Source organism: Balaenoptera borealis (assembly GCF_965194805.1).
Source record: "Balaenoptera borealis genome assembly, chromosome: 21".
In the NCBI taxonomy this organism is placed as follows: domain Eukaryota; kingdom Metazoa; phylum Chordata; class Mammalia; order Artiodactyla; family Balaenopteridae; genus Balaenoptera; species Balaenoptera borealis.
The window spans coordinates 21,812,376-21,884,464 of NC_138880.1; the positions used below are offsets into that span (position 1 = coordinate 21,812,376).

At 37.4% G+C, this 72,089-nt stretch overlaps 1 protein-coding gene across 1 annotated transcript; it reads right to left on the reverse strand.

Annotated features, from left to right (window-relative positions):
* Positions 1-13,686: 13,686 nt before the first annotated feature.
* On the reverse strand, positions 13,687-30,481 carry ZFP42 (ZFP42 zinc finger protein). The gene is made up of 2 exons (XM_082375395.1): positions 30,221-30,481; positions 13,687-25,292 (listed from the first exon to the last, which is right to left on the reverse strand). The coding sequence occupies exon 2, from the start codon at positions 25,195-25,197 to the stop codon at positions 24,295-24,297; it is 903 nt and encodes a 300-aa protein (XP_082231521.1). The 5' UTR covers positions 25,198-25,292; positions 30,221-30,481; the 3' UTR covers positions 13,687-24,294.
* Positions 30,482-72,089: the final 41,608 nt, after the last annotated feature.

The window sequence follows — 72,089 nt, forward strand, 5'->3', positions numbered from 1 at the left end:
TTTTAAATATAGCTTTGGAAAGCTTTATAACTTTCAACATTCTGCTTCTTAGTTGATAAAATAACATTTCCAAAGGAAAAAAATACATAATTTTAGATGTTTTTAAGACAAACATCTCCATTGCTGGTAGAAGCATAGATTGACATAGCCTTTCTGGAGCTCAGTTGGCCAGTATGTGCATTCATAAAATTAGTATCATGCCATGATGCTAATTTTTCAGGAGGATATATCATTTTTTACCTTTGCTAGTTGTTATTAAGGGTTCAATATCTACAGCATTTAGTATTATATATTTTGTTCTGGTAGAGATGCAAATGATTTCTGTCTAGTCAGAAAACCCAAAGGTTATGGTTTATTGCCCTATAAGACATTAACCAGATTTTACAAAAATCTACCCTACCAATCTTATTCTAGTATTTTGTTTTCTAAAACATTGTTCTCAGTGGTGAAAAACTGAAACCATTTCCATGAAGATCAGGAACAAGACAGGGTTGTCCACTCTCACCACTATTATTCAACATAGTTTTGGAAGTTTTAGCCACAGCAATCAGAGAAGAAAAAGAAATAAAAGGAATCCAAATCAGAAAAGAAGAAGTAAAGCTGTCACTGTTTGCAGATGACGTGATACTATACATAGAGAATCCTAAAGGTGCTACCAGAAAACTACTAGAGCTAATCAATGAATTTGGTAAAGTAGCAGGATACAAAATTAATGCAGAGAAATCTCTTGCATTCCTATACACTAATGATGAAAAATCTGAAAGAGAAATTAAGGAAACACTCCCATTTACCATTGCAACAAAAAGAAAAAAGCACCTCGGAATAAACCTACCTAAGGAGACAAAAGACAGGTATGCAGAAAACTCTAAGACACTGATGAAAGAAAGATGATAACAAGCAGATGGAGACATATACCATGTTCTTGGAGTGGAAGAATCAACATTGTGAAAATGACTGTACCACCCAAAGCAATCTACAGATTCAATGCAATCCCTATCAAACTACCAATGGCATTTTTCACAGAACTAGAACAAAAAATTTCACAATTTGTATGGAAACACAAAAGACCCTGAATAGCCAAAGCAATCTTGAGAAAGAAAAACTGAGCTGGAGGAATCAGGCTCCTGGACTTCAAACCCTACTACAAAGCTACAGTAATCAAGACAGTATGGTACTGGTACAAAAACAGAAATACACATCAATGGAACAGGATAGAAAGCCCGGAGTTAAACCCATGCACATATGGTCACCTTATTTTTGATAAAGGAGGCAAGAATATACAATGGAGGAAGGACAGCCTATTCAATAAGTGGTCCTGGGTAAACTGGACAGCTACATGTAAAAGAATGAAATGAGAACACTCCCTAACACCATACACGAAAATAAACTCAAAATGGATTAAAGACCTAAATGTAAGGCCAGACACTATAAAACTCTTAGAGGAAAACATAGGCAGAACACTATAATAAATCACAGCAAGATCCTTTTTGACCCACCTCCTAGAGAAATGGAAGTACAAACAAAAATAAACAAATGGGACCTAATGAAACTTAAAAGCTTTTGCACAGCAAAGGAAACCATAAACAAGTTGAAAAGACAACCCTCAGAATGGGAGAAAATATTTGCCAATGAAGCAACTGACAAAGGATTAATCTCCAAAATTAATCTCTCTTGCAGCTCAATATCACAAAAACAAACAACCCAATCCAAAAATGGGCAGAAGACCTAAATAGACATTTCTCCAAAGAAGATATACAAATTGCCAACAAACACATGAAAGGATGCTCAACATCACTAATCATTAGAGAAATGCAAACCAAAACTACAGTGAGGTATCACCTCACACCAGTCAGAATGGCCATCATCAAGAAATCTACAAAGAATAAATGCTGGAGAGGGCGTGGAGAAAAGGGAACCCTCTTGCACTGTTGGTGGGAATGTAAATTGATACAGCCATTATGGAGAACAGTATGCAGGTTTCTTAAAAAACTAAAAATAGAACTATCATACGACCCAGTAATCCCACTACTGGGCATATACCCTGAGAAAACCATCATTCAAAAAGAGTCATGTACCACAGTGTTCTTTGCAGCTCTATTTACAATAGCCAGGACATGGAAGCAGCCTTAATGTCCATCAACAGATGAATGGATAAAGAAGATGTGGCACATATATACAATGGAATATTACTCAGCCATAAAAAGAAATGAAATTGAGTTATTTGTAGTGAGGTGGATAGACCAAGAGTCTGTCATACAGAGTGAAGTAAGTCAGAAAGAGAAAGACAAATACCGTATGCTAACACATATATATGGAATCTGGAAAAAAAAAAAAAAAGGTTCTGAAAAACCTAGTGGCAGGACAGGAATAAAGACGCAGATGTAGACAATGGACTTGAGGACACAGGCAGGGGAAAGGGTAAGCTGGGACAAAGTGAGAGAGTGGCATGGACATATATACACTACAGAATGTAAAATAAATAGCTAGTGGGAAACAGCGACATAGCACAGGCAGATCAGCTGTGTGCTTTGTGACCACCTAGAAGGGTGGGATAGGGAGGATGGGAGGGAGACGCAAGAGGGAGGAGATATGGGGATATATGTATATGTATACCTGATTCACTTTGTTATAAAGCAGAAACTAACCCACCATTGTAAAGCAATTATACTCCAATAAAGATGTTTAAAAAAAGAAGTATGCACTTACAATGCAAAAAAAAAAAAAAAACACCTAAGGACTTCCCTGGTGGTCCTTTGTTTAAGACTCCATGCTTCCACTGCACGGCCATGGGGTTCAATCCCTGCTCAGGGAACTATGATCCCACATGCCGCACAGCAAGGACAAAAAAAGAACACCTAAAAGAATGATTTTAGGATGCATTTTTTCTGTTATAACAATTTTCTTGCTTCATTTTGATTCACAGATAAACTGCTTAACATGTTGCAGAGCTAGGAAGGCTCCTTCTCATTACCTAATACCTGTCTGTATTAATTAAACCTATTATTTATTCTCAGACCAAATTACCATCATATTTGACATTTCAGGTAGATTAGTGACTTCTGGCCAGGGCCAGAATAAACTGACAAAAGTGATTTCAGCATTTTAATGATTTATACCATCCTGGATGTGGCAGAAACCTCTCCATCCTTTGATCCTGAAATGAACAAACTGAAATCAATGTACACTATGTCAAAAGCTTCTCCAAATGATAGGAGCAATGTTTGAGTGAAGTTAACCAAGCTGTGGGTGGAAAGAGTGTGGCCTTCCAGGTACTTTTACTTTGCTTACCCTGTTTACTTCAGCTGGCCTCATTGCTTGCCATCTCCCCTGGCTTTCAACATTCCAATTTTAATGAAAATGCCTGCATAGCCTCAGGACCTTTGAAAATGTTCTCTGGAATATTTGGGGCCTCCCTCCACTACCACCAACCCACAACTCTACATCTTTCAATTCTCAGCCTAAATATAAATTTTCATCCTCATTCTCCCCTAACACCCCAAGACTGGTTTATATGCTCTCTCTTCACACACTGCACAGACGTCAGTCATACCATTTATTAAACATTGGGCACAGCATCTTATAATTGGCTGTTTACATGTCTGTCTTGCCAAGATTGTAAGAGAAAACATATCTTTGTATTCCATATTGTAATCACAATGCTTAATACAGTACCTGGCACATGGTAGTAATTATTTGTTATGTAAATAAATCTCTTAAAGGTTGTCTTATGTGAAAAAGGTATAATGCAACTACCCTGTAAATTTAGGATGGTAAAATAAGATGCTGGGTATGAATAGGTTTATGTATCACAATGCTAAGCAGGTAGTAGACATTCAATAGTAGACATTCAATAAATGTTAGTTGACTACAAAATCTGCATATTCCCCAAGTCACTATAAAGTTCTGAGTCATCTTTTAAGTTTTGTTGTATATTCAATTCAAACTATGTATATAATATACAGTATTCTAACATTCCCTTGCTTTTTACATGGTCATTTTTTTTGTTTTTGTGTTTGTTTTTTTTTTGGTTGTTAAATGGATTAGAAAATATGCTGAAAAATTAAATGCCCTTTTTAGTAGGGTTGGGTAACTGAGTGATTTTGTAAAGCACATTTCCCACTGTATATTAAGTAAAAATATTTCACAGAAAAGTAAAGCCATACCTTTCTGATTTGTTTACAGTTAGAATAGAATTGATATTCTGCTTCAAGAAGTGTCTTAATAGTTAATTATTATTATATGTATGTACAAAATGCTCCTCTTCTTATGCGTATATGCTAAATCTACTGAGTGAAAGTTTGATGAACAGGGTATATATATAATTTCCAAGTATTTCCCCACAAATTACTTATGAATGACAAAGGGAGAACAATGACTTTCCAGTTGAGAAATGTAGCAGACACCACCTTTTAATCAAATGCTCAAAGATAACCTTATCCTGGAAAAAACAACATTGTATGCCTTTTGATGTAATGCATGGTAAGACCACAACATCACAATGGTTATATTTCTACTAATGATGCACAATATGAATCTAATCATAAGGAAACAACAGACAAACCCAGTTTGAAAGACATCTTACAAAATAACCTGCCTGTATTCCTCAAAAATGTCAAGGTCAAGAGACACAAAGAAAGGCTAAGAAACTTTTCTATGTTAAGGGAAACCAGAAGGTCATGACAGTTGTCGTGTAATGTAAAACATGATCCTGGATTGGATCCTTAACCCAGGGGCAAGGGAATAAAGAACATTACTGGGAAAATGGACAGAATTTGAATTAGAGATTATGGATCAGATAACAGTTTTATCAGAGTTAAATTTGATAACTGCAGTGTTTATGCAAGTAAATATCCTTGTTCTTAGAAATATCAACTAAAATATTCAAGGATAAAGGGATATATTTCTAACTTATTTTCAAATGGCAAAGGAAAAATGACAGAGAAGGAAAGAGAAAGAGACAGAGACAGGAAGAGAGAGAGAGAGAGAATAATAGAACCCGAATGACAAAATATAAAGGGTATATGGCAGTTTCTTGTTCCATTCTTGCAACTTTTCTGTGTTTATAGTTAAATCAAAATAATACATTACCTCAAAAATGCCCTTCTCTGAAATAAACTTTATATGGTTTTGTGTTAGATGTCCAGACATAAAGATTAAGTGGCCAGTTATTCATTGGTTACCATGAAAAAGTTAAACCCTCTATCAGTTTCTGAGTAAAAAAAAATTCCAATTTAGGGCTTCCCTGGTGGCACAGTGGTTAAGAATCTGCCTGCTAATGTAGGGGACGCAGGTTCGAGCCCTGGTCTGGGAAGATCCCACATGCCACAGAGCAACTAAGCCCATGCGCCACAACTACTGAGCCTGTGCTCTAGAACCTGTGAGCCACAACTATTGAGCCCACATGCCACAACTACTGAAGCCTGCACGCCTAGAGCCCGTGCTCCACAGCAAGACAAGCCACCCCAATGAGAAGCCCACTCACCACAACGAAGAGTAGCCCCAATTCGCCCCAACTAGAGAGAGCCCGCGTGCAGCAACGAAGACTCAACACAGCCAAAAATAAATAAATTAAAAATAAATTAAAAAAAAAATCCAACTTAGTGGCCTAAAACAACAACAATTTATGCTTTTTTTATGATCCTGAGGGTGCAGTGAGCTCAGCTGGGCAGTTTTCTGTTACACAATGCATAGGCTGAAGGCATTCATTCTGCTCTTCGTTCAGTAGTTTAGTCTGAGCTTCCTTATTATTAGGAGCTGGCTCCAAGAGGGTAAAAGAAAATCTCTCAAAGCCTGGGCTCAGAAGTCCTAGATTATCTCTTCCACAGTATTCTATGGTTAGAAGCAAGTCACAGTACAGCCCATATTCAAGCAGAGAGGAAATAGAATTTATTCTTTTTTTTAAAAAAAAAATATGTTGATTACACTATTTTAAAATTATTTATTTATTTATTTATTTATTTATTTTTGACTGCATTGGGTCTTCATTGCTGTGTGTGGGCTTTCTCTAGTTGTGGTGAGCTGGGGCTACTCTTCATTGCTTTGCGTGGGCTTCTTATTGCGGTGGCTTCTCTTGTTGCGGCACGCGGGCCCTAGAGCACGTGGGCTTCAGTAGTTGCAGCACACAGGCTCAGTAGTTGTGGCTCATGGGCTTTAGAGTGCAGGCTTAGTAGTTGTGGTGCACGGACTTAGTTGCTCCTCCCAAATCAGGGATCGAACCCCCGTGTCCCCTGCACTGGCAGGCAGATTCTTAACCACTGTGCCACCAGGGAAGTTCCTAGAATCTATTCTTGATGAGAGGAGTGGCTTAAGCTTAAAAGGATGGAAAGAATTGTTGGCAGCCATATTGGAAGGCTATCTACCACAGAGCCAAAATAAACTCATTTAGATAACTTTGAATATACTTATCAATGAGTAATTTAAGAACATTAGCATATAAAATAAATGCCAAAAGAATTTCAGTTTGAATGTTAACATAATCTGTTGTGTATGTGAATTCAGAACCTTCATTTTTAAGGATTAGATGCATTTTATTATAATTTTTTTTTTTTTTTATAAAAGTGTCAGATAGATGTTCTAGCTGGAGCCTCTCTTAGAATTTAAACTAGTTTGATTCTTGTCAGCCACTAGACCATTTGTATAATGGACTTTTGAGTGAAGTAGAAAAATTGGCGTGTTTCTCTGGGCTCGAACGTGAAGAATGGTCTCTGCCTCAGATGTTGTCCTATTGTCCTGACCCCATAGACTTGCATTGAAGAATTCATTCAATTTTCATTCAATTTTCCCTCAGAATCAAACTATTAGGATTATCCATATAATTCGTACCTGTCATTCCTTCAATCCTAGTCACTGCTGCAACTGAAAATGTCTTGCTAAATCTTAATCACCCTGTTACAAGACCTGTTGTAAGCTGTAATTTTTTTATAATGTTCTGCTCTTTCAACTCCAAATTATTGTATACAAGCTGGTTGAGAGCACATTTCAAAGATCTTTGAGTTCCATGCAATTTTATATCATTTAATTTTCTATCAGTGTCACAGAATGCTTGTAATGCTGGGAATTCCCTGGTGGTCCAGTGGTTAGGACTCTGTGCTTTCACTGCCGAGGGCACAAGTTCAGTCCCTGGTCAGGGAACTCCAGCAACCTGTGTGGCATGGCCAAAAAAAAAAAAAAAAAGAATGATGATTATAAATAAACATTTAAAAAAAAAAAAAGAATGCTCAGGACTTCCTTGGTGGTACAGTGGTTAAGAATCTGCCTGCCAATGCAGGGGACATGGGTTCGAGCCCTGGTCCGGGAAGATCTCACATGCCACAGAGCAACTAAGCCCATGCACTACAACTACTGAGCCTGTGCTCTAGAGCCCACGAGCCACAACTACTGAGCCCTTGAGCTTCAACTACTGAAGCCCGCGCACCTAGAGCCCGCATGCAGCAACAAGAGAAGCCACCACAGTGAGAAGCCCGTGCACCGCAATGAAGACCCAGTGCAGCCAAAAATAAATAAAGAAGTGTTGCCTCCTTTAAAAAAAAAATGATTGAGAGGGATTTAGTAGAAAACAGAAGTATAAGTGGAGAGGAGAGGATGCTAAACTCTTTTGAAGAGTTTGCTCTAAAAGGAGTGAAAAAATGGAGAGGCAGCTGGAAGGAAATGTGGAACAAGGGACATTCACTCAACTCGTATTATAACCTTCTATCTCCAGGTCAGTTTATTATTTTCTAAGTCAGCTTCCCACAATTTTAACTCTGATGAAATTCCGCTCATTCCATGAACATGCTATGGAACCTAATCTGCAGCCACAGTGAAAGAATTGCTGTTTGCTCTGCATCATTGACAGCATTCACAACCATTAGTTTTATTTATACAATTTTCCTTTCACAACTGGTCTTACGTTGTAGTTTTTGAAAAATTGTAAGTGTATTTATGGGTCACATTATTTAATTTCTAAGCCCTGTGGACCATTAATTTGTATACTATCCAAGTCTGTTTGTTTAGGTTAACTTTCCTATTTATCCCTGAGATTATGAATTGCTTGTAGAAAAAAAAAATTTTTTTTTTCTTACTTATTTATCGTTTCTTCTCAGCTCCAACACTATTTCTGGTATCAGTAAGTACCCAACAAAAATGTGATAAATGATCATTGAAGTACATTAAAATTAAGACCTTCTGTTCATCAAAATGCCATTGAGAGTGAAAATCAAAGACACTAAGTAGGAGAAGATATTAAGATATTTGCCATAAATATAAACACACACACACACACACACACACACACACACCCCCGATAAAGGATTCCCTATCCATCACTTAAGAAAACTCTTTAGAGGAATTTTCTCTCACTTTGGAAAACTGAAAATATCTCTTAAAGTTAATCATATGCATATCCAAAGAATGAACAATTCTAAGTATACACAGAAGAAATGAGACATAAGAATATTCATAGAATATTCTTAGCAGCATGTCCAAAAGACATGAATATTCATAGCAGCACTATTTATAATAGCCCCAAACTGGAAACTTCCCAGATAAAATCAACAATACAAATTGTGTTAGAGGTCAGCAGGGTGGTTATCTTTTGAGGGCCCATGAATAATGTCTGGAAGGGGAAATGGGATGTGAGTGCCTTTATGATTTATGTACACATTTTTTGTATCTAATACTTCAATAAAGGATTTGTATTTAAAAAAGAATTTGATGAATGAATGAATGAGTTTTTCTCTAAGGATACCTGTTACTTCTTGTCAATACATGTCTTAGAATTGACCTTTCCAAAGTTCATTCTTTCATCATACCTTCCTCTTATGTGCTAGATACTACAGTGGGTACAGGGGATACAGAAGTAAACAAAGAGATTTAGTTTCTTTTTCTTCGTGCAGTTTACAGTGTAGTTTATTTGCTTTGAGCAAAAGTGTATTACTGTCACCATTTCCATACAAGTCTGGACCAGAATTCACTGATGGAATGCTCTGTGACCCAGTTATTTTTTGTTTCTTTTTTTTCACCTATTTCCTTGACCAGGAAGTCCCTGTATCCAGTATAACTTTATATATATAGACATGTAAATTTTCTCCCAGTCTCTAGAGGTTAAGAATGTCAAATTTACTGGTTCCTAAGATAAGATATTTAAATTTGACCATATTTAATCATCCTGAAAGGGTAACATTTTATTGAGACCACATTTCTTTTTTTTTTTTTTTAATAATTTTACATTTATTTATTTTATTTATTATTTATTTTTGGCTGTGTTGGGTCTTCGTTTCTGCACGAGGGCTTTCTGCAGTTGCGGCAAGCGGGGGCCACTCCTCATCGCGGTGCGCGGGCCTCTCACTATCACGGCCTCTCTTGTTGCGGAGCACAGGCTCCAGACGCGCAGGCTCAGTAGTTGTGGCTCACGGGCTTAGTTGCTCCGCGGCATGTGGGATCTTCCCAGACCAGGGCTCGAACCCGTGTCCCCTGCATTGGCAGGCAGACTCTCAACCACTGTGCCACCAGGGAAGCCCGAGATCACATTTCTTGTGAGCTTTTTCCTTAATGAATGAGTGATTTACAAAATACATGCTCTACATTTTCTTCCTTTAAGACTTATGTGAGACATTATCAATTCCTCATATTTCTTTTGGAAGGACACAAAAGGAAACATCATTATTTACTCCCCTATCTTTAAATATGAGAAGCATGTGTCCAATTAAATCTAGTGCTTGCTCTTCATTTTTCTGTATGAATAATTAACCTTTCTAAGTGCTGACATCAGGAAGGTTTTGAATCTCTCTTTCTTCCAAGGGGAAAATAAAATGAGCAGAACTGATGCTTCTTTAGAGTTTTCTTTTTAATTACTTTGAAAGATAGTTAATAACAGTAAAATATGAGTAAAAATCTAAAATGTTGATTCTGAAAATTATTGTTTTGTCTTTGGCGATAATGATTTTATTATTAACGTGGGCTTCTCTAAAATAATGTTGTCTAATGCAATCATTTAGAACAATATGGTCACCAATTTACTTTCATTAGTCACATGGGAACATTATAAATCAATTCTTATGATCTTCGCAATTGAAACTTGCTGGATGCCAGGTGTGTTAATTATTATTCTTTTAAACCTCATTCTTTCTGTAAGTAAGATATGCACTTTAGGACTTTTTTATAGTTTAAATTGTTCTCATCCTCCTACAGTTCTCCTACAAGGTTTTTGCCCCTCTAAGTTGATTTATAATGTAACCTTGAAACAAGGAGAAGCATTAGTCGACTGCTGTTTTAATAAATGGCTTGTCAGGTATTTTACAACTATGGTTATTTCTTTGACTAGAGAAATTTCTAGTTAGTAGGCTTTTGAATTCCTAATTATTTTAAAGATTTGGCTGGACATTCTTGATCAAATCTGTCTTCTGTGCAAATAAATACTTGACTGCTAGGGAGAAAATAGTTTTGATATGTTTTGATTTTGATTTTATGTATCCTGATTTCATCACAGACCTATTAGTCAATTTGGAGAGTTGAAAATGTAATAAAACCATTTTACATTTAACCTAATAAAATACCAGTTACCTCTCTGTTTTGTTTATTATTTTGCAGCACAGAGTTAAATTATCATGAGAAATCAGTAAAATTTTGGAGTGTGAATTCTGCAAAACTCTTAACTTCCACAGTCAAATTTAATTAGGCTCACTTTTCACAGTGATTTTTTTTTTTTCCCAACATGCACAATTGCCATTTGGAAATAAATCTCATCTTAAACTGAACTTATCATGTACTCTCTCCTTGCTTCTTTTTCTGCATCCCCAGTTTCCATCTCTCTTAATGACATCAGTCCATCCACTCTACCAAGCTGAAAATCTTAGGAGTATTCTAGCTGTTTTTCCTTCCTCCCATGCATCCGTATGGCCTGAAAATTTTACCAAAATATGTCCTTATTCTTCTCTCTCCTCTTTATCCCTACAATTGCTGCCGTTTTGGGGCTTTCAATATTTCTTACTTCCAAACTGACCTGTTTTCTGCAGTCTTTTCTTCTCCCCTGCTTCGTGTTACACTCACAACCATAGCTCACACAGCAGCATTTGATGTAACATGCAAATCTGAGTTTATTATTACTCTTTGGATTAAGCTCATTGATTTTTAAAGAATATATTTATCAAAATGGTTTCTTCTAGATGGTGAAACTTTTAGTGGGTGTATCTTTTTTTTATAATACTTTACATTGCTTTTTTTTTATTTTTTATTTTGGCCACTCGGCGTATGGGATCTTAGTTCCCTGACTAGAGATCAAAACCGTGCGTGGAGTCTTAATCAGTGGACCACCAGGGAAGTCCCTATACTTTACATTTTGCTACATTTCTTGAACACGAGCTCAGTTCTTGTAACAAAAACAGTAAGCAATTAAAAAAAAAACAACCAAAGCAACCTAGAACTCTCCCTTCAACAGCTTTAGGTTCTTATTTTTTTTTTGAATTATTGAATTTTATTTATTTTCTTATACAGCAGGTTCTTCTTAGTCATCAATTTTACACACATCAGTGTATACATGTCAATCCCAATCGCCCAATTCATCACACCACCATCCCCACCCCCCGCCACTTTCCCCCCTTGGTGCCCATACGTCTGTTTTCTACATCTGTGTCTCAGTTTCTGCCCTGCAAACTGGTTCATCTGTACCATTTTTCTAGTTTCCACATATATGTGTTAATATACGATATTTGTTTTTCTCTTTCTGACTTACTTCACTCTGTATGACAGTCTCTAGATCCATCCACGTCTCAACAAATGACCCAATTTCGTTCCTTTTTATGGCTGAGTAATATTCCATTGTATATATGTACCACATCTTCTTTATCCACTCATCTGTCAATGGGCATTTAGGTGTCTTCCATGACCTGGTTATTGTAAATAGAGCTGCAGTGAACATTGGGGTGCATGTGTCTTTTTGAATTATGGTTTTCTCTGGGTATATGCCCAGTAGTGGGATTGCTGAATCATATGGTAATTCTATTTTAGGTTTTTTAAGGAACCTCCATACTGTTCTCCATAGTGGCTGTATCAATTTACATTCCCACCAACAGTGCAAGAGGGTTCCCTTTTCTCCACACCCTCTCCAGCATTTGTTGTTTGTAGATTTTCTGATGATGGCCAGTCTAACTGGTGTGAGGTGATACCTCATTGTTTTGATTTTTTCCAGGTTAATTTTATTGGCATAGAGTTGCTTGTAGTGGTCTCTTAGGATGCTTTGTATTTCTGTGGTGTCTGTTGTAACTTCTCCTTTTTCATTTCTAGTTTTATTGGAGTCCTCTCCATCATTTTCTTGATGAGTCTGGCTAATGGTTTATCAATTTTGTTTATCTTCTCAAAGAACCAGCTTTTAGTTTTATTGATCTTTGCTATTGTTTTCTTTGTTTCTATTTCATTTATTTCTGCTCTGATCTTTATGATTTCTTTCCTTCTGCTAACTTTGGGTTTTGTTTGTTCTTCTTTCCCTAGTTCCTTGAGGTGTAAGGTTAGATTGTTTATTTGAGATTTTTCTTGTTTCTTGAGGTAGGCTTGTATAGCTATAAACTTCCCTGTTAGAACTGCTTTTGCTGCATCCCATAGGTTTTGGATCATCGTGTTTTCATTGTCATTTGTCTCTAGGTATTTTTTGATTTCCTCTTTGATTTTCTCAGAGATCTCTTGGTTATTTAGTAACGTATTGTTTAGCCTCCATGTGTTTGTTTTTTTTACGTTTTTTTCCTTGTAATTCATTTCTAATCTCATAGCGTTGTGGTCAGAAAAGATGCTTGATATGATTTCAATTTTCTTAAATTTACTGAGGCTGGATTTGTGACCCAAGATGTGATCTATCCTGGAGAATGTTCCGTGCACACTTGAGAAGAAAGTGTAATCTGCTGTTTTTGGATGGAATGTCCTATAAATACCAATTAAATTTATCTGGTGTATTGTATCATTTAAAGCTTCTGTTTCCTTATTTATTTTCATTTTGGATGATCTGTCCATTGGTGTAAGTGAGGTGTTAAAATCCCCCACTATTATTGTCAATTTTCTGTCAATTTTCTCTTTTAGAGCTGTTAGCAGTTGCCTTATGTATTGAGGTGCTCCTATGTTGGGTGCATATGTATTTATAATTGTTATATCTTCTTCTTGGATTGATCCCTTGATCATTACGTAGTGTCCTTCCTTGTCTCTTGTAACATTCTTTATATTAAAATCTATTTTATCTGATATGAGTATAGCTACTCCAGCTTTCTTTTGATTTCCATGTGCATGCAATATCTTTTTCCATCCCCTCACTTTCGGTTTGTATCTGTCCATAGATCTGAAGTGGGTCTCTTGTAGACAGCATATATATGGGTCTTGTTTTTGTATCCATTCAGCCAGCCTGTGTGTTTTGGTTGGAGCATTTAATCCATTCACGTTTAAGGTAATTATTGATATGTATGTTCCTATGACCATTTTCTTAATTGTTTTGGTTTTGTCTTTGTAGGTCCTTTTCTTCTCTTGTGTTTCCCACCTAGAGATGTTCCTTTAGCCTTTGTTGTAGAGCTGGTTTGGTGGTGCTGAATTCTCTTAGCTTTTGCTTGTCTGTAAAGATTTTGATTTCTCCATCGAATTTGAATGAGATCCTTGCCGGGTAGAGTAACCTTGGTTGTAGGTTCTTTCCTTTCATCACTTTAAATCTATCATGCCACTCCCTTCTGGCTTGTAGAGTTTCTGCTGAGAAATCCGGTGTTAACCTTATGGGACTTCCCTTGTATGTTATTTGTCGTTTTTCCCTTGCTGCTTTCAGTAATTTTTCTTTGTCTTTAATTTTTGCCAATTTGATTACTATGTTTCTCAGAGTGTTTCTCCTTGGGTTTATCCTGTATGGGACTCTCTGCGCCTCCTGGACTTGGGTGGCTATTTCCTTTCCCATGTTAGGGACGTTTTCTACTATAAGCTCTTCAAATATTTTCTCGGGTCCTTTCTCTCTCTCTTCTCCTTCTGGGACCCCTATAATACAAATGTTGTTGCGTTTAATGCTGTCCCAGAGATCTCTTAGGCTGTCTTCATTTCTTTTCATCCTTTTTTCTTTATTCTGTTCCGCAGCAGTGAATTCCACCATTCTGTCTTCCAGGTCACTTATCCGTTCTTCTGCCTCAGTTATTCTGCTATTGATTCCTTCTAGTGTAGTTTTCGTTTCAGTTATTGTATGGTTCATCTCTGTTTGTTTGTTCTTTAATTCTTCTAGGTCTTTGTTAAACATTTCTTGCATCTTCTCAATCTTTGCCTCCATTCTTTTTCCGAGGTCCTGGATCATTTTCCCTATCACTATTCTGAATTCGTTTTCTGGAAGGTTGCCTATCTCCACTTCATTTTCGTTGTTTTTCTGGGGTTTTATCTTGTTCCTTCATCTGGCACATAGCCCTCTGCCTTTTCATCTTGTCTGTCTTTCTGTGAATGTGATTTTTGTTTCACAGGCTGCAGGATTGTACTTAGTTCTTCTTGCTTCTGCCCGGCTTTAGGTTCTATATATGAGAAATTAAGGATCCCAAGCGCAGGATTAAAATCCTTTTAGTACAAGACCCCTTCGCACTTCTTTAGTCTATTCTGTTGGAGTTCTTGCCTTACATTTTATCCCCTCACTATTCAGTGCTGATTTATGCCTCCTACTATTTCCCCTGTGTGGAATTCCACTAAGTGCCCTGTATAGTCTACTTGGGCTGTGATAACAAAATACCAAAGGGTGGGTTAAATGACAGAAATTTCTTTTCTTACATTCTAGGAGCCTGAAGTCCAAGATCAAGGTGTTGGCAGGTTTTGTTTCTTTGGTGGTGGCCTCTCACTTGGCGTCTCCCTGTGTCCTCACATGGCCTTTCCTCTGAGACCACATATCCTTGGTATATCTTTTGTGAGTCCAAATTTCCTCTTCTTATAAAGACGTCAGTCAGGTTGGATTAGGGACCATTGTAAACTCATTTTAATTTAATCACCTCCTTAAAGGCTCTGTCTCATAGTCTGGTGTATTGGGGGTTCAGGCTTCAGCATATAAATTTTGGATACATTCAGTTCATAACATGTCATTTTATGCTCCCAGAGCACTTCCCGTTTTCAAAGCACTTTGCAAATGTGAATGTATGTCTTTATTATCTAAATCGAAGCTAAAATAACCACCTGTTATTTCCTTAAAAGCCAACTCCGTGGTTTTAGCAACAGTGTCCTTAAGTTATTAGTAATAGTAATAATAATAGCAATAATGACAATACAACAATTTATCTCTCTCTTACCTTTCACTTTATTAACTTAAAATGTTATATTCATCATCTGTCAACATCATTACATTGGAATAGACTTTCAGAACTAAAAAGGGTCTTAGAATTCTAGGAATGGAATTCTTTAAATTTGCATCTTGCTATCTTGTCGTTCAAGATGTCACGAACTGTAATACTTTCATCGTTTTTTATGTCTCGTTTCTCACTTGTAATAGATGTACCTAAGTGGCCTAAAGTATCACCTAGTCTAGAGGTCTTCAAAGAGACAAAGTATTTTCTTAAAAACCAGAAAACACCTACTGATATGACCTGAATTATGTCTACAGACCAGGTAGAAGGACCATCTTTCAGGTCTACAATAATGAGATCAGCAGAAGAGGAGCATTCACTGAGTCCCACACTCACTATCTCAGAAGGAACTAAAAATCAAGAAAATGGTAAAAATTCATAAAAATTATGAATACTCTTTGTATGTTATTTTTACTTTATCCAAAAAAACAAAAACAAAAATAAATCTGGCAGTAAAAGAGCATTAACACCTGTAAGGAAAACTTTATCTGGGGAAAACCTAGACCTACAGGGATGCCATTGGTTCTTTTTGATGATAGAATCCTAGACACTGCTGTAGTGCTGCCTGGGGATCTAGTCGGGGGAGCTGTGCTACTGAATGAAAGATCCCGGAATTGATTTGTTCATTTAATAACAGAAAATGTCCATGGAGGGTAGCTGGAGTAAGGAGAGAAGGTGATCTGGGCTTTGTAAATATCACACCTACCCATTTTAAAGCTATCCTTGGAATACCTTCAAATGCATAAGCCACAGGGGGTTTTGTTAATATGTGTGTTTTAATTTTAGCAAACAAACAGATGAAACGACAAGATACTGACTTTAAATATTTTCATCTTCAACACACTTTTCAGAAGTTAATATATATGCTCATTAAGGAAACATAAACATGATCATTTTTATCAGCCACCTATAATGTGCTGTAAAATTGTAGGAACCTCAAGGGCCAGGGACGTGGTCCTGACACAGTATCCCTGCTAGAGGTAATATTAGTAATACAAAGAATAATAATATTGAATATTCATTTAAGTAATTCTAAATCTATATTCTTAACCTCAGCTATTTAACCTCCTGGGTTTTCGATGTATTGTGTTATTGCTTTTGATGAAAGTGACTGTAAAATAGTTAATAAGACTATAGTAGTTTGCATAAGTGATTTTTAAAATAACAGCTTTAATGAAATATAATTCATGTACCATAAAATTCACCCTTTTAAAGTAACAATTCAGTGAGTTTTAGTACATTGACAGAATTCTGCAACACTATGTAACTTTAGAACGTTTTTATGACCCTGAAAAGAAACCCTTACTGATCACTTCTTTATGCCCTTGTTCCTGGCAGCCAGTAATCTACTTTCAGTTTCTATGAGTTTGCCTATTCTGGGGATTTCAAATACAATGGAATTGGATGATATAAGGAATTGTGTCTGGCTGCCTCAACTTGGCATGTCTTCAAGGTTCATTGTTGTTGTAACATGTATTAATACTTCCATCCCTTTTTATGGCTGACATAATATTCCATTGTATGGGTATAGAAAGTTTTGTTTATCCATTCATCAGTTGGAGGGCTTTTGGGGTGTTTCCACTATTTGGCTATTATGAATCATGCTGTTATGAACATTTGTATACAAATTTTTATATTGCTCTTGGGTTTATATCTAGGAGTGAAATTACTGGGTCATATGATAACTGTGCTAAACATGTTAAGGAACTACTGAACTGTTTTTCTTTTTTTTAATACAAATTTATTTATTTATATTTTATTTCTAGCTGTGTTGGGTCTTCGTTGCTGTGTGTGGGCTTTCTCTAGTTGCAGCGAGCAGGGGCTGTTCTTTGTTGCGGTGCGCGAGCTTCTCGTTGCAGTGGCTTCTCTTGTTGCGGAGCACGTGTGCATGGGCTTCAGTAGTTGTGGCACGTGGTCTCAGTAGTTGTGGCTTGTGGGCTCTAGAGCACAGGCTCAGCAGTTGTGGCGCATGGGCTTAGTTGCTCCGCGGCATGTGGATGTGGGAACTCCCAGGACCAGGGCTCGAACCCGTGTCTCCTGCATTGGCAGGTGGATTCCTAACCACTGCGCCACCAGGGAAGTCCTAAACTGTTTTTCAAAGTGGCTGCACCATTCTGCAGTCCCACTAGCAGTGATGGAAGATTCAAATAGCTCCACTTTCTGACCAAGATTTTTTTTTTATTATTATAGCCATTCTAGCAAATGTGAAGTGTTTTTGTTGTTGTTGTTCTTTTTTGTGGTTTTGAATTGCATTTTCCTAATGACAGAATGTTCATCTTTTCATGTGTTTATTGGCCATTTATTTATCTTCTTTGGAGAAATGTCTATTCAAGTTCTTTGGTCATTTCTATTTGGATTATTTGTCTTTTGTTGTGTGTCAGTAAGGTTAAGTTTAGTGCATCTGTCACTTTAAAATTTTTTTAAAAAATATTTTAATTAATTAATTTATGGCTGCATTGGGTCTTTGTTGCTGCATGCGGGCTTTCTCTAGTTGCAGTTATCGGGGTCTACTCTTCGTTGTGGTGCATGGGCTTCTCATTGCAGTGGCTTCTCTTGTTGCGGAGCATGGGCCCTAGGCGCCCAGGCTTCAGTAGTTGTGGCATGCAGGCTCAGTAGTTGCGGCTCGCAGGCTCTAGAGCGCAGGCTTAGTAGTTGTGGCGCACGGGCTTAGTTGCTCTGCGGCATGTGGGATCTTCCCAGACCAGGGCTTGAACCTGTGTCCCCTGCATCGGCAGGCGGATTCTTAACCACTGCACCACCAGGGAAGCCCTAAAATTTTTATTACTGCTTGGAAATTCTTTTAGCTTTGTCTAGTCAAGCATTTATTTAAACATCCATTAATCATGTATTATGTTCTATGCTTGTGCTGGAAATATAACATCCAATAAGACATATCATCTCTCCTGTGGATTATGCTGCCTGTTTTCCTACTCCTCAATCCTCTTCCACCTTGCACCCCAAATGATTTTTCTAAAAAGTTAATTTGATCATGTTACCTATGCTAATGCCTTTAATGCTTCCTTTATTGACTATAAGAAAAAGTTCTAGTTCATTAAAATGATTTTTAAAGCCTTCAAAATTTGTCCCTTGCTAACCTCTTCAAGGTTATCTCTCATGTCCACCCTATACCCCCATCTGGGACAACTTTAGGGGTCTTCTAGTTAAATTCCACATCTAGATATACTGAGGTTAGAAGCTAGGGAAATAAGTGGGTCCTCACCCAAAAACCTGAACCAGGTCTCAGGTGAAAATGAAAAGAATCACTGGAGCTTTTTTTCTTAACTCTGGGTTCCGAAACAGATCTCTCTGAAGCCTGTGACATGAGAAAACAAGCTGTATTCTGTTATCCTTGTCTTTAATGGGATCTTTTGATGTTCCAGCCTCATCTCATTTTTACTGTTAAGTAGTAAAGGAAGAGCTGGAGCTTGGGTCTGAGTTAAAGGGGAGCATAATTCTTTAAGGACAGTGGTGGTAGCAGCAGTAATTAATGGGATTCTGTCCAGGGGAAAGTGGCAGGCCCAGGATGACAGGATTAGTGGTCAAGAGAAAGTTTCCTCCTGGGTGGAGATCTCTCTCCACCAACCTTGAGACTGAGTTTTAATTTTATTAAAGTCAGCTACAGTTTCCTTAGATAGTCCACCAAATATATGTCTCTACTAGTCTAGGAAAAGGCGATCACTACTTCATTGTATGACACTGAAAATAGGTCTAGTATATAAATTTGAAAATAAAATAAAAAATTCCTTTTGAATTTAGACATAAACTAATCATATGGTAAAACCTATATGTATATATACACACAACACACAAATATAAAGCAGAGACTATAGAATTCAAATTACATATCTGAATTGGAGTGTATGTTATCTATTGATGCATAATGAACTAACCCCAAAATTCAAGTGGCTTAAAACAACCATTTTATTTTTTCTGTCTTATTGAGATATAATTGACAAATCAAATTGTAAGATATTTCAGTTGTACATTGTGATGATCATATATGTGTATATATATACACACATGTACATGGTGAGAACATTTAAGTTCTACTCTTAGCAAATTTCAGTTTTACAAATTATCAACTGTAGTCACTATGTCAAAAAATCATTTCACTTTGCTCATCATTTTGTGGGTCAGAAATTTGGAAAAGGACCATCTAGGCCCTATAATTAATTTGGTGTCACCTGGGGTGACTGGGGCTGGATGAACCTTCCAGGATGACTCTTTCACTCACACGCCTGGCACCTCATAACTCCTTTGCCTTGCTCTCTCCATGTCTTGTCCTACTGGGCCTCTGCAAGTGGCTTGCAACAGCTCCTGCTGCAACAGCTGCTGGTTTTCCCAGGATGGTGGTCTTAGGGTAGTCATACTTCTTAAGATGACAATTGGTTTCTACAAGAGCAAGGCAGTAGCTGCCAGGCCTCTTAAAAGCTAGGCCTGGAATTGGCATAGCTATTATAGCATCATTTACACCATACCCTATTTTAAAAAAAAAATTTATTTATTCGGTTGCTCCGGGTCTTAGTTGCAGCAGGTGGGCTCCTTATCGAACTGGGGCCTCCTGCATTGGGAGCATGGAGTCTTAACCACAGCTCCACCAGGGAAGTCCCTACACCATACCCTATTGATCAAAGCATACCAGCAGAGACTCAAGGGGAAAGGACATAGACCCCAACTCTCAACTGGAAGAGTAGCAAAGAATTTGCAGCCATCCGTAATCTGCCATAACTATAAGATCTTTTAGGCATATGTATCTGATAAGCACAAAGATTTCCACTGCTCCCCGCCATCCCGCCAAGTATCAGTAAGTACCATGCTAAGTCCTCAGCAGTTTGCAAATGTATTGGTTGCCTTAGATAAAGATGGGGTGCTACTACACATATTGTGTATAACTTTAACAACTTTTAAACTATTTAATGGCCATGATAATCAAAATTCTCTAAAGTTTTATTACTTCTTTGATTTGTGCATGTGTATTTTATGATCAACATTTTGAGTTGCAAGAAGCATGTAGTATGCTTTTTATGACACATAACCGAGATCTTAGGGGTATTAAAAAGTTTGTTAATGCCTAGGATATCATTCTAGCCTACCTAATACCTTGATTTACTAAAGTCACAAAAGTTATGTTGGCTTTTTTTATGGATATAACTTTAGCCACATTGTAAAGCACAGCTTTGTACAGGTGTTTTCACATGTCTGATCCACTGACATCAAAGAAATTCAACCCTGGGGTCATAGAAGAAGCAAAAGACCTAATAAAAAGCACATGTTAACTGTTAATGTTCATTTACCAAATCCTGCTTAAACTCTTGTACTCTCAAAGCTAATTTCATCCAATTGCCTTTTAATTATAGTCTCTTGCTCAGAGTTGCAAATATAATGGCTTTTTAATATAACTTGCACTGTTCTGTGTCCAGTGTAGGATGTAGTCATGCAGTTTATTCAGTCAGAGCTAGTACATTAGGTAATTAAAACATAAGCACACACAGATTTCTGCACATGCCTATTTGGCAGGAAAGTAATATAAGAATCTGACAATTCTGCTTTTGCACAGAATTCTTTCTGGATAGAATAGGATGGAAATCTCATGTCCACCAATGCACACTGTAGCTAAGGCAAAATACAGAAATCAAGTATGACTGTTTGGGAGACCTGTGCACATATCACAGAGAATAAAATAAACTAATTTAAAGTAGGAATGTAAGTGGTTTAACACATTGCTAACTATCTAATCACAGCCTTGGTAGATACAATTCTCAAGGCAGGACAGTTCTTCATTATCCAAGATGTTAGGAGTTGAACAGACCCTCAGTCTCCTGTCCCTTTTAGAGGAGGAAGACAGAAAAAAAAAAAAAGATAATGGGATTTAAGATAATTTTCACTATTAACAAAAATGATCAAACAATATAACAGTTAAAAAAATCCTTTTTGAGTGGTGATTACTTTTGGGGAGTAAGAGCTGATGTATGCAGAGGTAATTAAACACTTCTGTGGTTTCCACCTTTATTTTGGAGTAACCAGATTTTATGTAAAGGCAAGTAATGTTTTATTAGCTGTTTCTGAATTACATATAATTTTGATAACTTTATAAAGCATATTAAGCTACATTTTTACACTTATTCATTCCATAATTTATTAAGTACCAACTAACTATGCCCTGTTACAGTGATGAGCTCTGCCTTAAGATTTTCAGTTTTTTTGTAGAATGTATTTCTCTAGTGTTACCTTTTAACTGTTAACCTTTGGCCATTAAAAAAAAAAAAAAAAAAAGATACAGGCCACGAATCCAAATACCAGCATGAAAACAAAAATGTTTATTTATTCATCAGGATTTGGGGTTTGTAAAATGCCAGTATCTGGAGATGTAAAAATCTAGATGGATTGATTTTCTTTTGTAGTTTTCTCTGGATTATGTATTCACATATCTTGTGTTCATTCTTCTTACTTAAAATACAAATGTGGAAAGTATATGTACATTTCTTTTCTGAAACATTAACAAAGATTTCAGATGACATATCCTCATTAGCTAATCTCCTTTCCCGTCTTTTCTTTTTTCGTTATATCCACATTCTTTCTTCCTGTTACATTCTTAGCAATTTTAGGGTTCCTCTTTGGAAACAAACAAAAAAAACAAACAAAAATACAGTTAGGAGACTAGCCAACTAATGTCGTGTTCCCAAGTCAGAATTTAACTAAGCTTTGGCATCCAGATACACAAGCACTTTCTCAGATTGATGTTCCTTGTACATTTTCGCGTTAGGGTTGTAAATACTGAGACTCTGGCCCCTTCAGTTCCAGACAGGGTTGTCTCCAGAAGCAGACCAGCCTCCACACACAGGGGAAGCCAATCTTGATCTTTCTTGATGCCCTAGTCCCAGGTCTCAAGTTTACAGCCTAAACCCCGCCAATGAATTTATCTAGTCTTGACTTCTATTTAATCCCGCCTTTTACCCAGTGCCTTTCACCTAGTCCTCAAAGGTGTTATTCTAATAGCAACTCTAATTCAATTTTGGAATAGAAATTCCTAGAGGATCAAATTAAATATACTGCTGTCAAAGCAAAAACCAGACAAACATATGATTCATCATCTTGACCAAACACCAAATTGTCATCCTAAATTCTATACTCAGGTGTTTGAGTCAGAGGAAATTCCAAATTTATGAATGGATTATGTATCTATCCTGTATTCCTTTTAACTTAGAGACTCTGGACCCACATTTCTATAGAAATGATGGTATAAATTCCACACCAAATATATTATAAATAAAAAATTAAATTTCCATAATAGTCCACAGTAATAATTACCTCATTCCTAAGTAAAAAAGTCCTTGATTTTTTTTTCCTTTTTAAAAAATCTTATGTATTTTTACGTTTTGGCATTTCTAAAAGCAAGATTAATCTTAAATTTGATTTGTTTATATTGTGTGTTGACTTTTTTTTCTCCTGAAAAGCTGTTTATGGTACATATTACCATTATCTCCAATGGTGTCTTAAATCTTAAACATCAAACTTCCTCCTACTCTGTGGCTTCCCTCTGGCTGTGGACCTCTTTCCTTCCCTTTACAGCCAAGTTTCCTTTAAGGATATTTGCACATTTCCTATTGAATAGAGGTATTAAGATTTATGCAACTTGTTCCCTTTTAATGGACATTTAAGTTATGAATCAAATTACTATTAAAATATGCTCTAGTGAAAATCCTTGAACAAATTATCTTTGTACAGTAGTGAACATATTCTGTAGAATGGAATTCTAGAAATGAAATTATTGGGTCTAAAAAAGTGCACGTTATGGTTTGAACTATGTACACTAAAAAATCCATGTTGAAATCCTAACCCCCAGTACCTTGGAATGTAACCTTATTTGGCGATGGGCATCTTTATAGACCAAGTTAAAATGAGGGCATCAGGGTGGGTTCTAATCCAGTATGTCTGGTGTCCTTTTAAGAGGAAATCTGAACAGAGACATGCACAGAAGGAAGATGATGTGAAGATACAGGAAAATGCCATGTAAACATGAAAACAGTCATCTACAAGCCAAGAAGAGACATTTGGAACAGAGCTTTTCTTCACAACCCTAGGAAGGAACCAATCCTGCCATTATCTTTTTTTGAACTTCTAGCCTCCAGAACCATGACACAATAAATATCTGTTGTTTAAGTCACCCAGTTGGTGGTACTGTTATGGCAGCCCTAGAAAACTGATCTAGCACTCCCCTCCCCAAATTGCGGGTGACAACATCCCTTAACCGACCTTGTAAGAGAGCAACTTCCCCCTGACACCTCACTGATACCGAACAATCAATTTTTGCCATGCTTTGCTAATTCTGAAGACAAATAAATGGCATCTTTTTAATGCATACTTCTTTGATTTTTTAATACAGATTTAGTACATTTCTGGGGTTTTATTTCCTTTTATTTTAAAATATCTGAAATGGATTCAAATGGATTGACACTATCAAATAACCGTTTACATCTACTATATGATTTCAATATAGTTTGATACAATGATAAAAAATAAAATGATTAAACAATATATTTAACTTAAGAAATTTTAACTAACTCATTTATTGACAATCTACTGTAAAATTTTCATTCTCTAGAATTATCATATGTATTAAGAAGTATAAAAGGAAAAAGCTAAACAGTTGGAAACTACAAACTTAAAAGCAAAGTTAATTTCGTACTTATAGTATGAGATATTAAGTCCCATATCCAAAAATCCAATTTGTCATATATTAAGGATTATGCTTTTGAAGTAAGTTCATTACTGACATTACTATTGGAACTGCACTATAATTTTATACACAAAGTTCTAAAATAAGATCACAGAGTATAGGAGCATCTATCTTAGTAACATTAAAAAAAATATACGTTGTAGGGTGGCAATATTGATTTAAAAATTGTTTCCTGAAACAATAATCAATGAGGCATATTTGTTGCCAATCACTCTTTAGTTAATATGCTTATCCTGTTTGAGGATTATTTTCCATCTTCTTTCACTGACTCATTTCGGCCTTTGCATGAGTTAAGAGGTGCGCTTTCATGTTATTTGACTGAATAAACTTCTTGCGACAGCCTTCAAAGGGACATACAAAAGGTTTCTCCCCAGTGTGGATGCGCACATGTGTACGCAAATTGAAGGACAGGGAAAAACGTTTTCCGCACCCTTCAAAAGTACACGGAAATGGCTTCTCTCCAGTATGAACCAGAAAATGTCTTTTTAGTTTTGCACTCTCCTTGAAGGCTTTCCCACATTCTGCACATACGTGATCTCGGGGACTATGAACCCGGAGATGCTTTCTCAGGGATGCTCTATTCTTGAACTCTCTTATGCATCCACTCTGAGGACAAACAATTTTTTCTGGAGCATCATATTCTTCATTTGTACTTGGCTTCATTTTAGTGCATGCTTTGAGCTGTTGAGGATCTGAAAAGTCAGTGCTGGGTGTTTCTCCAGGAGGAAGCTTCTTGCCTGTCATGTACTCAGAAGACTCAAGAAGTGAATTCTCTCCACCAAACTGTTGAGGAAGTTCTTGTTTTGCCCCCTTTTTCATGTATTCCAAGGAACGTTCAAGAAGTGAGCTTGCCGTAAGAGCCTGTTGAGAAAGCTCTTGTTCTGATCCTTCTTTCAGACAGTCAAAGGGCTTAAGAAGTGAGTCCTCTTCCATGATAGGTTCAGAAAACTCACCTCTTATTATGCATTCTATGTAACAGTCAGAGAAGGAATCCTCTTCAACAACCCGAAAGCTAGTCTCATAGCACACATCCTCATCACATAAGGTCCACGTCGTGTCAGGAGGTTCCTGCTGGGCTGGCAGTGACTTGTCCCCACTGACAGCTCTTCTACCAAGCCCTTTCTGGCCACGTGTCTTTTCCCTTTTCTTCAGTTTCTGGTCCATGTCGTCCTGCTAGCTCCCTCCGTGAAGGTTTGCACCAGGATAGATCAACCACTTCTGGGTAGGAGTGATCTACGTGAATTGTTTTCAGCAAGCACCTGTTTGAGATAGTAGTCATTAGGTAAATATATTCCAATATTAGAGCCATTGTCAGAAAATGACCTCAAAAAATGGCCTAGAACTCACTTTCCAATAACAGAATCACTACATTTACATCTTTGACTAACTCTGCAAGAGACTAAGAGAATTAGCTGTGACATATGTACGTAAGACATGGGTCATAACCATTTCTTTCCTGGATATCCCCCATAAGTTATCTGACCTCCCTAATTGATCACCTAATGTTCATTGGGCACTCACTATGTGCTTGCCCTATTCTAGGCTACTCATGGGTTGAGACATACCAGTGAATAGATATATTATACCAAATATGTAATGTATGCCCCATGGAGTATACAACATAAATAAGTAATGTACATCATATGTTATAAGGCAAAGCGCTCTAGAATAAGCCAAGGGACCGGTAGAAAGCAGGGATTTGCAATTTTAAATAGGGAGCTCCAGGTAAATCTTGACTGAGGTAGTGGCAGCTGACTAAAAATTTAAAGGAGGTGAGGGAGCAAGATATGCCTATTCTTATGTAACACTTCTGTGAAATTCAAATTAAATACTGCATTTGAAGTGCTTAGCACAGTTCATGGCATAGACCAAATGCTGACCACTCATGTGAGCTACTGTTAGTTTACCTTTGTATTCATTCTATAAGTAGCTGTTGGATCCTGCTAAGTGCCAGGTACTATTCTAGACCAAGGGCAGCAAACTTTTTCTGTAAAGAGCCTGATTTAAACTTTGTGGGCCCTAGGGCCTATGTCATAGCTATTCAATCTCACTGTAGCACAGAAGCAGCTACAGACAGTACACAGAGGATGGGCAATGCGCAGTAGAGACTGATTTGGTGCATGGCTGTAGTTTGCCCACCCTTGTTCTATAAGATGGGGATTCAGAGAATAAGCCATGTGAAATCTATGCATTGCCATCTCTTATAAGTGCACGTCAAAATAAAGGCACAGGGGAATTCGAGTGGTTTTTGATCCTTTTCTTAAAAATCTATAAGTAGTACTATGAAAGTTACAGCATGAATATACTATATTCTTTCTAAGAGTCCTTTGCTTAATGTTACAATTGTGTCTTATAAAAGATCTCTTAATTTCAGCATCCTGATGTCCTGCTGTAGGAACAAAAATTAAATGCTTTTAAAAAGGAGCAAATGTGAAAGTACTGGAATGAAAATCAACAGCTTGAAAATGTTTTTAAATAGCCACATTAAAAAATGCCACCTCGGGACTTCCCTGGCGGCCCAGTGGTTAAGACTTTGCCTTCCAGTGCAGGGGGTGCGGGTTTGATCCCTGGTCGGGGAGCTAGGATCCCACATGCCTTGTGGCCAAAAAAAAAAAAGCCACCTCAGAAAGTTTGTGCCATTTACTTTTGGTAAAATAATACATAGAATGAAAACAAAACATGCTTTTATTCCTTCTTAAACACTATATATACACATATATATGTAAATATATACTATATAAATTACAAATTAAATTATATATTTACTTATATAAAATATATATGAATGTTATATGATATTTAAAAACTGCTGAGAGATTTTTAAATGTCTTAAGCATTTATATATACATATTTACAAATAAATATATAAATATTTTCATGATATATATTTAACTAAGTATAAATCATTTATATATAAATTGCTCAGGGAAGAGGTTTAAATGTTTTCTTAAATATATGCATATATAATATAAATAAATATATATTTCTATGTAATATACATACTTATGTTTAAGAAGACATTTAAACCTCTTCCCTTACCAATTGAAATGCATGTTTTGCTTTTATTGTATTTTTTTTCTTTTGCCAAGAATAGATAGTACGATTCTTTTGAGGAGGTTATTTTTAAATGTGGCTATTTAAAAATATTTTCAGGGACTTCCCTGGCAGTCCAGTGGTTAAGACTTCACCTTCCAATGCAGGGGGTGCAGGTTCGATCCCTGGTCGGGGAGCTGAGATCCCACATGCCTCATGTCCAAAAAACCAAAACATAAAATGGAAGCAATATTGTAGCAAATTCAGTAAAGACTTTAAAGATGATTCACATCAAAAAAAATCTTAAAAAAAATATGTTCAAGCTGTTTGTATGTTATATTCCTAATATATAATATATAAATAATGTTAGTGGCACAAGTGTTGTTATTTATTCTGTCCTTTATAAAGGTGAAATAAACCAGGGAGACTGTATCCAGCAATATTTGCCTAACAAAATCATGCTCTCATAGCTAAAAAATAATTTTCATTTCATTTTGTATTAGTGCATATAGCAAGCACTTTTGGAGCAAAATTGCTAGATCTAAAGTTTAAGTAGGAAAGAACACAACAGTTCCCTCCCTCAGTTAGTCCATTTAAAATAGCTACAATTGGTTTGATTCCAGCTTTTCTCTCCAAACTTATCTCTTGCCATCTCCAGTTCTCCTATTTCATCTCCAGCCATAATAAAGTCTCCTTCCAATAAAGTGCCATGCTCTTTCCTCTCGACAAAATACTACCTAACCTCATACTGTACACCTGTAACTTAAATAATATTGCTGTACATCAACTACATTTCAATTAAAAAAAAAAACTAGGATAAATACCAAACTATAGAATTAAAAAAAAAACCAAACTACCCACTCTCTATCCCCCTTACCATATGAGCATGTGCACAGATGGGGCATGCAGAGGTTTACTTCCCACCTACATTTCAGATCTCTGCCTAAACACCACTTGCTCCGGCAAGTTTCCCTTGATTCTTAGTCTCAATTAGGTCCCCAGGCTAAACGCTCTCCTAGCTCCCCATTTTACACTGACCACAGCCCCTTGGTTCTGATTATTTAAGCCCTGTCTTACCTACTAGACTGTAAGCTTTAAGAGGGCAAGGGCCTCTCCTGTCTTATTCACATGCCCCAGCACTTACTAGATTTGTCTAATGAAATGAATTGATGAATACGCATTTAGTCGTCAGACTGGTGATATCTGATTTAGCAATCCTATAAAATTAATTTACTAGAAATTCATTTGGGATATTAGACATGCTTAAGGTAGAAGTTTCATAAAGTTGTTTATCTGTGATGCCAAGGTGTTATCTAGTACAACATCTCCTATGAGATCAGGGTTGAGAGAAAGGTATTTATGAATTTACCAGGGTCCAAGTACAGCCCTTACCTTTCTAAACTAGATTCTTATTTGTCAGATGTCTGAGCATTATGCCATTTCTCACACAATATGCAAGCTTGTGAGAACAATGTATAAATTGAAATGGTAACTTATTAATTTATTATGAGAATACTCCTGTTGATATAACTACATTCTCCTTTGGTAGAAATAACCACATGGAAAACGTAATGGTTAAACATAGTATAGGATGTTACAAGAATTACTTAATGTCATGAGACTATATACTATATTTTGTATTTCTCAAATTGTGATAGAAGTAGTTCCAAGGGTGCATCATTTACTTATTCAATCATTTGACAAATATTTAGTACCAAACTTTGTTCTAGGTGCTAACCCTTTTTAAAAATTCTTTTTAAATTAAAAAAAAATTTTTTTTTCTTTTAAATTTTTGGCCGTGCCGCCCGGCTTGAGGGATCTTGGTTCCCCCATCAAGGATGGAATCTGGGTCCACGGCAATGAAAGCCAGGAGTCCTAACCACTGGACCACCAGGGAATTCCCGCGGTGCTGACCCTTAGAGCAGCGAAAAAGATAAAGTCCCTGGTTTTCATATCATTTTTATCTGTGTGAGACAGAAATGTAAATAAAGTTTTTATAAAATGGTAAATAAAATAATTTCAGGTTGAGAAAAATGCTGTGAAATGAAACCAATAAGAGGAAAAGCAGGGGAGGCTATCTTTAAAAAGAAATGTCTGTAAAGGCCTCCAAGGAAGCATTAGACCCAGACCTGAAAAAGAAGAAAAGTATTAGCCAGTTGAAAGAGGTGGAAGAAGAGTGTTCTTTCCAAGCTGCAACAGAAAGCACAAAGGGATTAGCTTGCTGGACGGCAATGAAAGCCATGCTTATTACACAAAATGGCGGACAGAGACCATAGAGGTCTGAGAGAAGGTTGAGGACGGTGCAGGAGAGAGCCATTTGCATGTCATTCCCAAACCAATGGGAACCATTAAGGGGTTTCTTTCAAACAAGGAAATTAGCACGCTGTGATTTAGGTTAAAAGACTACTCAGGCTGATTTGTGAAGAATGGATTAAGGGAGGCAAGAGTGAAAGCAAAAAAAAATCCCTCAGGCTATTTAGTAATCTAGGAAAAGAATGTTGGTGGTTTGGAGCATGTGGTAGCAGCGGAGCTGAAATGGAGGGAGAGAGGGAAAATGGAGATAGAGCCTTCCAAACTTGCTGTTGGGTTGGATAAAGGGGTAAGAGAAACAGGAAGCAAGAATGAGTGAATAGTCCAATTTTTTGCTCAAGTAATTGGGTGGATGGTAGTGCCATTTGCAGAGATAATTGAAGAGGAAAGAAAGGAAAATAAGTTTACTCTTTATAATAAATAATTTAAACATTTTAGCATAAAATAGACCGAGCCATTTCTTGCAATGAGATACAATATTTGTACAAAGTTTTACAATACAATTTTATACAATTTTTTAAAACAAAATTTAAAAATACAACTTCAAGGAAAATTCAGCCAGGAATCTGCTTTCTTTAAAGTGTATTTACTTTCCTCCTTTACGTTTTGAAAGTTTGAGGTCAGTGGCCCAAATAGGCGTAGGTAAACGCCGTTTAAACACTAGAAGTCTACTGGACAAGGTCCACTCCCCACCTGGTTCTAGGATGATAAAACGCTTCCCATTTGTGCTTTTCAAAATCTTTTTGATCGGGATCCACGGTTAAAAATCCATCCTAAGTAGTGAGCTCAACACACACACCGTCTCCAGTAGCTGAAAAAAGCAGTTCCATGGAACAAGACTTACCCATGCTACCGCGAAGCACTCTGCTATTCCAATTCCTTTCAAAGGTAAGACGTAGAAGAAGCTGCTACTCCTGCTCCCGACAGCTGTTGGAATCAACCTTTCTTTGCGCTCCGCCGGTTGGATCCACCCTCCTTTTGATGGACATAGTCATCAGGCTACACCTACTTTTCAACTCTGCCTTGATTAGTTGAATTTCCAAGGAAAGGCTCTACCAACCTTGTGAAGGTCGAGGGATCAGGCAGCGGTGGGCGTGGAGGTGGGTGTGGCTCAGCGCCGGGCCTGGGTGGGGTTGGCCGCCGGACCTGCCAGCGCGTGGTCACATTCAACCAAGGGGTGGGGGGGGGCAGGGGCGACTCCCCCCACCCGCCCCCGTATTCCTCACCCCGCGCCGCAGTCATTGGGCCTCCGCCACGTGAGAAAACCTCTTTGAACCCCCATCGCCCAGTTTTAGCAAGAAGTAGGCACTCAGTAAATCTCTACTGAACAAATGAACGTAAGTATAATCAAATTTAAGCAGTTATATATATCAATGAAAGAAAATAAATTTTGGTGGAGGCAGTTTTTACCCCGTGGAATGCACACCTCGCCTTTCCCTGTGCCTTCTCTTCCCTTCCCCCAAACTTCACCCCCATCTCACCCTACCCCCAGTCGCAGAGAAACTCCTATTACTGCTTTTTCTTTTTCAGCCATTATGTGACTGTTCGTGTCTCTAAAGGTGACACAACTCACTTTGAAAGCACCAGTCAATTAACGCTCACCATTGGCCATGGTCTAGTGAAGTTTAATAGTTTATATATGTACACAGACCATTAAAACAAAAACCAAATCAGCGTTTAAAAGCCTCTTAAATTTTCACTTGATGCTTGCCTGAAATTCACATATATATCTGGGAGCAGTTCTCCACTCTTTTTTTGGGGGGGGGTTATTTTAGAATAAATGCCAGTGAAAAAAATAAAAGATCGTTTTCAATGGGGGAAATACTAAAATTTTAAAAAATGTATTATTCTCTGATCTCCCCCAGTAGGCATACCAGCTCCCCGTCCATTTGATATCGATGTTATATAAAACTTCCTTAGCTCCTTACCTTAAAATATTTTTATTTGCAGGTGAATTTCTGAAGGCAGGAATTGTGAGAAACTACTTCTCTCTTGTTCTCTGTGATGCACTGCTATGGTCTCTAGAAACTGCACAGGCAAGTTACCAGAGCAGGTTTGAACCAGATGTGTGTGTGTGTGTGTGTGTGTGAGTGATAAAAATGTTAATGTTTTGGGTTTCAAAAAGAAATACAACTTCAAGGAGCCAAAGAATCCTGAGAAGAGCATTTTTTCCAAATCTTTAAATGGCAGTGTCATTGGTAATTGGAAGTCCCTTTCCTCACTGGAGGCTCTCTCTATAAATCTATATAAAATGTCATCATTATCACTTATATAGGTAAATGATACATATAATGATATATACACAAAATATAAATAAATATCACTTATGTATATATGATATATTTATATATAGGATGACATATATATATATGGAGAGAGAGAGAGAGAGAGAAATACACACATATAACTAAAGCCAAAGATCCTTTTTTTCATCTAACTCTTGCATCTTATTCACTAGACCACACCTTTTTGTTATCACTCCCGTAACTTTTGAGACAGTGCATACAATCAACAAGATTAATTCCCTTCCCCAATCTGGTCACTTGGTTTGTGTTAATGTAGCTCTGCTTGTAAGCTGGAGACTACATGTTTAGAAAATCTAAATTTGCATTTCACACTACACCTCTTACATAAATTACTTTTCCTCCCATTTTGTTTTAGCTTTCCTTTCCATGGGCCTAGAGAAGTAAATCAAAAAGAAGGAACTCATCTGTTGTCATACGAACCCCGCTCAAGGGAAATTGAATTCCTCCAAAATGAGCTAGGGAACCAATTAAACCCTGAAACAAAAATGGGCTGCCTTTTGAAATTGATACAAAGAGGGTGGTTGATGGAAACAAGCAGCTTTTTGGATTGCTAGAGTTTTAGTCATAGTAATTCTTCTAAGAATAACATTTTAGCTGGTTTTTAAAAAAATTTTAGTTTGACAGTTTATTTCTGTGTTACCAACTAATATTTCCCTTAAAACGTCTTAGAATTCAGAAACTACAAATGTGCTCTAATTCGCTTTACACATATTTAAGTTTCTCCTCCAGTCAAGCCATTGTTCTGGATCCTGGGGATATGTATCCCAGGCCTCCTGGAATTTTCAGGCTGAAGTTGCAGGACCAGAACTAGGGTGAGGCATGTAACTTACTGGTTTCCTGCAAAAATATTTGAGGGGTGTCCTAAAATTCAGTTAAGATTAATAATATTTTAATGCAATATTTAAACAATAAAATTAGTGCAAAAATTCATGATGAACAAGATATTAAAAATTTAAATAAAGACAATGAAGTAATCACGCTTTGTAAATATTGAAATGCAGCTATTATTAGGACAATGAAGCGTAGGTATTGGGTGTTATGAGAGCCCAGAATAGGAGACTGTGACGGAATCAGGAAGTTCAGGAAGATTTCCCTAGAGGTGCTGTGATCTGAAGGTGGTCAGCTGAGAGGGCACATCTCCCTGACAGTGGATGGAATACCTATGAAGGCAAGGGGAACAAGAGGGGATGTGCAGTGCCAGACCCCCAGGCCTTGTAGGTCATGGTAAGAAGTTAGATCTTCATGCCAAGAGGAATGGGAATGGAATATTTTAAGAACACATGTGTCATGTATAGTCAATGCATATTAACCTTAAACTTGTAAAACATTGTTTCATTGTTGGAGCTTCAGTCTATCTCTATTTGACTTAGAGAATTAAATGTTTTACATGCAATGTCTCATTTTATCTTGAAATCAGATTTACAAAATGATTATATTACTATTATTATTATTATCATAGTTTTATTAGTATTTTAACATGAGAATTCTGAGGCACAAAGAAAGTTTACACACTGGTAAGTAGCTAAACTCAGATTAGAACTTGAGTGTGCTTGATTCTTTGAGATATAGCATTTTATATTATATTATGGTATTTTACAAACTCCATGGGTATAGCTTTCATAAAAAGCCTATTGCATTATTATTTTCTGTAATTTATAATGCCTTTTTACATACTTATTTGATCTTGATAGAAAGCTTATGAGTTGTTATTACCTATTTTATGGATAAGGAAATGGGAAGTCAGTAATGACAAATGCCTTATTCAAAGCCACAGAGGTATTAGTTTATGGGCCAGAGTTTACAACCTAAGTCTTGCTATCTTGACACAAAGTTTAAAGGCAAAGTTAATTTTCCAAGTTCAGTCAGTTGTTTAAAGAGCTTTTGAAATATAGTTTTAGAGTTTCCATTCAGAAAAACCCAGTCAATAATAAATGTTTCTGCTTGGAATATGATGTCTTAGTAGAATAAGATTTTTATGAGGGTATATTCAGGTACATTTTGACTGCATTTTTTTAAAAAACTAAGATGTAATTAACATATAACATGTGTTGCAAGTGTACACCGTAATGATTTGATATATGTCTGTATTGCAAAATGACCACTGCAATAAGTCTAGTTAAATCCATCTAGTTAACTTTTATGTGTACAAAGTTACAAAATTTTTTTCTTGTGATGCGAACTTTTAAGATCTATTCTCTTAGCAACTTTCAAATACACGTACAACACAGTATTACTAACTATAGTCACCATTACATCCTCAGGACTTGTTTTATAACTAGAAGTTGTACCATTTGACCACCTTTACCAGGCTGGGGGTGGGGGATGAGTGGGCATGGGGGGCATAAAATGGGAGAAGATGGGCTCTGCATTAAAACAAAATCTAAATGGAAGCTGTTTGGTACTTCACACTGAGCAGAATGAGACTTGTATCCAAATCTCGTATATTTTCAGCAGTCTTTAAGCTCTTTAGATGAAAGCTATAACCACATAAACATTGTCATGTTTCATTTTCTTTGTGAGAATTTAGCAGTGAGCTTCAGTGCAGGAGCTAAAGGCTATTTTTTAGACCACAGATTTTCCTTGGACTTTGACAATGATCCGTGAATGTTATTATTTGGCAGTTTCATAAGATCCTTTCTTCCTCTTAAGAATGGACTATCCACATAATTCCCTTCCTATTAAGGGACCTATTAAAATTGGGCTCACCTGGAGAAAATTTCAGAGCTTGATCTAACTTACTTTAGGTAATTTCTCATTTTTCCATAAGAATTTATGAGTCAACCTCAGATGTGTTTTTTTTTTAACTTTTTTTTTTTTTATATATTTGGCTGTGTTGGGTCTTTGTTGCTGCGTGCGGGCTTTCTCTAGTTGTGGCGAGCGGGGACTACTCTTCATTGCGGTGCGCGGGCTTCTCATTGTGGTGGCTTCTCGTTGCGGAGCACGGGCTTTAGGCCCGCAAGCTTCAGTAGTTGCGGCGCACGGGCTTAGTAGTTGTGGCTCACGGCCTCTAGAGCGCAGGCTCAGTAGTTGTAGTGCACAGGCTTAGTTGCTCCGTGGCATGTGAGATCTTCCCGGACCAGGGATCCAACCCGTGTCCCCTGCATTGGCAGGCGGATTCTTAACCACTGTGCCACCAGGGAAGCCCTAAACTTTCTTATTTTGAAGTATTTGGGGGGTTATGGAAGAGTTGCAAAGACAATACAGGGAGTTCTCATATTTCTCTTCACCAGCTTCCCTTAATGTTAACATCTTACATGACCAGTGTACATTTAGCGAGATGAAGAAATCAACATTGGTACGATACTATTAACTAAACTCCAGATTTTATTTGGACTTTGCCAGTTTTTCCAATAATCTCCTTTTTAAAAAAAATCTGTTCCAGTATCCAATCTAGATTCCATTTTGTATTTAGAACATAGTTAATGCACAGACATGAGCTCCACAATCTAACCCCAGTTCTAGCCCAGAAAATGTAATTTTTGTCTTGGAATATCCTAACATCACCCCTCCCATAAAATTCACCCCGAGCTTGATTCCAAGCTTATACCTCTCTTAAGACTCAAATGAAGAATCACCACTTCTCAGGAAACCTTTTTTTTGGAAACTCAATGCCATCTCTCCCTATATAGAGTTACCTTGGCTTTTAGGAATATATTCTATATGATATAATCAGCCATTTAACATTACCTTTAGAGATTTTTTTGTATGTGTAATGTGGTAAGTAGAAAACCAATAAAATGCATATCTGTATAGGAGAAGATCATTGTGGCACATTGGATACTCCAGGCTTTTTAAGGTCTATATATTCTCTAAATAGGAATATGGTAGGACAGTTTGGTTACCGTTTTGTATTATTTTTGAAGTGGTGAGAATAAATAATGAATGTCAGCCTGTAAGTATTACTGGTTCTGCCTTATTTGGGCAAAAAAAAAAAAAAAAAGAAATGTATTAAAAAATAATTGTGGACTACACAGTCATAAATAATCATTTTTGTTTTTGTTTGTTTTTTGGGAATTTTTAAGATCTAAATTCATGTTGTTCAAACTATGACTTGGAATCACTGGGTGAGTATTTTGTCATTGCCAAAAAAGTTTGAAAAATGCAGCTCTAAATAATTTGTTTACATATATGGTTAGAAGTGTATCAGAATGGGTAAATATGTAAACATCAGTGCTTCAAACAATCTTTGCTTTATTTATTTATTTATTGAAGTAGAGTTGATTTGCAGTGCTGTGCCAATCTCTGCTTTTACACATAGAGACATTCTTTTTCATATTCCTTTCCATCATGGTTTATTGCAGGAGATTGTATATAGTTCCCTGTGCTATACAGTAGCACCTTGTTTATCCATTCTAAATGTAATAGTTTGCATCTCCCAACCCCAAACTCTCACTCCATCCCTCTCTCTTCCCTCCTCCTCCTTGGCAACCACAAGTCTGTTTTCTATGTCTATGACTGTTTCTGTTTTGTAGATAGGTTCATTTGTGCCATATTTTAGATTCCACATGTAAGTGATATCATGTGGTATTTGTCTTTCTCTTTCTGACTTACTTCACTTAGTATGATAATCTCTAGTTGCATCCATGTTGCTGCAAATGGCATTATTTCGTTCTTTTTTATGGCTGAGTAGTATTCCATAAGCAATCTTTATTTAGAACTTAAATACTTTATGTTTTCTTTTTTAGCTAAAACTCCCAAATGTGCTATAATACAAGTTGGTTTAGGTAATCTACTTTATATAATTAGACAGTGTAGGTCCTCATTTCTCCAGTTATACTTTACTGTTCTGTCCCCAAGAAAATGAAGTATATAAGAATTAGTTTTTTAGCTACATCCATCTTTCTGACTTGAAATATTTAATATTTTGAGTAGTTTGTTAAAATTGTAGAAAGCCGTAGAATGTAACACAGTAGAACCCAGAAACAGGCCTGTACACATGGGATAACCTGACAGATCTACATTCCCCCAAACTTTATGTTCAAGTCTAATCCCCAGTGTGATGGCATTTGGAGGTGGCACCTTTGGGAAGTAATTGGGTCATGAAGGTGGAGCCCTTATGGTTGGGATTAGTGCCCTTATGAAAAGAAGCCAAGAGCTGGCTTATTCTCTTTCCGTCACTGTGAGGATACAATGAGAAGTTGGCTGTCCACAACTCAGAAGAGGGCTTTGACCAGAACCAGCCGTGCTGATGCCATAATCTTGGGCTTTCAGCCTCTAGAACTATAAGAAGTAAATACCAGTTGATGGTATTTTATTATAGCAGCCTGATTTGACTAAGGCACTAACTCATGATAAAGGTGACAGTGGGAAAAGACTAGTATTTTCAGAAACAATACTGAGACAGCTATACATGTGGCAAAAAAAGAATCTTGACTCCTAACTCACATTGCACACATAAATAAGTTCCAGACTGTAGCTATAACTATGGATTGTAGATATAATTGTGGAAGGTAAATACAGCTTTGAGAACGAAATGGAAGAATAGCTTCTTAAATTTGGGGTTGAGAATGATTTCTTATTCGATATACAAAAGTACTGAATATAAAGGAAAAGAAATAAATAAGTTGGATGAGATTGAAATTATGAACTTTAAGAGGTACCACTGAAAGAATGAAAAGGTATATCCCAGTGATTTTTTAAAAAAAGGTAAATAAGATGCTGCTTTCCCCAATGGTTTTCCATCTCCTTTAGAAAAAAATCCAAATTCCTTCCTATCTTAGAAGACACCATGTGATCTGGTCTCCACCCACCCTCCTGCCTTAACTGTGCTCCTTTTCCTCTCAAGCCAAACCATCATCCTTGTTTTTCCACGGCTTATCTTTCTTCTTTCTGAAGTTGGAGACCCCAGATTATCACAAACCTGGTTCTTTGCTTCATTCTGATTTCAGCTTCAGTGGTAGGGAGGGACCAGTGTACATGAGTTTCCTCAAATGCTAGGGTATCTCCATTTCCTTCATGACACTTTTCACTATAGAAGGTATTATTAACTGCCCTAGTGCTGGAGGAGAGTACAGGTAGAAGAGAGGCAGCCCAGGACCAAATTTCAATTGCCCCACTTAAAGTGTAGTCTGTAAATAACAGAGGACAAAGTATAACATGAGTGGATTTTCTGCATAGTACTCATCAAGTTTCTTCAGTTCTGCTGGGATTTTTTGGACGAATACAAAGGCTCCTGGCAGAGGTTTCAGGGTATATGTTTACTTTTCTACAGAGGGAGCCAAGAAACCACTGCCATGGTAGCATACCAGCAAGGTGTTTCTTGCTGACCTAGTCCAGGAATTCTTTGGTCTTGGAATGGGTCTCAGACGTGCCTTACTGTGTAAGAATCACTTGTAGCCTCTAGTATGGGAATTCTCCTTTCCGTCCCCTAGGGTTTCACCCACAATGGCCAGGCATAAAATTCAAGAGAGATAAGTATTTTAAGAAATTGTCATAGAAAAGAATTCTCAAGTCTCAAGAGAAAATAATTTTAGCTATGGTACCAGCTAAGACCATATTCTTAGATCGCCTTTTTCTGAACTCTTCTCCTGTGTGTACCTGCTCCCCTCATTTCTTTACCAGCGTCATATTCTTACCATCTGAGTCATTTGGGTTAAATCTCTTTAATGTTTCTAAATATTCTTTTACCATTCTCCTTACAGTATGTTCAGAGAGATAGTAAAATTGTATATTTAATATCCTTTCAGTGTTGCCACTTTATTTCTGATGACATTGAATGGCTTCTGCTTTCTCAAACAAAGGTGTCCCTGGGCATTTATGTCCTCTCTGCATAAGTGCCAAGGCCTCTAAACAGACACTCTGCAGCCAATCTCTTGTCTTTTTAATCCATTATTCCTACTACAACCACTTATATTCCTGAAACACTGATGATATATCTTTTGCTTCCATGACAATTTTGAATAGGTTCTAAAGCATAACAAAAAAAAAAAAGCAGAGGCTTTAGCATGTTTTTGAAGCCTTCTCTAATCTGGTTCCAACATCTTCTTCCCTTTTACTATCTACATATTAAACTATTCCAGAATTTGTCCATCTTTGGCGCTTGGTCCGAATCTGGACTGCTGCCTACCATAATAAGAAAGGTTTTTACATTTTTAAATGATTGAACAAAACAAATCAAAAGAAGAGTAATATTTCCTGGCATTGAAGATTATGTGAAATTAAAAGCTCAGTAACCATGAATAGAATGTTACTGAAACAGAACCATGCCTATTTCTATACCTATTGGATATAGCTGCTTTTTGCACTACAGCAGCAGAGTTGAGTAACTATAACACAAAACCTAAAATATTTATTATCTGGCCCTTTATAGAAAAAAAGCTTACTGACCCCTGAACTATTCCATTTTAGCTAAATAGAGCAGGCTCATCTACAAAATTCTGCTGTTGTTTATGTGTATCCTTAGGACTGAGCCAATTATTTTAGTTTTCTATTTTCTCTTCACACCTGTTACTCCACACCATGGGAAAAGTGTTCACTTTTTTCCTCCTTGCTTCCTCCAAACTTTTTTCTTTTCCTATACCTCACACTAACCAGCTTTGTTGAAGCTTAAGATATCAGACTATATGAGTCACCACTACTGTTTTTTGTTTTTTTTTTTAAAATAAATTTATTTATTTATTTATTTATTTTTGGCTGTGTTGGGTCTTAGTTTCTGTGCGAGGGCTTTATCTAGTTGCAGCGAGCGGAGGCCACTCTTCATCGCGGTGCGCGGGCCTCTCATTATCGCGGCCTCTCTTGTTGCGGAGCACAGGCTCCAGACGCGCAGGCTCAGTAGTTGTGGCTCACGGGCCCAGTTGCTCCGCGGCATGTGGAATCTTCCCAGACCAGGGCTCGAACCCGTGTCCCCTGCATTGGCAGGCGGATTCTCAACCACTGCGCCACCAGGGAAGCCCACCACTACTCTTTGATGCAGTCAGATCTAAATATCCCAGTACTAATCTTAGTGACTCTAAGATTAGAGTCAATATCCACATGGATGATTCTTCCTCACCTCAGCCACCTCATGGTCCAAACTTATCATTACCTGTAACTGCACTGGATTCATATTCTCAATTAAAAGCATCACAGTGTGTGATCATTGCTCCAGTCTTCCTGGATCACTTCCAGTACATCTAATCCAACAGTCTGCAATCCAGCAACTCTCCATCGTTTCACTGTCCCTTACTGCTCTTGTTCTCATTTCCTGTCTAGTCCATCTTAGATTACATGGCCCATTATTTTATTAATTCCCTGATGTACAAAGGTCATAATCCTTCATCCCAAACCCCTGAGGTCTAATCTATTTCCAGACTCAGATTAAAAACAAATTAAAGAATGATAGTATATTCCCTATACCATATTATATCTGCAGTGAAACTGATGATTATGCCTAAATAAGTGGGATCAGTAAAGGCTCTGAATAGTTTTGTGTCTATTCAAGTTGAATTTTCTTTCCAGATGAGTTGTGAACAACCTTATGAAAACAAAACAAAACTTTCCTTTTTCCATGCTCTTTTTGGATTATGGAATTGCAGAAAGGGATGTGGACCTGGGCCTTAAACTTCCTTGTTCCATTCTCCGTCCATTTTCTTCTCCAGTAAAGCTGCCACCCTGCTTAAATGCAACTTGGCCTACTCTGAGCTTGCATCCAGGCAGCTGAGCAAAATGCACACCCATGCTAATGGGTCTGCGGTGAAATTATAGTCCCTGATGGAGTGGGCCCTTCGTCATGTCTAGCAACATAATGATTCTCACCAAAAGTCGTATCGCCCCCTAGAGAGTATAAGTGTTTTGTGGAGATATTTTTGGTCTCCCAACGCTCAAGTCTGAGCATTTACATATGGGAATACATGTTATTTTATTATGCATAACTTTCCTTTTATTTCCTTATATTATGGTGAGGGCATTATATTGATTTAAAAAATATATGTAGGTAGGTTAAATTAATTATTTTTATAATAGTTGCAAAGATGTTAAAGATATGTGTTATAAAAGGGAGTATTGGGTCTGATAGGGTTGAGAACAACCGCCAGAATCAATTTACCATCTCATGATTATTATTTATTTATATAATAAACTTTATTGGTTAGAGCAGTTTCAGGTCCAAAACAAAATTCAGTGAAGGTACAGAGATTTCCTACATATCCCCTGCCCCCACTTACGCACAACCCCCTCCTCCAATTATCAGCATCCCCCACCAGAGTGGTACCATTTGTTACCTACATTGATGAACCTACATTGACACATCGTAATTACCCAAGGTCCATAGTCTACAGTGGATTTCACTCTTGGTATTGTACATTCTATGGGTTTGGACAATTTTATAATGACACGTATCCACTGTTACAGCGTCATATAGTGTAGTTCCTCGGCCCTGAAAATCCCTGCTCACTGTTCCCTTCCCTCATGTCACGATTATTTTACATGGTCCCGTCTTTCCTCAAACATCTAACATTTTCCTCCAGTCCCTTCAGCTATCTTACTGCATTGAGAAATAAAAACAATTTGAAGAGAACCTCTATGCATTCCACCACCCAACTCATCTACATCTATACCCAGGAACTTTGCAGCCCACTTCGGTAATATAGGTGAACTGTCTGTGCTTCAATCCAGAGCTTCCTCTTCATTTATCACTGGATGCCATTTTCTCTTGACTACTCAAGGACATTATTCAAACAATTATCCTCTCTCTCATCCATCTTTGATTTTCTTCTCTTGGCTTTGGATCATTCCCATTGGCATGCAAGCACACTTGCTCTGGTAATGAGAATCCTAGAAATAATTCTCTTGACCTCACATTCCCTAAGTTGCTTTGCTCACCCAACCCATTTCCTTGGGCTTTTCCATAGAAAACTCCTGATTTTCTTTTTATTTCTTCTATTCAAATTAAGACCCACCAACAACTTCAACATCATCTAGGATGATGAAATGTATATAAAGAAATACAGACCTGGAAGTCTGTATTCCTACTCATAGAAATACAGACTCCCAGGTCCCACTCTGGACCTATTAAATCAGAAACTGCTTTTTAGCAGGATCTCCAAGATTCACAGTGACATTAAAGTCTGAGAAACACTGATATGCAGTGCTAATTTTCAATTCTTCTCCTTTCATTTTGACTTGAATCCACTTCAGTAAATCATTCCTTTCTACTCTCCACTGAAACAGCTCTTTTCAGGGTCACCATTTATCTCCACATTGCTAAGTCCAAAGGTCAGTTTTCACTGCTCATCTTACTAGATCTGTGCATCATTTGACATGGTTGGAATGTCCACTTATTGTGCCTCCTCACCTTCAAGGTCATTAACATCCTTGTGCAGGGGGCTCAGTCCTTGGGCCTTTTTTCTTCCTTACACTTATTCCCCAACTGATTTTATCTAGTTCTTTCCACAGCCTTTAATACTGTCTATTGATATGGTGCTTCATGTTTCATATTTCAAGGCTTAAGTCAAATATTAACTTCTCACTGCAACGTTTACAGATTCTTGTAGCAGAAATTAATCACCCTTTCTTCAAAGCGATTATTTCCATCACCTTGTACTTATGGTTTCTCAATTTTTCAATTTTACTTTATAGTTTATTTGTAAGCTCTTTTTGTTTTTTTTTTTTTGGCCACGCTGCGCAGCATGTGGGATCTTAGTTCCCCGACCAGGAATCAAACCTGAGCCCTCTGCATTGGGAGCGTGAGTCTTAACCACTGCACTACCAGGGAAGTCCTGTAAGCTCCTTGATGACAGGATTCATATCATATTCATTTATATACACCCACATTTTATTCTGCTATTAAAAAAAAAGACTTTTATTGCTCATGTAACCAGTGCTCAATAAGTGCTTATTAAAGAGAAATTTTCCTTCCTTTTAAGAATGTATGATGGGCTTAAACTTTCTATATGTAGTTTGCTCTAGGATCATGGAAATCTGCACCTACACTTCTCCCTTTATTCTCGACATCATGACGAAGGCAGTCTACAGTGATCTTTTCTTGTAAAGAGCTAAAAATGTAGGCAAAAGAAGAGATAATTGAACACCAACTGGGTTTGCAAAGCAGCCTTTTCAGATAAAATCAGTGACACCCGTAGAGTACTGCATACACAGCAACTACTTGGAGGGACACAGTCTACAGAATATATCATGGAAATTAGATCATTAGAATGTTCTTTTTTTTTTTTTCTTTTTTAATTTTTGAATTTTATTTAATTTTTTTATATGGCACGTTCTTATTAGTCATCCACTTTATACACATCAGTGTATACGAGTCAATCTCAGTCGCCCAATTCATCACACACACCCCCCACGCCCCCCGCCACTTTCCCCCCTTGGTGTCCATACGTTTGTTCTCTACATCTGTGTCTCAGTTTCTGCCCTGCAAACCGGTTGGTCTGTGCCATTTTTCTAGGTTCCACATATATGAGTTAATATACGATATTTGTTTTTCTCTTTCTGACTTACTTCACTCTGTAAGGCAGTCTCTAGATTCATCCACGTCTCAACAAATGACCCAATTTCGTTCCTTTTTATGGCTGAGTAATATTCCATTGTATATATGTACCACATCTTCTTTATCCATTCGTCTGTCGATGGGCATTTAGGTTGCTTCCATGACCTGGCTATTGTAAATAGTGCTGCAGTGAACATTGGGGTGCATGTGTCTTTTTGAATTATGGTTTTCTCCGGGTATATGCCCAGTAGTGGGATTGCTGGATCATATGGTAATTCTATTTTTCGTTTTTTAAGGAACCTCCACACTGTTCTCCATAGTGGCTGTATCAATTTACATTCCCACCAACAGTGCAAGAGGGTTCCCTTTTCTCCACATCCTCTCCAGCATTTGTTGTTTGTAGATTTTCTGATGATGCCCATTCTAACTGGTGTGAGGTGATACCTCATTGTAGTTTTGATTTGCATTTCTCTAATTAGTGATGTTGAGCAGCTTTTCATGTGCTTCTTGGCCATCTGTATGTCTTCTTTGGAGAAATGTCTATTTAGGTCTTCTGCCCATTTTTTGGATTGGATTGTTTGTTTTTTTAATGTTGAGCTGCATGAGCTGTTTATATATTTTGGAGATTAATCCTTTGTCCATTGATTCGTTTGCAAATATTTTCTCCCATCCTGAGGGTTGTCTTTTCGTCTTGTTTATGGTTTCCTTTGCTGTGCAAAAGCTTTGAAGTTTCATTAGGTCCCATTTGTTTATTTTTGTTTTTATTTCCATTACTCTAGGAGGTTGATCAAAAAAGATCTTGCTGTGATTTATGTCAAAGAGTGTTCTTCCTATGTTTTCCTCTAAGAGTTTTATAGTGTCCGGTCTTACATTGAGGTCTCTAATCCATTTTGAGTTTATTTTTGTGTATGGTGTTAAGGAGTGTTCTAATTTCATTCTTTTACATGTAGCTGTCCAGTTTTCCCAGCACCACTTACTGAAGAGACTGTCTTTTCTCCATTGTATATCCTTACCTCCTTTGTCATAGATTAGTTGACCATAGGTGTGTGGGTTTATCTCTGGGCTTTCTGTCTTGTTCCATTGACCTGTGTTTCTGTTTTTGTGCCAGTACCATATTGTCTTGATTACTGTAGCTTTATAGTATAGTCTGAAGTCAGGGAGTCTGATTCCTCCAGCTCCGTTTTTTCCCCTCAAGACTGCTTTGGCTATTCGGGGTCTTTTGTGTCTCCATACAAATTTTAAGATGATTTGTTCTAGCTCCGTAAAAAATGCCATTGGTAATTTGATAGGGATTGCATTGAATCTGTAGATTGCTTTGGGTAGTATAGTCATTTTCACAATATTGATTCTTCCAGTCCAAGAACATGGTATATCTCTCCATCTGTTGGTATCATCTTTAATTTCTTTCATCAGTGTCTTATAGTTTTCTGCATATAGGTCTTTTGTCTCCCTAGGTAGATTTATTCCTAGGTATTTTATTCTTTTTGTTGCAATGGTAAATGGGAGTGTTTCCATAATTTCTCTTTCAGATTTTTCATCATTACTGTATAGGAATGCAAGAGTTTTCTGTGCATTAATTCTGTATCCTGCAACTTTACCAAATTCATTGATTAGCTCTAGTATTCTGGTGGCATCTTTAGGATTCTCTATGTATAGTATCATGTCATCTGCAAACAGTGACAGTTTTACTTCTTCTTTTCTAATTTTTCTAATTCCTTTTATTTCTTTTTCTTCTCTGACTGCTGTGACTAGGACTTCCAAAACTATGTTGAATAATAGTGGCAAGAGTGGACATCCTTGTCTTGTTCCTGATCTTAGAGGAAATGCTTTCAGTTTTTCACCATTGAGAATGATGTTTGCTGTGGGTATGTCGTATATGGCCTTTATTATGTTGAGGTAGGTTCTCTCTGTGCCCACTTTCTGGAGAGTTTTTATCATCAACCGATGTTGAATTTTGTCAAGAGCTTTTTCTGCATCTATTGATATGATCATATGGTTTTTATTCTTCAGTTTGTTAATATGGTGTATCACATTGATTGATTTGCGTATATTGAAGAATCCTTGCATCCCTGGGATAAATCCCACTTGATCATGCTGTATGATCCTTTTAATGTGTTGTTGGATTCTGTTTGCTAGTATTTTTGCATCTATAGTCATCAGTGATATTGGTCTGTAATTTTCTTTTTTTATAGTATCTTTGTCTGGTTTTGGTATCAGGGTGATGGTGGCCTCATAGAATGAGTTTGGGAGTGTTCCTTCCTCCGCAGTTTTTTGGAAGGGTTTTAGAAGGCTGGGTGTGAGCTCTTCTCTAAGTGTTTGATAGAATTCACCTGTGAAGCCATCTGGTCCTGGACTTTTGCTTGTTGGAAGATTTTTAATCACAGTTTCAATTTCATTCCTTGTGATTGGTCTGTTCATATTTTCTGTTTCTTCCTGGTTCAGTCTTGGAAGGTTATACCTTTCTAAGAATTTGTCCATTTCTTCCAGGTTGTCCATTTTATTGGCATAGAGTTGCTTGTAGTGGTCTCTTAGGATGCTTTGTATTTCTGTGGTGTCTGTTGTAACTTCTCCTTTTTCATTTCTAATTTTATTGATTGGAGTCCTCTCCGTCATTTTCTTGATGAGTCTGGCTAATGGTTTATCAATTTTGTTTATCTTCTCAAAGAACCAGCTTTTAGTTTTATTGATCTTTGCTATTGTTTTCTTTTCTATTTCATTTATTTCTGCTCTGATCTTTATGATTTCTTTCCTTCTGCTAAATTTGGGTTTTGTTTGTTTTTCGTTCTCTGGTTCCTTTAGGTGTAAGGTTAGATTGTTTATTTGAGATTTTTCTTGTTTCTTGAGGTAGGCTTGTATAGCTCTAAACTTCCCTGTTAGAACTGCTTTTGCTGCATCCCATAGGTTTTGGATCATCGTGTTTTCATTGTCACTTGTCTCTAGGTATTTTTTGATTTCCTCTTTGATTTCTTCAGTGATCTCTTGGTTATTTAGTAATGTATTGTTTAGTCTCGATGTGTTTTTTTTTTTTTACGTTTTTTTCCCTGTAATTTATTTCTAATCTCATAGCACTGTGGTCAGAAAAGATGCTTGATACGATTTCAATTTTCTTAAATTTACTGAGGCTGGATCTGTGACCCAAGATGTGATGTATCCTGGAGAATGTTCTGTGTGCACTTGAGAAGAAAGTGTAATCTGCTGTTTTTGTATGGAATGTCCTATATATATCAATTAAATCCATCTGGTCTATTATGTCATTTAAAGCTTCTGTTTCCTTATTTTCATTTTGGATGATCTGTCCATTGGTGTAAGTGAGGTGTTAAAGTCCCTCACTATTGTGTTACTGTCGATTTCCTCTTTTATAGCTGTTAGCAGTTGCCTTATGTATTGAGGTGCTCCTATGTTGGGTGCATATATATTTATAATTGTTATATCTTCTTCTTGGATTGATCCCTTGATCATTACGTAGTGTCCTTCCTTGTCTCTTGTAACATTCTTATTTTAAAGTCTATTTTATCTGATACGAGTATTGCTACTCCAGCTTTCTTTTGATTTTCATTTGCATGGAATATCTTTTTCTGTCCCCTCACTTTCAGTCTGTATGTGTCCGTAGATCTGAAGTGGGCCTCTTGTAGACAGCATATATATGGATCTTGTTTTTGTATCCATTCAGCGAGCCTGTGTCTTTTGGTTGGAGCATTTAATCCATTCATGTTTAAGGTAATTATTGATATGTATGTTCCTATTACCATTTTCTTAATTGTTTTGGGTTTGTTTTTGTAGGTCCTTTTCTTCTCTTGTGTTTCACACTTAGAGAAGTTCCTTTAGCATTTGTTGTAGAGATGGTTTGGTGGTGCTGAATTCTCTTAGCTTTTGCTTGTCTGTAAAGCTTTTGATTTCTCCATCAAATCTGAATGAGGTCCTTGCCGGGTAGAGTAATATTGGTTGTAGTTTCTTCCCTTTCATCACTTTAAGTATATCATGCCCCTCCCTTCTGGCTTGTAGAGTTTCTGCTGAGAAATCAGCTGTTAACCTTATGGGAGTTCCCTTGTATGTTATTTGTCGTTTTTCCCTTGCTGCTTTCAATAATTTTTCTTTGTCTTTAATTTTTGCCAATTTGATTACTGTGTGTCTTGGCGTGTTTCTCCTTGGGTTTATCCTGTATGGGACTCGCTGTGCTTCCTGGACTTGGGTGGCTATTTCCTTTGCCACGTTTTGGAAGTTTTCGACTATAATCTCTTCAAATATTTTCTCGGGTCCTTTCTCTCTCTCTTCTCCTTCTGGGACCCCTATAATGCGAATGTTGTTGCGTTTAATGTTGTCCCAGAGGTGTCTTAGGCTGTCTTCATTTCTTTTCATTCTTTTTTCTTTAGTCTGTTCCGCAGCAGTGAATTCCACCATTCTGTCTTCCAGGTCACTTATCCGTTCTTCTGCCTCAGTTATTCTGCTGTTGATTCCTTCTAGTGTAGTTTTCATTTCAGTTATTGTATTGTTCATCTCTGTTTGTTTGTTCTTTAATTCTTCTAGGTCTTTGTTAAACATTTCTTTCATCTTCTCAGTCTTTGCCTCCATTATTTTTCCTAAGTCCTGGATCATCTTCACTATCATTATTTTGAATTCTTTTTCTGGAAGGTTGCCTGTCTCCACTTCATTTAGTTGTTTTTCTGGTGTTTTATCTTGTTCCTTCATCTGGTACATAGCCCTCTGCCTTTTCATCTTGTCTATCTTTCTGTGAATGTGGTTTTTGTTCCACAGGCTGCAGGATTGTAGTTCTTCTTGCTTCTGCTGTCTTCCCTGTCTAGAATGTTCTTCTTTCAGATCTTTCCGTGGTTGGCTCTGTCTCATCGTTTGCATCTCAGCTCTAATGAGATCAGCACATAAAGGTTTTTCGTAATCATCCTGTCTATAATAGTACTTTCAGTCTCCCTCTGTCCTATTATGTTGTTTTAGTTTAGTCATTTACTTATGACTGTCTGAAATTATTTATATTTATGGATTTTATTGTCCATTTCCTACTCCCATGGAATGTGAGCTCCATAACTGCAGAAAATTTACATCTTTGTGTTCTGTGGTTATCAGTAGACACAGTGCCTGGCACATAGTATGTGATCAATAAATATTTATTGAGTGAATGAATAAACACATCTTAAGGACAGGAAAGCCTCTTTGGTCCTGAACCCCATCTGCAGAGATTGAATTATAAATCATATATTAGTATAACCTGGTGATAAGGAGCTAAGGAGAAAGGAGAAGAATATTAATAATGGATGGGCTGCTGACAGCATTTGAAAGACTTGGACTGACGTCTTTTGGATTTTGAGATGGCAAATGCTTTAGAAATATTTACCAAACTAAGATGAAAATATTTACTAGGAATTTTGAAGTAGGTATTCAACAAATACTCTCTGGTGGACTAATTCAGCCATTTATTTGGCAGAAATGTTATATAAGTAGCTAGTATAATTTATTTTCCAGAGCCCATGTTTGGAACCCCAAAACTCTATAAAGGGTTATAATAGAACATTTTAAAGTAATGTGTGATCTCAGATCAGCAGCATTACATTATCTGGGAGCCTGTTAGAAATGAAAATTTTTAGTCCTCACTCCAGTTCTACTGAGGGCAAAGATTGCAGCTGGGGGTGAGGCGTGTCTGAACAGTGAATAAAAGGAGCAAGTTATGCAAAGGAGGCTTAAGTGTTATTCATTTTCACCTTATGGTCAAAATAAGCAACTTGGATGAACACACATGTCATGAAGTCTAGTGACTAGTCTAAGATAACATGGCTGTTCGGCATTACCTAGAGAATGGAGGACAAGTCTATTTTGTGACTTGATTATAATGAATCACATTTTTTTTTTTTTCCTATTGAGAGTTTTAACTCAGTGTATGAGTTTCCTCAAGGCTTTTCAGTACCTTTGGGGAGAGGGTAAGTCAGAAAGTGATAGGTTTGGTTCTATGTACCAGGTCAACTTTGGCCACCAAGGAGACAGAAGGAAGGAAAAAGCTTGCAGAAATGGAAAAAGAAGTTTGCCTGTGTGGAGGTTGTATGGAATAAAGGTTGTTGAAATAGATTCTTATATATATTTATATATATAAGAAGGGATTTTCTTTTCCCTTGGTGAGGAAGAACATAAATTGTTTCACAGATGTTATTTGGGAAAGAAGAAAAGAACTGAAATTGTGTTCACATAGACCTTTGGAGTGGGCAGTGGATTCATATCCTGAAATAAAAATTCAAAAGGAAATAGATCTAGGCTTGGGCTGCCCTGGTGGTGCAGTGGTTAAGAATCTACCTGCCAATGCAGGGGACACGGGTTTGAGCCCTGGTCTGGGAAGATCCCACATGCCGTGGAGCAACTAAGCCCGTGCACCACAGCTACTGAGGCCACGTGCCACAACTACTGAAGCCCACGCGCCTGGAGCCTGTGCTTCGCAACAAGAGAAGCCACAGCAATGAGAAGCCTGTGCTCCGCAACAAGAGAAGCCACAGCAATGAGAAGCCTGTGCAGCACAACGAAGAGTAGCCCCCGCTCGCTGCAACTAGAGAAAGCCTGCGCACAGCAACGAAGACCCAACGCAGCCAAAAATAAAATAAATTAAAAAAAGAAAAAAAAATAGATCTAAGCTTATTTGCTTACATCTGGGAAGTTATGGTGATTTACTAATGCACTATATTGCCATGACATCTTTTTGAAGTCACTTTAAGCTTTCCTATATTTTTAATTAGCAGTCGTTTAGCCAATGCCTTCATTCCTTGGCAACAGTGGACTTAAATGGCTATGGAATAAAAAATGAATAATGCCCTCCCCTCTAAACATCCCAGACTGACCAAGAAGAGATAATCATTCTCTGCATGTCAAAGATTTTTCTTAAGCAGAGTTTGGAGAAATGGAGTTTCACACTCCCATCTCCAATATTCCTTCAATTTTAACAGTCTGCCTGACACAGGTCCTGATATAATGCTTTGTACTTAGTGAAGCTTTTCTTTACTGTTCAGCCCCACAATAATTAGTCAGTGAATCCTGATGGTGTCAAATCGAAAATGGAAAGTCAGAACTCAGGAGAGCAGTCTTCGAGAGTCCATTTCTGTTAGAGACTTTTCACTCAAATCCACAGCTGTCTTAATCTGTGTACAGTTTGGATGGAAAGGGGGAAGACGAGGAGAGCGGAGCGGACTTTTTGGTGGGTTAATCGTGTGGTGCATCCTTTCCCTATAATCTCAACAAAACTTCACCTCTGACTTGGGGTATGTATTAAGAGAAATATTTAGTTTAAATTAGTTCATTTAGTGTTGGATGTTCTTTTTGTTACTATGAATAATCCTATAATAAATATAAGTAAATTGAAAAACAAATTGTAGTTGGTTTCCACTTATTAGATGCAATGAATATAACATGGCTCACTGTAGGTCTTAGGCGTCTGTAGTTACAAAAGATTGTTGATGTGTAAATGAGTAAAATATTTACATACTCTTTTTCCTCCCTTTGTAAAATAAATTTTTAATTTTTTAAAAATAAATAGGAGCAAATGCAATTTGTGGATATCTTTAGCTATTCCTTCACATTTGCATACCTTCTCTATTGTTTCAGCCGCAAGGGTTAACTGTGCAGCTGCTCAGTCGTGAAGCAGTGTCAGGCATGGACGCTTGATTTAGTGTGACTTTGAGCTTCTCCAGAGCTCTCTGGGCAAGACCCCCAAGGCTAAAATTATGATAAGTGAGACAAAAAGCCACTTGCTGCTTCCTTTCTGATATCTTGAACTTATTTATTAAAAATTATTATGAATTTATTTTCTAAAAGAGATAATACATGTGCATAATACAAACACAGAGGAAACAAGGAGAACCAGAAAAAGTGTCTTTCCTACTCCTGACCTCTAACCACTCTGTTCTCTTCCCTAAAATAACTTGTTACATTGTCTTCTATGGCTTTTGTAGTCCATTATCTCCAGATAACAATGAGCTGCATTAGATAGTTATTTTTCAAGGTTGGTATTTAATGCAGAGGCAGTCTTCATGGCTTCCCAGGCTTTCCAGGTATAAATCTTGGAGATGATTCCTGTAATCTGGCTTTTTAGGAATAAAGGAAACTCCGGAGATCCTTGAGCGCACTGGTTGCTTCCATTTGGAATTAATCCTACCTATATTGAAGCAACAAATACTCACTAAAATCCCTCTGCTTCTTGTTGAGATAGGCATTCTGAAACAGAATTAGGAAAAATGGAGTTCATGAACTTGCTAACGCCATTTTCTCTCTCTTTATATGGCCCCTTAAGGCTACTGTGAAAAAATAGTAGGTTCATGGGACATTTCTCACCCTTCATAATGATTTCTAAATTTGTTTTCAGCTGTGTCCAGTAAGTTTCTGATTCCAAATTAGAATTGGGTCCACATAGAGAAACTAGAAGAATTTTGTGAAACTACATGATAAATATGATTTAAGTGATCAGAGTTTTAAATATTAACACTTATATAAAAATTAACATCGATAAGCTGTGTATTTAAACACAAAATTCATATGGATTTTTAAGATAAAATAGAAGTCTTCAAAGAAAAATTAAGCCTGAGGAGGCATATTTTTCTCTACCACTAGAGGAAACCCTTGGAAGAGTTTGACAAGCATTGTAAAGAGATAAATCTCTGTGGAAGTTGAATAACTTGGCACATACAAAATGAAGAGCAAGGAGCAGGTGCTAAAATTGGAATGTGGGAGGTGAATGGTTCTTCAATGGCTCCCTCAAATGAACACCATTTAATGGTGTAAGTATCCATGATTGAAAAAAAGACAACATCCATAGAACCACTTGCAGCTAAGAATATGTCCTATGTTAATAGGATTTTTAAAAAATATGTGGTACAAATGAGAATATTTTTCCTACACACCTAAAAGTAAGATAATTAAGTTCTACTGTCAAACAAATGTTGATTTTAATTAAGCAGCATTTTAATAGATGCCTCAAGAAGGTGAGTCCTGTTACCTACAGACAATTTGTTCTTTGTTCTCAGGAAAATTAGAGTAGTTAAGTAAGTTATTATAAGATGGTAGAAAAAAAGTATCAAAAAGCAGTTAGCTTTTTCCCCAGTGTTGGTTTACCTAAAATCCCATGATTTCCTTTGGCATTATCAATTCATTTTACTGCTCTGAGCTTCCCACATCCCAATTCACTTATGAGATATTTCAGTATTTAAATTAAATACTTAAAATATTTTAGTGTATTTTTAGTATATTGATTTATATATGGTTGGATCATAACTTTAAATATATTTATTTATAATTAACATAGAGTGTGATATGTACTTAAGTGTAAATGAATGTTAATCTACAAAATAGGGGTGGCTGATTAGCCTTTGAACTACCTCAGTCAGCAACCTGTGCTTGAGAGATGAACACAGTAAAGTTTCAAATATTGATATCCAAATCTAAACAGAGGGATTGTTAATTAGCAGAAGGAGTATAGGGAAAATTACTTCATTGGTAAAGTGAGCAGTGTTCAAGATATGTGGTAGGTAAGAAAGGTTTTATCAGCTGAACTACCCTTGAATAAAGGAAGTAATCTTGTCAGAGTAGCCCCTGAGGTCTGGGGCTCCATTTAATCCTGTGACCCCACCCTCACAGGTAATGACTATGGACTCTGATATAAGAAAGTGTGCTGATCCTATCAGCACACTGTTGCATCTGCTTTGGAGTGAATCTTTTGTGCAACCTGCTTGTCACAGCACCCAAGGACTGAGGCTGGCAAGAGGCTATATGGCTATTTTTCTACCTTTTTTTTTTTGGCTGCCCTGTGCGGCTTGCAGGATCTCAGTTCCCTGACCAGGGACTGAACCCAGATCACAGCAGTGAACACCGGGAATCCTAACCACTAGGCCACCAGGGAACTCCCCTGCCTACTTGCTGTTAGATATTTGTAGGTTTGACAAAATGAAGTCTGGGACTTGCTATCCTATAGTACACCACTTGGAAACTATCGAGTAAAGGGCAAGATGGATAGAACTAAGTAGAATCCAGCAATTGTCATGATCAGATTCTGACAATAGTCCAATGAACTAATATTTTTAACATTAGTATTGAATATTTTAGGTTTAAATACCCAACCAGATTGGAGAGGATCTACTGGTCTATCTTGGTGAATGTTCCATTTGAATTTGAAAAGAATGTGTATTTTGCTGTTGGATGGAGTCTTCTATAAAGTTCAGTTAGGATAAGTTGGTAGCTGCTGCTGTTCAAGTCTTGTATATCCTCACTGAATTTCTGTCTGCTCTATCAATTACTGAGATGAATGTTGAGGTCTCTAATAATAACTGTGCATTTGTCTATTTCTTCTTTTGTTTCTATCAGCTTTTACTTTGTGTATTTTGAAGCTCTATAATTAGTTGTCATACATTTAGGCTTGTTACCTAGTCTTCAGGAATTAACCCTTTTATAATTAGTAATGTCCCTTTTTACCGCTGGTAATATTGCTTGCTCAGAAGTCTACTTTGACATTAATGCAGCTACTCTACTTTGTTATGATTAGTGTTTTTACATGGAATGTCAAGTTTTTCCTCTTGTAAAAACCTTATAAAACTTTAGATGCTCTGTGACAAATTAACATCTCTAGTGGTAGAAAGTGGGGAGTGTTTGGGGGAAATTTCAATCTCAGATGCTTTACTGCCACTAAATTGCATATCACCTAGTAAGTAATAGATGACTTACAGACCTATTGTCAGAACTGTTTCAGAATCCAATTCTGAGATGTAATTTGTAAGTCTGAATGTGAACCTCCTTCCTCTAAATATAATAACTGAATATTAAAGCCCTATGAAAAACAATACCTTAAAATGCATCTTTTAAAAGTAAATAATCTGTTCATTTGGAGTATTTTAAAACTGAGTCTTATTATAAAAGATATAGCTATGATACAGAATGTATTTCTGTACACAAACCTACAAAACCTAATATTAATCCTCTTTGCTGAAACTATTGAATGGCCTTTGATATTCTTTTATGTGTTCAATAATGTATCTGTCCAGTCTAATGAAATATTGTGCCTCAATTTGTTCAGGGATAATGGTACAATAAAATGCAGGCTTAAGCATGAAAACCTTGTCAGTACAATTTACTATGTTTTTTTGGTAGGTTTACAGTGCTGCAAAAAATCATGACATTATAAAGCTGTACCTATAAAGCATTTAGCACATAACTCTCCTTTCTATGCTAAGCAAGTTATTAAAGAAAATATATTAACACTAATTTGGAAACATAATAATGTTTTATTTTTAGCATAACTGGTATCCCCCTTGTTAATTAAAGCATCTTTGCTTTCGTTTTTGACGAAAGCAACATTTTCATTTTGTTTTACATGCTAAAGTAGAACAAATATAATTATTGCCTCTTTCTTCCAAATCCTTAAAGAGATTACTATCATTCTCCACTTGGCAAATCTAGACTTACAAGTAAACAGCTGTTGATTTATGTAATTTGTAAGTCTGAATTCCTTCTCTAAGGAATTTTGTTCTCAGTACTTGGAATTTTTTAATCTATTAGTAGAAGGCAACACCAGGAGGTTAAAACCCACAAAATGCAAAAATATGTTGTTAACAAGTGTGTTTAAAATGAAATTCTTGAGGTGGATATTGCTAGGCTTTGGAAAGGGGAAGACAGATATCTTTGATCTCTTTATTTCAAGCAGAGAATCACTAAGAAACAAAAACAAACAAACAAAATCAGTTGCTTTATGAGTTTGTGAGGAGCTTAGCTCTGTTAAGGGGAGCTTAGCTCTGTTAAGGGGAGCTTAGCTCTGTTAAGGGAAGCTACAGTGGGAAAGTTCAGCTACTAGGTCATAGAATGGCAGAGATAAACTATGGGGGGACTAGATGCTGGTAGTGGGCCAGAGATCCGTAATGCTAATGAGGCACTGCAGGTCAAGTCTGTAGTAAGGCAGTTGAGGAGGATGTCGTATGCCAGCAGGGAAGAACTGAGAGCTGCACTGCAAGTGGTCATCTCAGGAATAAAATGGTACAGAATGTTACAGCTGGAAAGGAGAAGCATTATCTTAGCACAAAAGATAAGCACATTGTTCATGAATTTAGAGGAGAGACTGTAGCATAAGAAGAACATAGTACTAATTGAGAAGTTGAAAATACCAAGCAAATAGACCGCCACAAAAGGGATTTTACATTAAATCTCAGTATAACCCATCAGATACTGGGCATGAAGTGTTTAAGCACTGATGTCCTGTGTTATTGTTGCTAGAAGAATGCGTGCTCTACATCATGGTGTTATACACAATGTGCTGCATGAAAAAGGGGATTCATTTCAATTCCAATTAATAGCAGAAAGTGACAATAAGCTGTAAAATTCCTTGTGCTTCATTTCAAGTTTTCAAAGATATTCATCTCTGTGGAAAGACAGTAGACAACTAGCATTCATTTAGGAGAGACAGAAAATTGCAATAATCTACAACCAATGGTGGACACAGTGTCAAAGAATATGTTAGGTGAAAGATTTCTGCAGAAGCCAATGGATCAAACCTCTGTACGCAGTTTATATTTTGATCAAGTAATGTAGGGGCAAAATGGTAGCTCTTAAACTGCCCTAACGTATTGCTTCCAGTTTGCCTATACAATATGCATCCCTCCCCAGTCTTACCTCTAGAAGATTTTGCTCTTCTGACCACAAAATAGCCTAGTTAGTAATAGCACTGCGTCCCACTGTCTAAGGGGTGAGCTAATTGGTATTTCTCTTCAAGATGCAGATTTGGCATCATTTCGTCCAAGTTTTTAATGATTCCTCTACTTCTCACATGATTATATCTTCTCATAGCATCCTGTGCATATTTGTTTTTTACAATTTATTACACTGTAATGTAATTATGTGTTTATATGTTGGTCTTCAGCTTATCACCAGACTTGTGAGAACCTCAAAAAAATGACTAAAAATACATCTATTATCTCTAGTCTCTGATACAAGCCTGAATTTCATTCAGTATATTAGTTGAATGAATACTTTTCAATACTTTTCTAGGAATTCATTGCCCGTATTTAGTTTGATTTCTTCTTATTCTGATTCTTCAACCAAAATACCACTTTGGCGATAATGAACTTTGCTATTGAAAAGACAAATTCTATTGAATTCAATATCTCTTTAAGCATTATTGCTCTTACAGCATTTTTTATTTCACCTGTCTAATTTTATGGGCGAATGTTTTAGTTCAGATATGCATGTTTATAAGTATTATTACAAAGGATAAATGGATTCATATTTTGATACTGGAAAAAAGTAGAAATGGTAATATACAAGCACCAGTTTCTTCTAAACTCCAGAAAAAACCCACAAACATTTTTTCTTTTATGATTATTATTACATAGATTAAGCTAGTAATTCATAGTAAATTATGGGACAAAGTATCATTTAGTGAACTGAAGCAGCAGTTTCAATGCTGTATAACTGTATGGTTCACCTTAAGGAAGTAGGGATAATGTAAAGGGAATATATTTAACATTTTTCTGCCTTCAGTGTTATTTCACCAATTTAAACTATGGAACAAGGGATTATTCAGAGTATAAAATATCAAGAGATATAATGAACATATTTCATTATGAGGGCAGCATATTATATTCTTTGTAGTAAAATGTAAAGATATATGGGATAAAATATTTTTTAATTCTAGAATTTCATGCAGAAATAAATATATTTTGGACTTTTTTTCCCATTTTGCATATTGCTGAATTTGATTTGCTATCTGTTTTTGTTATTGTTTTGTGGTTTGGGGAGGTAGGATTTTAATCTCAATTTATGACTGAAATTGACTAGAAAAATTTTTTTAAACTATTCTTTTCTGGCTTTGGTGTAGATTATGTTACCCTTGTGATGGTCAGTTTTATGCATCAGTTTGGTTAGCCTATAGTCCCCAATTATATAATTTAACAATAAACTAGGTGTTCCTGTGAAAGTAATTTGTAGATCTGATTAAAATCCATAATCAGGGCTTCCCTGGTGGCTCAGTGGTTAAGAATCTGCCTGCCAATGCAGGGGACACGGGTTTGAGCCCTGGTTGGGGAAGATCCCACGCCACAGAGCAACTAAGCCCGTGCGCCACAACTACTGAGCCTGTGCTCTAGAGCCTGCAAGCCACAACTACTGAGCCTGCACTCTTGAGCCCATGCCCCACAACTATTGAAGCCCGCGTTCCTAGAGCCCAAGCTCCTCAACAAGAAAAGCCACCGCAATGAGAAGCCCGCGCACCACAACGAAGAGTAGCCCCCCCGCTCGCCGGAACTAGAGAAAGCCTGCACGCAGCAACAAAGACACAATGCAGCCAAAAATAAAATAAATAAATTTATTTAAAAAAAAAAGTCCATAATCTGTTGACTGTAAGGAAGGGAGATTATTCTAAAATATTTATTGAATGATTATCCTAGATTATCTTGGGTGAGACTGAATCATTGAACTAAGAGGTCTTAAGAGCTAAATTGAAGCTTCCCTCAGAAAATATAAATTCCATCTGTGGATAGCAATTTCAGCTCATGCTCGTGAGTTCTGTCCTCCTCTTTCTGATGTCTTGCCCTATGGATCCCAGACATACCTTGCCTGTCCCTACAATCACCTGAGTCAATTCCTTGTAATAAATCTCTTACTATGCATCTCCTACTGGTTATGTTTGTCTGGTTGAACCTTGACTGTTAGAAAACTCTTTGGGCCTTGGAAGTCTTATATCTGATAAGACATTGATATCTGGTACCCATGTTGTCTTGCTGTAGAGGCCATGCTTTTGTGAAGGCTGTGGGGCTCTTCATTTGAAGGTCAGTTTAGCCCCTTCTGACATCTCATACCATGGACTTCTTAGGAATTTTCAGTTAGATTTCATTATTCCTACATATCACTGTATCAATTACATGAAGAGTGAAACATAATATCTAATGATTCAGAATCATTAAAATGAGTTTTAATTATTGTCTATATATCTTTGCTTGAGATGGTAGGGAAATGTATGTTATATTTTAGAAAAAAATTCTTCAAAAAGAGGTAAAAGGTTTACCTTCAGACACTTAAATTTTTAAAATTCTTAGGTATCTATTATACATTTGTTTTTCCGGCCTGATTCCTCTTCTAAGTGCATCAGATGTGTAGGTTTTAGTGAATAGAATACTATTGATCAAATTTGTTTTTATAGAAAGAAATACATCAAAAATAAAAACAAAGAAAGCAAAAGTTACTCATTTATTTTCAGGCTTTCTAGTTGCCAAACATGTAATTTTGCTATCAGGCCAATTCAAATCTCTGTTTACACCATGCTGAATAGCGAGTCAAGAAAGAGGTTTCTCAGAGGTTCCCATGGATAGCTTGAGGCTGCTTCTCTATCTTGAGGAGGAAAAAGATGAAGACGGGGTCTGAACCAAGAGTTCTGTGGGGCTGTGGCAGAACTTTCAGTGTAACCAGCCAAGAGGGTAAAGCCTTTTGTTTTTTGTTCATAGGGCTTCCTGCTTTAGATATCTCTTGTTTGCTGTTCTTTTCTTTCTTTTGAATGTCCTGTGTATGATGTCATATGAGAAACCTGGATATCCTCATGCTTAGTTGCTCCTCTCCTTATCCTTTCAGAAAGCTAAGCAGAAACCCAGGTGTGGCTCAAAGAAAAGGAGGAAGGTAGGGGGTGAAGCCCTATGCTTGGCTGAGAAAAGGTGTCCCTTCCTCACTCATGGCTTTCCGAGTTCACCACATGTAGGACTTCCTTCCTTGGCTCTACGCTCTGTGTTTATGTCCCTCAGGAACCTATGGTGGCAACAGTTTGGTGGGTGCTCTCCTCCCTGGAGCTGATGCCAACATTATTTCTTACTGCGAAAGCAAGAATATTGTTTTTATTGGGATATTCTAAAGAGAAAACAAAAGTTAATCTTTGTGTAAGGGAGATTCTTGATGAGAATCCAGCTGTCTTCTATTAGGTCAGATTTTTTTTTAATAAATTTATTTGTTTGTTTATTTTTGGCTGCATTGGGTCTTCGTTGCTGCACGTGGGCTTTCTCTAGTTGCGGCGAGCAGGGGCTACTCTTCGTTGAGGTGCGCGGGTTTCTCATTGTGGTGGCTTCTCTTGTTGCGGAGCACGGGCTCTAGGTGTGCAGGTTTCAGTAGTTGTGGCACACAGGCTCTACAGTGCAGGCTCAGTAGTCGTGGCGCATGGGCTTAGCTGCTCCGTGGCATGTGGGATCTTCCCGGACCAGGGCTCGAACCCATGTGCCCTGCATTGGCCACTGCACCGCCAGGGAAGTCCCTGTAAGGGAGATTCTTTGTTTGTGGCTGCATCACGTGGCAGTCCAACCAGGGATTGAACCCAGGCCCTCAGCAGTGAGAGCATGGGGTCTTAATCACTGGACTGCCAGGGAATTCCCAAGGGAGATTCTTTAAGAAGGCAAATAAGAATTTAACCTTAGACAGTTTTTAAGTTAGTTTCTTTGTCTTGTTGATTCATTTCCCACATTAGTATGTCCCAAGGGTTTTTCTGTACTTGTGGTTTGAATGTAGCCACTGGGTGTGGAACCCCAGAACTATAGCCCAAAAGCCAAGAGGAATTTGAAATAGTCACACTTAACCATTCACACAAGCAGATTTCTGATAAGATTTTAGGACAAGCTTAAGGGAGGAGCAGAGCATTCTTTGAAGATTTAAGGTAAGGATTTAGTAGGCAGAGAAGACAGTTATGTAGAAGAAAAGCTCTCAGACTGCTTTGTTAATAAATCTGCTGACAAACATACAAAAGCAAAAGACTTGAATAGCACTTTTCAAGAGCTGAGTGTGGCAGGTGCACTAATGGAATGAGCAGAAGCTTTGGTATTAGAAAAGCCTGGGTGGGAGTGTTGGCACCGAGACCCTATTTCCTCCTTGGTAAAGAGATGCCTACCTGGCACAAGTGTGGTGATTAAGTGACAGCCATTTGTCTTGGCTTCGTAAGATGTGACTAACCAATATTAATATTATGTAAATTTTGTGCTTTTTCTTAATGTGAACAAATCCCATGAAAACAAAGGCAAATGTTATAGGATGGTATGTGTATCATCTAAAAATAAAAGAAACATTGTTTAGATGAATTCTTATCCAAAGGAAAAGGAACTATGAGGAATTAAATTTAGAATATGCAGTGAAAAGGGCTTATTTGCAAAATAAATTATATTCTTTTTTCTTTTCTTTAATTCTTCCTCTTTCTCTCCCCTCTTCCTATCCTCTCTCCCCTTCCTTCCTTCCTTCCTTCCTTCCCTTCCTTCCTTCCTTCCCTTCCTTCCTCCCTCCCCTCCCTCCCTCCCTCCCTTTCCTCCCTCCCCTCCCTCCCTCCCTCTCTCCCTTTCCTCCCTCCCTCCCCTTCCTCCCTCCTCCTTGTCTCTCCCCTTCCTTCCCTCCCTCCCTCCCTCTCTCCCTCCCTCCCTCCCTCTCTCCCTCCCTCCCTCCTGCCCTCCGAGCCTCCCTCCTTCCCTCCCTCCCTTCCTTCCTTTCTTTCTTTCTTTTCTCCTCAAAGCTATTTTGGTATTCTTTAGTTTTTTATGCTGCTACAGTTACTGTGTGCCCATGGACAGACAGTCCTCAAAGGAACCATTACTTAGGATGAAGGTAGGAAATAATAGAGAGCATTTACAGAATACACTTGTAATACAGTTTTGAGGGTGATATATATCAGCTCTGAACATAGCTCTTGATAATGTTGATATCTATAACCATAATGAGTACAACTCTGTGCTAGGCACTGCACTAGACAGTTTACAAACATCATTTCATTTATTTTCGCAATAACATGGCAAGAGAATTTCTTATTCTGCAAATGAAAAACTGAAGCTCCAAGTTTAACTGCCCAAAGTTCTCCAGTGGGAAAATGATAATGCTGTGAATGACCCCTTGTCCCCCTGATTGGCCAAAGCTCATATTCTTTTTAATTTATCAGATTTGCTCTTTTGTTTGTTCTCATTACTACTGTACCATTCACTGTGGTCCTGGCATTCCTACCCCAAAGATGCCCTGTGCACTTTGCCATGGCTAAGGACTACTACATGCTCTTATTTATGGTGGATTTGGAAGGTTCTGGCGCACTTGCCTTGATAGCACACCTCATGCCACCCACATGCCCCTAACTCTAGAACCCATATATCCCCCAGTGTCCTTTGCTCTCACCTCAGAGCAAGTAATTTTTGCTGATGCAGAATGTTAGCAATATTTTCTTGCTGCAAGGAAAAATGAAGGGCCAATTAGAGACAGTCTCTTTGAGGGGGATTTTGAGGATCTTTGAATCTTTAATTTTAGATATGGAGCTTTAGAAGTTAAACTTTCTTCTAAAAGAGTTGAAGTTCAGCTGTAGAAACATTTTCAGTTTCTAAGACTGCTAATATGGTCGATATTGTGAAAGGATAAAATATTTTGCTTGAAAATTAATTCCTTATATAGAGAAAGTGCTTCTGAAGAGGCAAATGGAGTCATATACATAATAAATTTAATGTGAATGAAAATAGCTTTCTATCTCAGTGTAACAATTATATAGAATTGCCTTAAGCCTAAAATTGCTTTCCTGTTTGCTATTACAGTAGCTTCTTAACAGCTGTTCTTGCTTCCTTCATTGTCCCTTTTCCATAGTACCCTCTTGAACACAAAAGCCAGTGTTCACTTTTAAATCTTAAATATGATTTTTATTATTCCCTGCTTCGTATGTATCCCATTGTTCTTAGAATATGATCCAGTAGCTTTTGTCCTGGCTGTAATGCCCATGAATGGTCTCATTTCTGTCTGCCTCTTCAGCCATGGTCTCAAGCATTGTCCAAGGGTCCTAGAATCTCAATGTATGTGTGTGTGTGTGTGTGTATGTGTGTGTGTGTGTGTGTGTGTGTGTGTGTGTATATATATGTGTATATATATATATATATGTGTGTGTGTGTATATATATATATATATATATATAGTATGGATATATATAATGAGTGTCACAGATGAGACTTTTCCAGACCTTTTCTTTGTTTGCCATTTGGGTTGTACTTGCCATTTAAAAAGTTATTTCATAGGTATTATTTCATAATCTTAACAATCCTGTAATATAAACAGTATTTTCAATTTTCTCTATTTTATAATTAGAAAAATGAGACCTTACAGGTTAAGTGACTTGCTTAAGGTCTGCAGTTGGCATATGACAGATTTGTAACTCAAATCAAGTTTTATTAGTTCTGTATTATTAAAAGCAAACAGTGACAAATAGACATCAACCAGTTTCTGTTTGTTAATGTCATGGGTTTTACCCAAATCAGTAAGGTATGTTCCTTGTCCTCAAGATACTAGAATCTAGAAGAGGAGATACAACTAACTCTATGATGCACAGTAGAATAAAATTAAGGCTACAATCTGGGGAAAGAGAAAAAAACTATGGAAACACAGTTTAGGGGATAATTTTGATACAAATATTGGGGACAGCTTAAAGGAAGTTTGTTTTTTATTTAACTTGTGCACCATATTGTTAATGCACAAATTAAATTAGATGGTGAAGGTGACATGCTAATTCCTGGATGGTGACATGTCACAGATAGTTTAGCAGAAGGCTAGTACAACTGAATTTAGATTCCCAGTGCTCAGCTAATCTAGCTTAATCTAAGACTGGATTTTAGAAGAAGCCAGAGGAATATAAGGCCTGTTTATGAAAGTGGCATTTGAGTTGAACCTGGAGAGACTAAGTAGAAATGTGATAAAAGCAGATTGAGGGAGTCATATGAGCAAAGGGGAGAAAAATGTTCTTTGATGGGAAAAGGTGCATAGTTCAACATGGGGAGAGCAGTGGGTCTCAGCACAGACTATACATTAGAATCACCTGGAATGCTCCATGCCTATAGATTCTGATTTCATCAGTCTAGGCTGGGTCCTGGGCACAGTTTTCAAAGCTCCCCAGGTGATCCTCAAGTGCAGCGGGGAATGGGAACACCGAGCTAACACCTTGTTCCTCAAGTGTGGGTTGTGGACTGGCAGGGTGCCTGGGCTGACATTGCAGGTTATGAGCTGTGAAAGTTAAGCCAGGCCAGGTGTGGAAGGTCTTGAATTTTGTTCCTAGGAAATTAGCTCCTCAAGGCTCCTCAAGGGCAGGCACGGGCCATTTAGCCTAGTACCATAGCCTAATGATTTTGTTAATTGCTTCTATAAATTGTAATATTTAACCTTTAGTGCTGGTATATTACCCTTATGTTTTATGACTTCGTTTTTTGGTAACAACTGTTTTTCTGGGGGTTTTTTTAGGTATGGCAAATTGTCCTTTTAAAATGTACACTTTCTCCTCTCATCACCTTCATAGGAACTAACCGTGTTATACTCTGCTACTTACCAGTCTTGCTATTTGTATCCTTTCCCTCCAGCCATGCAAAGACTTTTGTGTTATTCTATCAATATTCTAGTCAGCAACTTCAGTGCGTAGGTGATAAAATTACAAAATATTTCAGGTAAAACAATCACTTGATTTTCTTGAGTTCTTTTAACCATATTTTGAAAAGAAATACGATGTCTAATAATAAATCATCCAGACACAGCAGGAGCACTCTTGGTCATTTCAGTGAAATTTGTGTCTCTTGAGTTTACTAATGAAAATGAATGAGGCAACTTCTGTGTTCCCACAGACTTTCCAAAACCTTTGCTACTTCTCAATAGACAGCAGCTGTAACTGAATAGAATGCTGAGATTGATGTTAGGATTAAAGGTTATGAGCTATGAAGACAGCTGAAAACAGATCCACAAAGTCTATGAAAGGCTAGCTATTGAAGTGAAATTTTGTGGGTTTTTTTGTTTGTTGCTTTTGTTTATTGTGTGTCCAAGGCTAATTATACTAATTAGATCAGAAAGCATAAATGGAAATTACAGAAAAAACCACTCAGGAAAAAAAAAAAAGCATCAGAAATTGCTTTTTTAGTTGATAAGTAAGGGGGAGGAATTGAAGAGCTGTTTCATCCTTCACCAAGTCCTGGAAATACATGGTGTGGAAGTGGAATTCTTTTGAGCAGAGGTCATATTCTGTACTCATGGTGTTATATTATCTAGGTCATTGAATTTGAGGACCAAAATGAAGCACAGTAAGCTCATAAAAAATAAAATGTTGTATATAAAGAATCAGAAAGTCCATTAAATGGAATGAAAATCATTTCCGAGTTGAATATTGGTTGAAAAATTTTATGAGATGTCAGTAGTCCTACAAAAGTAAGAAACTTATTTGCTGAAGCACTTCCCAAAGCAATAATAAAAACATCTAGTTACATAACAAGGGCATGTATATTTTGAGAAGTATCCTGTTATGGGCACAGAAGGATCTTCAACTATCACTCTCACACAATGGCCTTTTAGCCCAGTAAATGGCTCAGTGAAAAGAAGTGTTGAAGAGAGAGAAATTACAGGTCAGATTCACTGGCTTCTTTTTTGAGAAATTCATTTATTTATTCAGGAAATGTTTGTTTAGAATGTCCTGTGTCCCGGCACTAGGTTAGATAGGTTAGTTGGAGAGCATAGTGCTAGGATGGGGTAAACACAAGAAGTTATGAGAATGCAGAGAACCCTTACCCAGTTCTTGATTAAGGAAGTCTTTTGGAAGAAAGTAAAGTAAAATCTTAGACTATGATCAAATGGTTGAGTAGACACTAGAAGAGTGAAATGATTTAGGAGAAGAGTGTAGCATATTTAGAAGCCCCAAAGCAAGAAAAAGAATGGCAAATTCAGAGACTTCCCTGGTGGTCCAGTGGTTGAGACCCCGTGCTTCCACTGCAGGGGGCACAGGTTCGATCCCTGGTCGGGGAACTAAGATCCCACATACCACACGGCATGGCCAAAAAAAGAGAACGGCAAATTCAGGTATAGCTTAAGTGTCTAGTGAGAAGGAACTATGTGAAAAGAGGAACCTAGATATAGGCAGAAATGTTGTGCTTATAAGGACTTTGTTAGCCGCCTTAAGGAGTACTGGCTTCATTCTGAGGTGGGAAGGAGCCAGGATAGGTTTTAAGCTTTCAGAAGTGCATGACGTGTTCAGAGGTTACATTTGAAAGGCTCACTAACTGTAGTGGAGAAAACAAATTGGAGATATAAAAAATCTGCTCTTTAATCTTAATGTGACTTCTAAAATTACAATAGAATACACAATTTGATTTAACTGTATAATCTGTCAAAGCTCAGTATATTGCCAATAACATGAATTCGTTTTTTGACTATGCTTTGAAGAAATTAATTGGTGTATGAGGCAGATAATAACACATCACCTTAAAAATTGCAAGTTAGCAATGGTCTGGTCTGAGAGATGGAAAATTCATATATTCTTGGAATGTTATTCATGTGCTATTATATGATATTGCCATGCATTTATTATGATTTTAGTGAAAATTATATGTCAACAATAATAAATGCTTATCAAGTGACCACTATGTCAGGCACTTTTCTAAGCACTTAGGATATATCAACAAATAACCCTGTCCTCATGGAGCTTAAATTCTAATAAATGAAAATGATAAATACCATAAATAAATAATGTGATAATCAGGTGCTATGAAAAAAAAGAAAAAAATAGAACAAAGTAAGAGAAATCAGGAGTTTAGGATGAGTTGCAATTTTAAATAGAATGGTAGGTCGAGCCTCATTGAGATGGTGATATTTGAGCAAAAATGTGAAGGAAGTGAATTTGCCAACTGGATACTGGGGAAAGGGAGTTCTAGGCATTGGGAAGAGCCAGGGCAAAATCTCAGGGGAAAGAATGTGCTGACCACTGAGAGGCAGAATAGTGGAAGATTAAGTCAGGTGGATAGTGGGGGAGGGAGAGTTTGTGGGGTTTTGTGTGAATTTTGGCTTTTAGGCTGAGTGAAGTTAAATATTTGGTTAAGTCTTAACTGGATTTACCCTGGCTGCTCTGTTGAGAATAGGCTGTAGAGGAATGAGGAAAGAAGCAGTAATGGAAGCAGAAGTAATGGTGGTAGAAAATAAATGAGGTTGATGTGGCATACATTTGGAACTCTAGTTAAACAGGATTCCCTGATGGATCGGACGTGAAGAGTGAGATAAATAGAAAAGTCATGGATGACTCCCAAAATTTTAGTTTCAACAACTTAGAGGAATGGACTTGTCATCAACTGCAATGGGGAAGCTGCAGATGGGGCAGGTTTGGGGGGAAATCAGGAACTAAATTTTGCACACGTTACATTTGAGATTTCTCTGAAACATCCTAATGAAAATGACAAGTAGGCAGTTGAATATATAAGACTTTGAACAAAAATGATATCTGGAGACATGCATTTGTGAGTTGTTGGCATATAGATGATATTGAAAATCATGATTCTAAATCAATTATGCATTTACACATTATAAATTAGAGTGAATAGGCTGTCATAATTGGTCAAATGATCTTAAATGTTAAAATTACATAAAGTGCCTATATATAAATTTTTAATACAAAATACTGATATCTTGGCTTTTATTCTCTTAAATCTTTTAATCTAGTATTTAATCTTTCTCATGTGGAAAGATGTCTTACTGAGGAAGATTTATCATCCCAACATAAGGAGGTTGTCTAGAATACAGGTTATAGAATTTTGAACCTGATGGGGTCCTAAGACATGTAAATATTTTTTCCATTTAATTTTAAAGTTTTTTAAAAAAACTTGCTGCATTCTTTCATGTATGGGATCAATCTGGGGGACTATTTAAAGTGATAACACATTTACTGAAGTAGGAAATGTCAGAGAAAGTCAGTAGTTCTGGATATGACTGATTCAAGATGCCTATGAGATATTTCATGCAAGTAGTTGGATTTCAAGAAGTTTGGATTTTGGAAGAGTGTTTCAGGGTTAGATTAAAAATTTGATCATCACTAGCAGCTGATTTAAAGTACGTATTTAAAATCATGGGATTGAATGAGGTTATCTGAGAGACTAGGAAGAAAGAAGGGTATACATTTCATAATCTCTACAAGTAATGATATTCCAAGACTCATTAAAAAAAAAGTCACGTTCATGTTTCTGTGAACTGTACCTTAGAAACACCATTTGTCTTGGTTGTCATGACTAGTTTATCTTTTCAAATGAATTGCAACTGAATTAATTATATAGTGATTTATATTGAATGACTTGATTCCATTATGACCCAGTTTTTTTTTCATCACGACTTAGGATGGACTAAAACTTGCTGATGTGGTCTGAAAAGTCATTTTGACTTAGATTTAGATTTAAAGAACTTCAGATGCTAATGTAGACTAACACACATACCAGCCATCTCTCTTTTTATTTTTTATAAATTTATTTATTTATTATTTATTTTTGGCTGTGTTGGGTCTTCGTTGCTGCACATGGGCTTTCTCTAGTTGCGGCGAGCAGGGGCTACTCTTCGTTGCGGTGCACTGGCTTCTCATTGCGGTGGCTTCTCTTGTTGCGGAGCACGGGCTCTAGGCGCTCAGACTTCAGTAGTTGTGGCACTCAGGCTCAGTAGTTGTGGCGCATGGGTTTAGTTGCTCCGCGGCATGTGGGATCTTCCTGGACCAGGGCTCGAACCCGTGTCTTCTGCATTGGCAGGTGGATTCTCACCCACGGCGCCACCAGGGATGTCCCCAGCCGTCTCTTTCTAAAACACAAACCAAAAAAGCCACATATGTCTGTTAGTATGTATCTATTTTTTACAATAACAGTCATAACTTGGAGGTGAAGGAAACCTCAGGGAGTCATTTGGTGTCATTTACCTCTTGGTAGTTTGGTGGTGTTGTGGCTGGAGATTAGGGGAGCCTCAGAGGAGAATAAATGAAAAGCTTGTGTTTTGTTGTTGTTGTTAGACAGCTTCATTACTGTTTTTACCAGAAATACCAGTTATAAGAAAGTCTTTGATTACAGAAATAAAAAGAAAGAAAAAACTTTTTATTAATCCTACCCTTCACCTATGACTACGTGTGCTAGTCACCTTTTGTTGTAACATAAACTCCCCATTGATTTTTTTTCTTTGTTCATCCATTCTTTTGGTTTTTTTAAAAATTTATTTTATTGAAGTATAGTTGATTTACAATGTTGTGTTAGTTTCTGATGAACAGCAAAGTGATTCAGGTATACATATTGATATATTCTTTTTCATATTCTTTCCCATTATGGTTTGTCACAGGATATGGAATATAGTTCCCTGTGCTATACAGTAGGACCTTGCTGTTTATCCATTCTATATACAACAGTTTGCATCTGCCACCCATTGATTTCTCGTTCATATCACATGAGGGCTGCTGGGCAGCTGAGGTTCTGCTGGGCTCTGGGTGTTTTCTCATTTCAGGATTCAGATTGAAGAAGCTTCTATTATGACAGAGGGAGGGAGAGAAAGAGGGAGAGAAAGAGAGAGAGAAACACATAGGGAACATTGAGCATGCAATTGCATTTAAAGCAAATAGGAACCGTAAATCAATTTACAACACTATTGTTAACTGCTTGGTAATAAAGTTCCTCAGACTCTTTTTCCAAAACATGTCCAAATATTTAATATGTCTTCCCCAAATGGAAGACATTATATGTTTTCCTGTATGCTTTTGCCATTTAACAATATATCTTGGGAATGTTTACAAATTAAAACCTTCATCTCTTCTGTTTTTCTGTGTTTCCTGAAAAATACAAATTTTGCTCAGAAAAAAAATATTGATTTTATTACACTTGAGCATTACGCTTGATATACTTACTATTCCAAGTATTTTGATTATCAGAGTGAAGAGGCGACACACCCTGCCCCAGATGATCAAAACTGCTGGCTCCCCTTGGTCTTGGTCTCTGTCTCTGGCACACACGCGTATACACACCATCACATCCCAGAGTATAGCTCAGATTGCCTAAACCTTTGTTCTCATCTGTCATAGTGTGAGATTAAAATATCAGCCAGATAACCCTCTCTCTTCTCAAGTATCTTTTCTGGCTGCCACCTTTAGAGACATAGCGTGGAGGCAAGTTCATGCTTAAATTCTTCTGAGGTGACTGTGACAACAGTGATCAAAAATCTCTCCAGATAAGGTGATCGTATAATTTATCAACCAAACTGGGACATTTTTTAGAGTAAGAGGCAGGGCCAGGGGTAATATTAAATATTAGTTCCTTTTTTGGGCTTCATTGGGTCTTCGTTTGCTGCCTGCGGGCTTTCTCTAGTTGTGGCTCGCGGGCTCTAGAGCGCAGGCTCAGTAGTCGTGGTGCACGGACTTAGTTGCTCCGCGGCATGTGGGATCTTCCTGGACCAGGGATCGACTCCATGTCCCCTGCATTGGCAGGCGGATTCTTAACCACTGCGCCACCCGGGAAGCCCTCTCCATTCTTCTGATGTATTTTTATGGCTTGGACCCAACAAAAAACTTAGGTTTAAAAAAAGTTATAGTTATAATCTTATCTAAAAACCTGAAGCTAGTTTATCATACTTGCAAAAAAATAAATGAACTTATATGAAATGAAAAGTACGAAGTAACAGTGTAGACTGAATGCTTTATTTTATTAAATTTAGATGCTGCTCACAAAATAAATATGCTAAGATAGAACATGAACTGTTAAGATAATGGCCATGGATGCCCCAATGATACTTCCTTACTCTGTTCCTCTAATAAAATTATTATACTAAAGTAGGTTTAAAATACCCTCTTTAATGATCATTTTGGAATACATTTAATGTATATCAGAAGTTCAACATTAGAGTGGAAACTATGGAGCTAAGGTATTGTGTTACAGTCCTGATTCTGACATTGATTAGCTCTATGATCTTGAAAATAAAAACATAAAAATAATCACTTTCCTGGACAGTCTCCTGTTTGCCTCTCTGTATATGCCACTAATTCTCAAAATGGTCACATCAGGTAGGAATTAATCATGATGCAGGGGGCTTTGGTGACAAGCTAGCTGACTAACATGTACTTTCCCCTTTCCCATCTCAGTCCTAGAGATGCTCCAGAAACCAGAGGGAGGGAGATTAATATGTCAAACCTATATAACAATTATGGAAACCCCACCAGGCAAAATAAGTTGTCTTGGCTCTTGCTAAACGGCAGCTCCAAATGGAAGAGGGCCGGCGTCACAGATGAGACAGAGTGGAGGAAGGTTTCCAGGCTCACTGTTTGCCCTGTTGCTACTGCAGGGCAGCAAAACGGCAGCAAGCTTGGCTCGGTGGTGGCCTGCGACTGTGGCGTTGGGGCTTGCTGGGAACCAGCTAGCAAGGGGAGAGGAGCGAGGTGCCGGCTGATGGGCGGCCACCTGAACTTCCTGTGCTCCTCATCAGAAATTCCGAAATTCCTCGTCTGCTCCTCCCGCCTCTTCACAACCAGAGGCTGGGAGATCCAAACTGTGAGCAGCCTCTCTTGAAGAAGAGTAAAGCTGAACTAGATACTGTGCTTCGCACATTTGGTTGTATGTGCTATGTATGTTCCAGTGGTGCAGGAAGCATGAACTTTACTGAAAAAGGGGGTGTAGGGGAGGAAGACACTTTCCTCTACCCTTCTAGGTTGTTCTGGCTGGTCTATGGTTTAAATTGACATAAAACAGATTAACAGGAGAAAATCACACAGAAGTTTAATAACGCATGTATGGGAGAGACTCAGGAAAACTGAGTAACTCACCAAATTGGCTGAAACCCTCACCTTAAATACCATCCTTGGCTAAAGACAAAAGAGGATGTGTTGTGGGTAGTGGTTGGGGACTTCAGCGGGGAGGAAGGCAACTCACTGGAAGATGGAAAAGCAAATGTTTGGTAAACAAATGTTTGCTGGGTCAGCAGAGACAGTGGGACACAGAGAGGAATTTTAACAAACTGCTGGGTTCCTCTCTGTCTACACACCTAGTTCATACTATAGTTATCTATAGATCCCTTCTTAGAAAAGGTCCTCTATCTACATTCTTTTAAGCAGTCAGAGGGAAGGTCAAAGTTTTTTCCTGAGTCTTTTGGGCCTTGCTTGTTTTCAGCTTGAAATAATCCACGTACCAATGAGACATTTTGGGGTGGCAAATTTTGTTCCCCTACATTGGGCTGTAAATATACCCAATAGGAATTTTAAAATAACTTGCAAGTTGCAGAAAAATATTGGTAATATTTAAATTTTCTTAAAAATGATATTGCATATATATATATATATATATATATATACACACACACACACACACACATACACACACACAAACACCTATGTATACGTATATTATGGTATAAGCATAGGAAAAGACTGGAAGGTGTCTTCCAAACCACTAACTTTCATAACCTCAGGGAACAGGGTGTGGCAAACTTGTATGTTTTCCTTTAGAAACTTCTGTATTAGTTGCCTTGGTCAAACGAGTATATATTACTATAAAATTAAAAAAGAAAAAGCGCAGGGGCTTCCCTGGTGGCACAGTGGTTAAGAATCCGCCTGCCAATGCAGGGGACACGGGTTCGAGCCCTGGTCCAGGAAGATCCCACATGCTGCAGAGCAACTAAGCCCGTGCGCCACAACTACTGAGCCTGCGCTCTAGAGCCTGCGAGCCACAGCTACTGAGCCCACGTGCCACAACTACTGAAGCCCGTGTGCCTAGAGCCCGTGCTCCGCAACAAGAGAAGCCACCACAATGAGAAATCTGCACACCGCAACGAAGAGTAGCCCCCGCTTGCTGCAACTAGAGAAAAGCCCGTTCGCAGCAACGAAGACCCAGCACAGCCACAAATAAATAAATAAATTTATTAAAGAGAAAAAAAGCTCATAATATTAAAAATTCCATGTTATTTTTTGTAACAGCTTTATGGAGGTACAATTTACAAACTGTATAATTCATTTAATGTGTACAATTCAGTGATTTTTAATACATTCAGAGATGTGCAGCAACCTCCACAATCAATTTTAGAATACTTTAATCACCCCAAAAAAGAAATCCTGTGTCCTTGGGCTGTAATCTCCCTATACCCCCATTCCCCTCAGCCTGAGGCAACCACTCATTTACTTTCTGTCTTAAAGATTTGCGTGTTCTGGACAGTTCATCTGAATGGATGGGATCATATTATATGTGGTCCTTTGTGTCTGGCTTCTTTCACTTGGCATT

What these genes read in the sequence shown, in the direction of transcription:
- ZFP42 (XM_082375395.1), bottom strand. Translation starts at nt 25,197, where the DNA reads ATGGACCAGAAACTGAAGAAAAGGGAAAAGACACGTGGCCAGAAAGGG.